At 37.0% G+C, this 72,089-nt stretch overlaps 1 protein-coding gene across 9 annotated transcripts; it reads left to right on the top strand.

Moving 5' to 3' along the window:
• Positions 1–12,755: 12,755 nt before the first annotated feature.
• Positions 12,756–70,770, top strand: ZBTB44 (zinc finger and BTB domain containing 44). 9 transcript variants are annotated; one of them, XM_036930138.2, is made up of 9 exons: positions 12,761–13,254; positions 13,521–13,682; positions 14,017–14,076; positions 16,495–16,542; positions 43,096–44,169; positions 57,104–57,188; positions 58,822–58,985; positions 66,584–66,884; positions 68,997–70,770. In XM_036930138.2, exons 5-9 carry the CDS (start codon positions 43,152–43,154, stop codon positions 69,277–69,279), a joined length of 1,851 nt encoding a protein of 616 aa, XP_036786033.2. In that variant the 5' UTR covers positions 12,761–13,254; positions 13,521–13,682; positions 14,017–14,076; positions 16,495–16,542; positions 43,096–43,151; the 3' UTR covers positions 69,280–70,770. The 9 variants fall into 9 exon arrangements, with proteins under 9 accessions (XP_057347077.1, XP_036786039.2, XP_036786033.2 ...); XM_036930143.2 differs by lacking the exon at positions 13,521–13,682; XM_036930139.2 differs by lacking the exon at positions 16,495–16,542 and having other exon boundaries at positions 13,521–13,662.
• The last annotated feature ends 1,319 nt before the right edge of the window (positions 70,771–72,089 follow it).

The raw sequence follows: 72,089 nt of genomic DNA, 5'->3' as shown, positions 1-72,089 counted from the left end.
TCATTTGTTAGTGTTCTCTTTAATTTCTCTTAAGAGTGTCTTGTAGTTTTCAGGGTATAGGTCTTTCACTTCCTTGGTTAGGTTTATTCCTAGGTATTTTATTCTTTTTGATGCTATTGTGAATGGAATTGTTTTCCTGATTTCTCTTTCTATTAGTTCATTGTTAGTGTATAGGAAAGCCACAGATTTCTGTGTGTTAATTTTGTATCCTGCAACTTTGCTGAATTCCTATATTAGTTCTAGTAGTTTTGGAGTGGAGTCTTTAGGGTTTTTTATGTACAATATCATGTCATCTGCAAATAGTGAGAGTTTGACTTCTTCTTTACCAATCTAGATGCCTTGTATTTCTTTGCTTTGTCTGATTGCCGTGGCTAGGACCTCCAGTACTACGTTTAATAACAGTGGGGAGAGTGAGCATCCCTGTCTTGCTCCGGATCTCAGAGGAAAAGTTTTCAGCCTCTCGCTGTTCAGTATGATGTTAGCTGTGGGTTTATCATATATGGCCTTTATTATGTTGAGGTACTTGCCCTCTATGCCCATTTTGTTGAGAGTTTTTATCATGAATGGATGTTGAACTTTGTCAAATGCTTTTTCAGCATCTATGGAGATGATCGTGTGGTTTTTGTCTTTCTTTTTGTTGATGTGGTGGATGATGTTGATGGATTTTTTAATGTACCATCCTTCCATCCCTGGGATGAATCCCACTTGGTCTTGGTGTATGATCCTTTTGATGTATTTTTGAATTCGGTTTGCTAATATTTTGTTGAGTATTTTTGCACCTACGTTCATCAGGGATATTGGTCTGTAGTTTTCTTTTTTGGTGGGGTCTTTGCTTGGTTTTGGTATTGGGGTGATGTTGGCTTCGTAGAGTGAGTTTGGGAGTATTCCTTCCTCTTCTACTTTTTGGAAAACTTTAAGGAGAATGGGTATTATGTCTTCTTGGTATGTCTGATAAAATTCCGAGGTAAATCCATCTGGCCTGGGGGTTTTGTTCTTGGGTAGTTTTTTGATTACCACTTCAATTTCGTTGCTGGTAATTGGTCTGTTTAGATTTTCTTTTTCTTTCTGGGTCAGTCTTGGAAGGTTGTATTTTTCTAGGAAGTTGTCCATTTCTCCTAGGTTTTCCAGCTTGTTAGCATATAGGTTTTCATCGTATTCTCTAATAATTCTTTGTATTTCTGTGGGGTCAGTCATGATTTTTCCTTTCTCATTTCTGATTCTGTTGATGTGTGTTGACTCTCTTTTTCTCATAATAAGTCTGGCTAGAGGATTATCTATTTTGTTTATTTTCTCGAAGAACCAGCTCTTGGGTACATTGATTTTTTTCTATTGTTTTATTCTTCTCAATTTTATTTCTTTCTTCTCTGATCTTTATTATGTCCCTCCATCTGCTGACCTTAGGCCTCATTTGTTCTTCTTTTTCCAATTTCGATAATTGTGACATTAGACTATTCATTTGGGATTGTTCTTCCTTCTTTAAATATGCCTGGATTGCTATATACTTTCCTGTTAAGACTGCTTTTGCTGCATCCCACAATAGTTGGGGCTTTGTGTTGTTGTTGTCATTTGTTTCCATATATTGATGCATCTCCATTTTAATTTGGTCATTGATCCATTGATTATTTAGGAACATATTGTTAAGCCTCCGTGTGTTTGTGAGCCTTTTTGCTTTCTTTGTACAATTTATTTCTAGTTTTATACCTTTGTGGTCTGAAAAGTTGGTTGGTAGGATTTCAATCTTTTGGAATTTACTGAGGCTCTTTTTGTGGCCTAGTATGCGGTCTATTCTGGAGAATCTTCCATGTGGACTTGAGAAGAATGTGTATCCTGTTGCTTTTGAATGTAGAGTTCTATAGATGTCTATTAGGTCCATCTGTTCTAGTGTGTTGTTCAGTGCCTCTGTGTCCTTACTTATTTTCGGTCTGGTGGATCTGTCCTTTGGAGTGAGTGGTGTGTTAAAGTCTCCCATAATGAATGCACTGCATTCTATTTCCTCCTTTAATTCTGTTAGTATTTGTTTCACATTTATTTGTGCTCCTGTATTGGGTGCATATATATTTATAATGGTTATATCCTCTTGTTGGACTGAGTCCTTTATCATTATGCAATATCCTTCTTTTTCTCTTGTTACTTTCTTTGTTTTGAAGTCTATTTTGTCTGATACTAGTACTGCAACACCTGCTTTTTTCTCCCTGTTGTTTGCATGAAATATCTTTTTCCATGCCTTGACTTTTAGTCTGTGCATGTCTTTGGGTTTGAGGTGAGTCTCTTGTAAGCAGCATATAGATGGGTCTTGCTTTTTTATCCATTCTATTACTCTGTGTCTTTTGATTGGTGCATTCAGTCCATTTACATTTAGGATGATTATTGAAAGATATGTACTTATTGCCATTGCAGGCTTTAGATTCGTGGTTACCAAAGGTTCAAGGTTAGCTTCTTTACTACCTTACTGTCTAACTTAACTTGCTTATTGAGCTATTATAAACACAGTCTGATGATTGTTTCTCTCCCTTCTTATTCCTCCTCCTCCATTCTTCAAATGTTGGGTGTTTTGTTCTGTGCTCTTTTTAGGAGTGCTCCCATCTAGAACAGTCCCTCTAAAATACCCTGTAGAGGTGGTTTGTGGGAGGCAAATTCCCTCAACTTTTGCTTGTCTGGGAATTGTTTAATCCCTCCTTCATATTTAAATGATAATCGTGCTGGATACAGTATCCTTGGTTCAAGGCCCTTCTGTTTCATTGCATTAAATATATCATGCCATTCTCTTCTGGCCTGTAAGGTTTCTGTTGAGAAGTCTGATGATAGCCTGATGGGTTTTCCTTTGTAAGTGATCTTTTTTCTCTCTCTCGCTGCCTTTAATACTCTGTCCTTGTCCTTGATCTTTGCCATCTTAATTATTATATGTCTTGGTGTTGTCCTCTTTGGGTCCCTTCTGTTGGGATTTCTGTGTGCTTCCGTAGTCTGAGCAATTATTTCCTCCCCCAATTTGGGGAAGTTCTCAGCAATTATTTCTTCAAAGACACTTTCTATCCCTTTTTCTCTCTCTTCTTCTTCTGGTACCCCTATAATGTGGATATTGTTCCTTTTGGATTGGTCACACAGTTCTCTTAATATTGTTTCATTCCTGAAGATCCTTTTATCTCTCTCTGCGTCAGCTTCTATGCGTTCCTATTCTCTAGTTTCTATTCCATCAATGGCCTCTTGCATCCTATCCATTCTGTTTATAAATCCTTCCAGAGAGTGTTTCACTTCTGTAATCTCCCTCCGGACGTCATCCCTTAGCTCTTGTATATTTCTCTGCAGCTCCGTCAGCATGTTTATGATTTTTATTCTGAATTCTTTTTCAGTAAGACTGGTTAGGTCTATCTCCTTCTCAGGGGTTGTGATTTTGCTCTGTATCAAATTTTTCTGCCTTTTCATGGCAATAGAGATAGTTTGCGGAGCAGGCGCAAGTGATGGCTGGGAGAACGACCCTTCATGTTGGTTTGTGGCCTTCCTCTCCTTGGAGAACAGCGACCTCTAGTGGCTTGTGCTGGGCAGCTGCACGCAGACTGGGCTTCTGATTGTTGCCCGGTCGCTATGGAGTTTAGCTCCGTGTTTGCTGTGGGCATGTCCTGCCTTGGGCTGCTGCTCCGATATGGCGGAGCCGCATCAGAGGGGAAATGGCCGGGAGGCTGTTTATCTCCGTGAGGGGCCTCCAAGCTGCCCTGCTGCCCAGGGGGTTAGAGTGCCCAGAGTTCCCCGGGATTCCCAGTTGCTGGGCTAAGTGTCCCAGGATGCTTCCGTCCAGCTGTGGGGTCCCTGTCCCTTTAAGACTTTCAAAAAGCACTCGCTTTTCTTTGTCCCGGGGGCACCAGCTTCAGGGACCCACTCACAGGTCTTACTGTCCTGTTCCCCTAGTTTCCAGCACCCCATGCATGCACTGTGTGTCTGCGCTCTGGTGCGGATGGCTAGGGCTGGTGTTTAGCAGTCCTGGGCTCCCTCTCCCTCCTGCTCCAACTCCTCTCCTCCTGCCGGGAGTGGGGGTGTGGGGCGCTCAGGTCCCACTTGGTCGTGGCTTGTATCTTACCCCCTTTGCGAGGTGCTGGGTTCCCGTGGGTGTGGATGTAGTCTGGCTGTTGTCCTGTGTCTTCTGGTCTCTCTTTTAGGAAGAGTTGTATTTTCAAAAATATATGTGGTTTTGGGAGGAGATTTCCACTGTTCTACTCATGCCGCCATCTTGGCTCCTTCTCCCCCAGTCACTTCTTAGTGCCTATGAGTCTACTGCCATTTTGTTCACTTTGTTTTTTTGTTTTGTTTTGTTTTTAGATTCCACATATAAGTGAAATCATATGGTATTTATCTTTTTTTCACCTGGCTTATCTCATTAGCATAATAAGCTCTAGATCCATCCATGTTGTCACAAATGGCAGGCTTTCTTTCTTTCTTAAGGCTGAATAATATGCTGTTGTGTATATGTACCACCTCTTCTTTATCCATTCACCTACTGATGGACACTGATTGTTTCCACATCTTGGCTATTGTAAATAATGTGACAATAAACATAGGGGTGCATATATCTTTACAAGAATCAGAAATTTTGTTTTCTTCAGGTAAATTCCTAGAAATGGAATTACTGAGTCTAATGGTATTCCTATTTTTAGCTTTTTGAGGAACCTCCATACTGCTTTCCACAGTGGCTATACCAAGTTATATCCCCACCAACAGTGAAGGAGGATTCTCCACATCTTTTCTCCACATCATCACCACATTTGTTTCTTGTCTTTTGGATAGTAGCCTTTCTAACTGGTGTGTGGTGGTAGCTCATTGAGGTTTTGATTTGCATTTCTCTGATGATTAGCGATGTGGAGCATCATTTCATGTGCTTGTTGGCTATCTGTATTTCTTCTCTGGAAAAATGTCTGTTCAGGTCCTCAGCCCATTTTTTAATCAGGTTATTTGGTTTTTGTTTTGTTTTTGTTGTTGAGGCGTATGAGTTCTTTATATATTTTGGATATTAACTCCTTATGGTTTCCTTTGCTGTATAGAAACTTTTTATTTTGATGTAGTCATTTTTTATTTTGTTTCCCTTTCCCAAGGAGATGTGTCCAGGAAAAAATTGTTCATGCTTACCTTCAAGATATTTTTGCCTATGCTTTCTTAGAAGAGTTTTATGGTTTCACATCTTACATTTAGGTCTTTAATCCATTTCAAGTTTACTTTTGTGTATGGAATTAGATAGTAATCTGGTTTCATTCTCTTGCATGTAGCTATCCAGTTTTTCCAACACCAGGTATTGAAGAGACTGTCTTTTCCACATTGTATATTTATGGCTCCTTTTGTCTTTATTAATTGACCATATATGCATGGGTTTATATCTGGGCTCTCTATTCTGTTTCATTGATCTATGGATCTGTTCCTGTGCCAGTACCATACTGTTTTTATTATTGTGGCTTTGTAGTATAGCTTAAAGTTGGGGAGCATAATACCCCCAGCTTTATTCTTCTTTTCTCAGGATTGCTTTGGCTATTCATGGTCTTTTGTGATTTCCATATGAATTTTAGGATTATTTGCTCTAGAAAAATGACAGGGCTCCTACTTTCATTTTTTTTCTAGAGGCCTATCCAGTCATCCCAGACCAATTGCTGAATAGCCCATCATTTCCTACTGATTTTTAAAGCTGTCTTTATATAATGCAACTTTACTGATTTTAACAATCATGGTATTTATCATTTTTGAATGATGTTTTAATTATGATTGTAGTTTCTAAACAACTTCCACATGACTGTTCATTTGATTCTTTAGCCTATAGAGGTAGGTTTGTTAGATAATAATAACTATAATATTTTCCTGCCCAACATACTTTCCCATTCTCCCTCTATGCAATGTGATCCTAGACAAGTAGTCAATTATGGTAAACTAATCAAATCACTGGGTCATACCTATGACCTAGGCAGGCCAATCAAGAAAAAAAGACCTACCATAAAATGTTGGCTTGGGTTTGACATTTGACCTGAGCAAGGCAGTATAATCTTCCCTGGGAGTGATATTTGAATGAGATTTTCTTTTGGAATTGTTAGATTTGGAGGTAAGTGTTTTAGATCTTCCTAATTGACACATAAATTAAAATTGTCTCAGAATGATGCCAAACAAAAACAAGCAAAGCTAATAAATGGATAGCCAGAAAGTTCTGAAGGCATCCTTTGGGTCTCTGGATCCAGCTTTACCCAAAAACCAATGCCCCTTGGACATCAGGAATGAGAGTCTATAAATTCCTTTTTTTTTTTCACTTAACTTATTTCAATATGGCTTCCTATAATTTGCAATCAAAGGTGCTCTCACTCTCTTCAGTAGATATTATTGTTCCCACATTTACTGAAGTAGAAACAAATACTAGAAGAGGTTAAATTCAATCACAGTGGTAATATGCTTCCCACTTTTTTGCTCTTACTTCCTAATACCCATCCTCCTAGCACTGGCACCTCCCCACTTTGTGTACTGTATCCCACAGAAGATTCCGTAATGATGACTAGGAAGTAAGGCCATATAAAGGCATGGAGGCTGCTCTAAAATTGTCAAGATCTAAAATTAGATCTGTTCTATTCCTGCTCATCAGCCTTTCTTTTCCTGTAGCAAGGTGAAAATCTTCCTGACCTGAGTTCTCAATACAATCAAGGTGGTCTTGGCTTTATCCCTGGTGTCTTTGGCTATAAAGGTGTAAAAGTTATTTATCCAATGATGTCTCACTCAAATCGGCCCCAGAGGCTCTCTTCATATTGGGAGGAGAAATTTGGTTTTCTAAAGCCCTCTATAGTTTGGAATTTCTTCATGCTATATGGAGTAGAGTGTACTTGGAAAAAAAAGAAAAACATTCTGTGTTGGAAACATGTCCCCTAAAAATTCTCTTTTCAATGGAATAGCTAATACTTAGAGCTTCACAATTTGAAGTTTTTTTCTTTGAGCTTGAAATATAGACTCCTGTGAAAGTGCAGATAGTCCCCAGGAGGGTCTACACTCAAGTCTTACTGGCCATATGCACCTTAATGTGAATACACTTACCAGATTATTTTTTCTTGGAGCTTATTGCCACTGAGGGAGTAGGAGGAAAGGCAGATAAGCAGTCAGAGAAGAAAACTGATAGGAGAGGAAGGGGGTACTACTGATGTTGGAAAGAGTACAGAAATGGACAAAAGAAGATAATCACTAAAGGTTTACCTCCTCGGGTCACTTCTGAAACACAGCTGTGAACCATTGTTAGCATTGGGATAAGCTGATATGACAGCTACCATTAGGAATGAAATGAATTAGACAGATCTTCTAAGCCCTGAGCAAAACTGTAATTTAGCACCAGAAACAGCCATTGCATTATTTTCACATATTCTTCTACTTGGTCATTTTGGCATTGCTCAGGATTTTTCACGAGCTGGCATGGATTTGCATCCAGAAACAGATACAACCATTTGTAGCATGTAACTGCAGCTGTCTCCTACTGTCAGCAAACACAAGCTCCCTGGGCAATTTATTACCTGGATAGAAGACTTCATAAGCTTATCTGTTCTCAATTGTCATCCAATATCCTAGTGGATTCCTCATCTATAAAATTTTAACTTCCCAAACAAGCTCCTATTCCTAGCTTCTTTACAGTGGCTAAGGGTGTCTGCTCACACTCTTTTGTGTGTGACTACACACACCTTCATTTAAGTTATATGCCAAGTCTCCAGATGCCATTTGGGGAAAGTCCAAGTGAAGGCAAAACTATGTTGTAAAAGAAGATATCAGCAAAATGGCAGACTAGAGGGCTTTAAGCTTTCATTCATCCACAGAAATACTTTTTTAAAAGCAGAAACTGTATGAACCAAACTTACTGGAGCTCTGGAGACACTCAAATGTCTATAGCCACCTAGTGAACATTCAATCAAGAAAAAGCCACCTTCAAGTGTAGGAAAGTTCTGTGGCATTTTATTCATCCTTACTTTAGACCCCTCCCTAGCATGGCAGTGATGGCAGCCTGGTTCCCAGTATCATTTCTCAAACTAGAAGGAACAGAGAAGACCTTACTTGCTAATTATTGTGTATATCTGTTCTAAACTCTCTGGTGGATACCTGAAGGACTGATGCAAGAAGCTTCTCTCTGTTATGTCTAACTTACAAATCAGGCCAGAAAAGCGGTGGACACTACTCCTAAAACTTGCAAAAATGACTGCAAACCCACAAATTCTTGTGGGGGTAAGAAATTACAGGTGGAAACATACAATAAGCCTGCTAAAAAAGGCCCAGAGGAAAATCTAGGGTGTGACTTAAAAATTAGAACATGCTGTAGCAGCCAAATATATGGGGAACTTAGGAATCCACACGTACACCCAGGCAAGATGCATGCTCAGTAAAGATCTAAGATCTTAAGCTTTTATCCTGGACTGGTTGTTAGCCTCAGAACAAGCCTAGCTAAGTGTAGAAGGAATACCACAGCACAGAGCCAGTCAACAAACACTAGAAGAGTTTCTGGCACTCAAAAAAAAATCTCTTATCAAAACATCAGCTGACATAAACTAAAGGAACAGAGACTTCAGTGATCACACATAACAAGGAATAACCTCTGCAAAAATAGGAAAAAAACTCGAAAAAAAAAGGCTTCTATAGCTTTCAATAACAGCAACAACAAAAAAATAGAATATCTCATGAGAAATCAACTTATCACAAGAAACTCTGGAGGCCAGAAGGACATGGGATGAAATAATTAAAGTGCTGAAGATAAACACTGTCAACCAAAAATTCTATATCCAACAAAATGGTCCTTCAAAAATGAAGCAGAAAGTAAGACACTATGAAAAATGCCAACATATACATTATGGGGGACCCAGAAGAGGAGATAGAAAGGGTAGAGGTGGGGGGAAGATTATTGAAAGAAATAATGGCAAACATCCCAAATTTGATGAAATACTTAAATCTACAATTCTAAGAAATATACTACTATAACTCCAAGAAGCCAAATGGACTACAATAAACTCAAAAAGACTCATCCAAGACACATACCCAAGCTGTCCAAAGAAAAAAAACCTTGAGAGCAACAAGAAAAAAGTGAATCATAATCAGGTAGCCTCAATTAGAATCTCATGAGAAATCAACTTCTCACAAGAAACTTTGGAGGCCAGAAGGACATGGGATGAAATCACTTAAGTGCTGAAGATAAAAACTGTCAATCAAAAATTCTGTATCCAACAAAATGGTCCTTCAAAAATGAAGCAGAAAGTAAGACATTCCCAGGAAAACAAAAGCTGGAGGAATTCATTACCACTAGAATTACCCTACAGGAAATACTAAAGAGAGTATTTCATGTTACAATTCTAGACAGTAACTTGAAGCTGCATGAAGAAATATAAAAATCTCTGATAAAGAATTTAAGAGAAAAATGCATAAGCATTAGTTATAAAGCTATGATATAGGGTACTATTTTAGGTTAAGTTATTCCCTCCCATTAATATGTTGAAGTCCCAAACCTCAGCAACTCAAAATATAACCTTACTTTGATATAGGTCATTGCAGATATAACTAGTTAAGTTACAATGAGGTCACATTTGAGTAGAGTAGGCCCCTAATCTAATGTGGCTGCTGTCTTTATAAAAAGAGGAAATTTGGAGACAAGTAGTGATTCTATAGTATCTTACTATGCTGATGGACAGTGACTGTAATGGGGTACGTGGTGGGGACTTGATAATGGGGGGAATCTAGTAACCACAATGTTGCTCATGTAATTGTATATTAATGATAGAAAAAAAACCAAGAGTATAAGGGATGAAGGTGGAGATATTGAAAGAGCCCAGATTGTGTAGTGCACTGAAAGCCATACTAAAGATTTGGGACTTTAACCTAAGAACAATAGGAAGCCATTGGTAGGTGATATGATTGCTATGCATTATAACTCTGGCTACCATGCAGAAAATGAAGAGAAGGGAGAGTGTATTTGGGAAACCAGATAAGTGATATTATAATTCTCCAGGTGCAAGCTACTGATGTCTTACATTAGGATGGTGGCAATAGGAATGCACAGATTCAGCAGGATTTGTTGATGGATTGGAATTGAGATGTAGTAGAGTGAAGTAGTGAAGCTGACTTGTTCAAATGAGTGGAAGGTGAAACAGGAATACTAGAAGAAGTGGAAGTTCAGGGTGAGGGAGAAAGATTAACTTTTTTAATATAGTTGGGATGATCAAATGAGGGAGCCAAGATGATTTGTGCAGTAATGAGCTCTCCTGCACTGGAATTATTCAAGTCAGACTAGAGAGCTTTTGAATAGAAAACATTCACGCCTTAATATAAATTGTGGACAAAATAAGCTCCCATTCAGCTTTAATGGTCTATTACCAGAAAATACTGTTTTTGCCAGAATTTAGCCCCCCAAGAAACTCATGGCTGAAATAAAACCCTGTTTCCCTGAAATTTGAATGCCTCAGAGTCATCTACATGGGGTTATTAATTAAAGGTTCTTCACACTGCCTACATTGGTTGTTCCACCTGCGTGCAAGATACTGGTTTCCCAGCATCCTGTCAGCAGTATTATTTAACCTGGTGTCAAAGAAAGGGTTGTGTATTCCAGCAACCCAAAGGTGAGACTCTCCAGGCTCAGGAAGAAAAAGGTGGGAGGCTGCAGTAAACACGAAAACTGACCCTGCCCAAAGCCAAAACACAAAAGAGGACTCTGCTACAGAGTTCCTCTTTGTGCTTTTTTCTCACACCCTTTCCAAGTATCTAGCACTGTGCCTTTAGGGCCCAGGAGTCATTGAGTGGTTAATTGATACTCCAGACCTGCCATAGGAGTGGGGTAAGAAGATAACAATTTTTTAATGAAAAATAGAAAAGTTCAAAAGACAAGAGAATAATCCAAGAAAAGCTTTTTTTTTTTGGTCAGGGCTGCTAATCTTGCCTTGAAAGGAGCTGCCTGCCACCTCAGTCCCTTGAGAAACAGTAAAGACTTGTCTAATGGTCTTTCATGAGTAAGGCTGTCCTGTTACGTGCCCTAGGACTGGTAGGTGGGATTTGGTTGGCTAGTTTATTCCCACCCTGATTCTTCTACAGTTCTCACCTTGTGAAAGTCTCCCACACACCCCACCAGGTCTATGAGCTCCTGAGCCTTGTTCTGACCTGCCATTTCTCTCCTAGGGTAAACATTCTGCCTTGTTTTCCTTCCCTTTCTTCAAATCTCAGCACAAAACTTTCTGGTCCTTACTTACCTCTTTCTGAGCTTCCTCATCTCTGACATGGGAATAGTAAAAATGATGGTGGGAATAATACAATAGTAAGTAAAATAGTAAATGATCGTGAGAACTATATAAAATAGTAAAACCTATGTATTACAGTTGCTGTGAGGATTAACATGAAACATGAAAATTTGTTGGTAAGTACAAAGGACTATAAAACTAGACGCTGCTTTTATTGCCTTTATTTCTAAAGTAGATTTGACTTGTTAGAATTAGGGTCCGTGGCTGTTTGTGTCTTAGGGAGAGCATTAAAATATAAGATGTTCCCCAGTGTTCCAAAAGAAAAATGCGCTGTACTTTAAGCGGGACGTCAACTCACCTGGCACAGGGCCTTTTGGAGACAGATTTCGGCTTAAAACCAGGCAGCTTGGGAAAACAAAGTATGCAAGTGCAGAGGGCCCAAGGCGCTCTGATCCTGCAGGCCCGTATCCACTCCACCTGCTCATAATGGGCTGCGGGCTTCTCCTGGGGCGGCCTCCACCTGCCCGCCATGAGGGCCCCTTCTAACCGCCGTCAGGGCCATGCGCAGGCCCGCCAGGCCTGAGTAAGTGAGACGGGTCCAGGGAGTGAAAACTTTACACGATTCTGCCGTTGACCGAAAACTCTATAAACCACGGGTCAGTACCGGTCACTTCGGGGCGCCGCGCACACTCCCTCCGCGGGATGGCCCAGGGACGTGATAGTGTAGTAAAATGATGTTCAAGGTTGTGGAAGGAATGGGTGAATTTTGAGGGGTAGCTCTAGGTTCCCCCGTGTTGGGGGAACGAGCCGGACTAGGATGTCCATTTCTCCAGTCATTCAGAACCTCACACTCCGCCCGGTCGCCCAAGGAAATGCAGGTCGACCTTAGTACGCAGGGAGGGTTCCCTGCTCGCGGGTGCAAGGCGGCACAGAATCCGGATGCCCAGGCAGAGTTAGCTGTATGCACTGCACAGGACGCGGTCGCGGGGCTCGCCTGCCCCTCCCACCCTTCATCTGTCAGGTGCCACTCTTCGCCGGCCTCAGTTACCCAGTGTGAAAAATGGGCGGACTACCGGCTAACCTCCCTCACCTAAAGGAGCTAGGTTGTTCCGGTATCAGCCCCGCTACAGAAACCACTCGAGAAAACAGGAGTTTCTTTCGTTTTTAGTTCAAAGGAGGGAAAAAGAAGGGTGAACCATGCCCAGAAATGCTTGTCACCCCAGTGTAAGCGGGAGGACGGCTCGCGGAAGGACAAACTGGGCAGTACTTGTGCCGCCTAAGAATGTAAACTGCACGTGAGCACATACGCAAAGATGCACAGACGGCGTGCAAAGCCACCTGCGTGCAAGGAGACCGGGTCCCACCGCTCCAGCCCAGGCGACCGGTAGCGGTCTCTTCTACGCTTGCGCAATAACCGCGCCCCACCCCACTCTCGCGTCCCGCCCCCGAGCCCGCTCCGCCCCGCCCACTTCCCCTCCCCTTCCCCAGCCCGGCCGCCCGCGCAGAGCATTGTGGGACACAAACAAAGTGCCCCCAAACAGGCTAGAGTGAGTCGAGCGGCAACGGCCGCGGCGCCGGCCCGCACGCGCGCGGCGGCGGCTCCCTCCCAACCTCCCCTCCCCTCCCCTCACTCCCCTTCCCCTTCCCCACCCCGCCCCGCGGAGAAAACGCGAGCCGTCGCCGCGCTCCCCAAACCGCCGCCTGCCCTCGGCCAACCGCCCCCAACGGCCGCCCGCGCGCGGCTCCCCGGGCCCCCTCGCTCCTCCCCTCAGGCCCCCGCGAGCGCCGCGGGTGCTCCCCTCCCGCCGCTTCGCTCGCTCCCCTCGCAGGCAAGCTGCTGACTGTTCCGCCATGCCCCAGCCACAGGCTGTCCACGGGCCTAGGCGCGGCGGCCCGAGATAGGGTCCCGTCGGCCTCCCGGGGGAGGAGAGAGGCAGCGAGCCGCGCGCTCCGCCCCCTCCCCCCGGGCTGTCGCCGCCGCCGCCGCCACCTCGCCGCCTCAGCCTGGCGGGGGGAGGAGGAGGAGCACCAGGACTCCGGGCCCCGGCACCGCCGCCCGCAGGTAATGGGGAGGGGAGGGCGAGACGGCCGCCCGGCCTGAGCGGGGGCTTGGCCAGCCGCTCCTCACCGCCCGCGACGGGCTGCGACCGCGGAGGGGTTAACACCACGCGTCCCCCATCTGGGCGCTGGACGGAAAGGAAAGCTAGGTCTTGTCACCCCCATCCGCTCCTGGGGACACCAGAGTGTCCCCTCAATGGCATTTAATCTTCCAGGGAGGAGACTGGTCTTGGGCCCTGCGGTTCTGGAGAAATTACCTCTATCTTACAGGGTGCACCCCGTCTTTTGCACGCCCATTTGCCCAGCACCCTAACCCAGAGAAGGCAGAGGTGTTACCTCCCCTCACCTGGCTGAGCCTCGGAGCCTGAGACCTGACTCTTCCCCCTCCTCTACCTTGCTGCTGTTTTCTTTGGTACTGGAAAGAGAAGGATGGTACTTATTTTAAAAAAAAACAAGAAACACAAACATCTCTTTTTCTGTGCTACCTGATGATCACTGTATATAGTCATTTTCTGATGGCCTAACTAGAAAAAGGGGTTGTGAGTGAAAAAGGACAAAGTACGTTGTAACTGAGGAAAGCAAATTGCATCCTTTCGAGTTCTATGAATCTTAACCAGTATTTAGAATAAAACCCAATAATTGTGTATTTTATTGGACTTACCTATAGAAATGAAGGTAAACCTTAAATTTTTTTAAGCGTATAAGCAGATTATCTGTTGAGAAGAAAAAAATATCTAACTTACACTGTTCTTACTGTTTTATTCAGGCATAGACTAATACCAAAAACAAAGTAAACAGTTTGATAGAGGGCAAATCGTTTGCATAGGTAAGGATTTTTGTGATTTCCTTTTGCCTAGGGTTTCAGTTGGAATTTGGATTTTAAAAATATTATATAAATCCTCATTTCCCCCATTACTTCACGTTGACTGCCGATGGATCCTTAATTTAACCTAATGTAGTTTCCTTATCCTGGAATGTGAAAATAATGAAAGGAATGTTTTTTCCTACTGTGTTGTATTTAAGGGTGATATTTAATTATAAAAACCAAATTTACTTACTTTGTGCAACACTGCTAGGAATTTTACATATGTGATCTTAACTCAGAACACCTAATGACTAAATATTATTACTTGAATTTTATAGATGAAACAGAAACTCAGTAATACTAAGTAACTTGCCTTAAGCCACACCACTTGCAATAGAGGTGAGATTTGTACCCAGGAGTATCAAGTTCAGCCTAGGTGTATTTTCCGTTGTACCTCTGATTACGGGTGCACTTTTTTAAAAACTTTATTCTGAATTCTTCACTCTTAATGTAAGTTGAGAAAAAACCCAATTTGAATAATACTCAATTACCCCAATTCAGTGATCAGCATTTATTGTTACCCCCCACTCTTCTCCCTGTCTGTTTGTCTGTATAACCATCCACTTGAAACTAAGTTGCAAATACGGTGACACTTAAATGTTTCAGAATGCATTTCCTTAAAAAAAAAGACATTCTCCTGCTCACCCCAGTATCAACGCCTAAGTTAAGGATCATATGCAAATTTGCTTCGTATTTCAAAGTGGGAAATTCCCACCCTTCCCCAGCTGTATTCTACCAGGATTCATGTATTGCATTTGGTGATTATAGCTTAGTCCTTTTAAAAGAAGAATAAGACCCATCTCTTTTTCTGACACCTAACTGTCCAAACCAGTGGTCTTATAAAATGCTTCCACATTTTGGACTTGTCTGTTTTCTCGTAGTGTTGTCTAATTTATTGACCTATTCGGAATTTCCTGTTAGTGGAAGTTAGGTCTAAAGAAAAGCTTGATTATCTTACAATAAAACTTTCTTAGGTAAGACTATTTAAGAGTTGATGCTCTGTACTTCATAATGCATCCTATAGAAGATACATACTGTCAGATTGTCACACTATTAATGATTCTAAATGTGACTGCTTGAAGTGGTGCCTATCAAATCTATTATAAAGGTGTGGTTTGCCTCTTTATGATACGTATGTAATCTTGGGGTAATACTTTGACATCAAGCAATATCCCGTTTTTGACTACCTTAGCTTAACTGATTTTAGGACCCATTGATAATTCTTGCTGAAAGCAGTTATTTTATTGGAGATTTTCTGTGAGGAAGACTCTTCCTTCAATAACTAGGGATGAGCTAAAAGTTCCTCAGAGTAATGTATGAGTAAATGCATAATTTCTTCCCATTATCAATATCCAGAGTAAAGAGCTGGGGAAATAGTCACCCAATAGTGGCAAATGAGATATTTTCTGTGGGGAAGCTATATGGGCTTATGGGTCTTAATTTATTCACTTTTTTAATAACCATTACAGTTTTTATTTTTGATTGTCAAAGTGTCCCAAATTTGGACAGTAGGAACCCTTTTGAGCTGGCTCCTGTATCTTTTTTAACATTCCTGCTCACCATTAGACTTGGAGGGCTTTCTGGCACTGGGTAGACCTGGCTTGCCTTCTTAACTTTCTTTGCTCCAGATGTTGAATGGTCTGTTTATCTAAGGAATCTTGTTTCTTTTTGGTGAGAAATGGTAGTATAGAAACCAAGATCACGATGTCTAACATACTCATTGCTGCTGGAGTGTCGTTGCTTCTTGGCCCTTTCAGAGGAGAAAGCTAAAAAAATGTGTTCTAGCTTATTTGTTTAATCATAAGTCTGAGTGATATATCCAATGCAAATTTAAGCTTTTCCTTAACTTCATTGATAATATATTTGACTATTTTGTCTTAAATGAAAATCTTGGTGCCTAATAACATACTTGCTTTATCCTACTATGTACAGAGAAAATGCCTTCAACATAACCAAACCAGTATTACTATTGTCAGTAAGCTTCTGAGTAAAGTTTGAGATTTCTCTGCATGTATTTTTGTCCTTAAAGTATATTATGTGAAGGATATATACTGTGTTCAGAAGTCACTGGAAATACTTCTTTCTGTTGAGTTATGCTACCAATTTGGTATGATTCATTGGTTTCATTTTTTATTTTAGAGTTTTTTAATTTTTATTTTTGAATATGCAAAATATATACATGGTACAAAAGTCAATAATATTTTGAAAGTATGCTTTAAAAAGCTTCACCCAGATTGGTTTTTAAGATGAGATAGTCAACTTTTGCCATACCTTTTAATATCTAATATATTCTCATATATCCTAACTGCAGAAATCTAAGCAGTGGACAAAGTATGTTACTTGAAGTGATGTAGGAGTAATTTTAATTTTTGCAATTAGATTCTGATTCCTCTGGCAAAAAGAAGATGCTAAGACTAATCTTGAAAGGTAAGCAAAAGAAGTACTGTTGATCCTTGCACAACACAAATTTGAACTGTGCACATCCACTGATACATGGGTTTTTCTTTCAAAGAAAATTCTCTGGAGATTTGTAAAAATTTGTAAATACAATTTGTAAAAACCTTTTCTATTTTCTGGCTTTATTGTAAGAATATAGTGTATAATACATAGAACATGCAAAATATATGTTCATTGACTGTTTTTGTTATTGGCAAGGCTTCCAGTCAACATTATGCTATCAGTAGTTAAGCTTTTGGGGAGTCAAAAGTTATATGTAGATTTTTGACTTGGGGGGAGTTGGCATCCCTAAACTCTGCATTCAGGTGTCAACTGTGGATGTCAAGCTTGCTTTTGCAAGCTTTACTTGCAAATCATGTCTTTAAAGAGGCATGTGACTGGTAGAGGATTTAGGAGTCCATCTACTTTTGTGCCATATAACAAAACTGACATATATGCTATCTGCAGATATAAAGGTGTTTGGACATGTTGGTGAAGACAGAACATTTTGTTTGGATTGGACAAAATTTAATAGAATTATGAGTTCATATGAGGGTTTAAAGGGAGCAATGACTGTCCAAAGTAGAAAGAGCACAATTAGATAGCCTATCAACTGCCTGTCACTCAGGTGCTGAAAAGCAAAAGATGTGCCAAGAGTGTTTTCCTCTGTGTGCACCACCACTGCTTTTTGTAACAGCAAATATCTATTTCCACTGGAGAATGGACTGGAAAAATGGAGAATGCATGTGCTTTGGACCCACTGACCCTCAGTCTGTGTTTAGTCTCAGTAAAATAGACATCCTAAGATTATAGAAGATGTAAAGTGATGAAAAAATGCCACAAACAGTAACATAGGTATGTATAAGGACATAGTGGCCAAAGCCTATTGTGGTAGACTGGACTAATACAATACTGATGATGATGAAATTGCTAATATTTGTTGAGCCCTCTCAAGAAGCCAGCACTGTGCTGAACAGTTTATCCATCATCTCTTTTAAATTTTACATTAACACTTTGATATTGCTACTAGTATCTTATTTTGCAAGTAAGGAAGCTAGTATCCAGGCTTCAAACTTAAGTCTGTCTTCAGGGTTAGCACTTAACTACTTTGTTACACCTCACAACTAAATATAAAACGTACTTTCACTCACCATGAATTAAAGAAATTACATGAGTGATATTTATCCTATAGCAACACTGAAGATTGTATACCAAGAGCTCCATGTGCTTGTCATGTCTGTTACATACATCCTTAGTATATCAAACCTTGCTTCAGAAACTGCATTTAGATACCATTTTAATAAGCTTGTAAACAGTACAGCAACACAAATGAAGATGGATTGATGGATAGATAAATGATAAAACAAGTGTAGTAGAATATTAATGGTAGAATCTAGGTATTCTAGGTTCAGGCGTGAACCTGTAATAATTCTTTAAATTTTGATGTATCTGAAAATTTTCAAATAGAATGTTGGAGGGAGTGATAAAAAGTGTGTTTTTATTATAAACATAATTGACTATAAAAACCAGTAACATGCTATATTCTCTGTGTCTGCAGTGGTCTTCTAAAACTTGTAGTAAGTCCTCCTAGCCTTATGAAGAATAAAACACTCTTGTCACTTATTAATGGTTAAGCATCAAAGACTTCATTAGGGGGCTCCTCATTTATTAGGCTCCTTCCAACTATACTTTTTAAATATCTTTATAAATATTACATATGTCATATGTACATATATATTTTCCCCCCTGTTATTTGTAGACTACTGTTTCATTCACAACTGAAACAGTTCTCCACATACTTCAGAATGATAGATTGAAATTCATTTTCTTTTAGCTAAAAGCCACATTAGTTTTCTTTGTTCTTTAAATTAGAAATTCTTCACCCCATTTTAGGCAATGAGCTGGGAAAAGATATATTGGATTTATATTACACTCTTCCTGGAGGGCACACTGAGTATTACATTAATTTCTTCACCAACATTATTAATATTGCCAAAGATGACCTTACCCAGTACTTTTTTTACATAACTGATCCTGGAGCAAATCACTGATTTGTATCATCATTGATTGATAACTATCTTTTAAGAGTGAAAATTGGTGATGAGCCTTAATTAATAGCTGTCTTCTTGGTAAGCAACATCTTCCTTGTTTCCACATTGAATGTTCTGTTTTTCTAATTTTCTTGTATAGCTTTAAAAAAGTTTAAAGTTACAAATGCTTGATAATCAATTTTCAGTTTTAGTATTCTATATTGCTATTCTTCTAAGGTATTAAGTGGTACATAATTCTTTATGTTGATGTAATTTGATACTCATTTGGTTTAAATAGTTTTTGATGCATTCGGCATAACTACAAACATCTTGGGGTAGCATATAACCAAGACTATGCATCGCTGTACAGTATCAGGCTTTGTGGAAATTAACTACCCTCTGGCTTCTGAAACAACTTCAGATACCCTCTTAATTCAGATCTTACCTGCTATGTATCTGATCCTTGCCACTATTAGAAAGCAAGCATATTCAGTATTACCCTCTATTTATTTGTGCTCTTTAATAAAATTGCAAAATTCTTTGATCCAAAGAAGGAAAATAAGAGTTTTCAGGGATTCAGATATAGTTGCTTTGTTTCCATTTCACTTACTTCTTTTACTGGTATTGTTTACTGGTGTGTGTGTGTGTGTGTTCCACTTTCACTTTTTACACTTTTGACTACCTGGGTTTTACTTTTCTTTCAGCTTCTGATCTTCCACACTGCTCATTCAGTTTTGATGGCTTTCCATTCCTGTATGAACACAATTTCTTTTATCTTTGCTGACTTTTACCACATAAACCATATAAACTGTACAGATCATACTTCTATGAGAATTATTTGTATTTACAGAAATCACTGCTTTTCTGTGTTTTTTGGCCCTTCTGGTATTGTTTCTTCCTCATTTCTACTTCCTTCAACTAGGTTTTCTTAACTTTACTTTGAGAGGCAGTACGCTAAAGTGTTGAGAGCACAAACTGAGCATATCACCTTTGTTCAAACCTTAACTAATGCTTACTAGTGCTGTAGCCTTGGGCTAGTGCCTTAACTTCTCTAGTTCTTTACTTACTGGTAAAATGAAAATACCAAGGAATTCCTCTCTCAAAAGGTTATATGAAAATTAAAGTGTTTAATATGTAAAAAATACTTAAAGCAATGCCTTGTATATATTAAGTACTATTAAATAGTGGTTATTGTTATTTTTTAAAGAACTGGTTCAAAGCCATTGATTTTTTTTTTGCATTTATTAAGATATACTTCAGAAGCCATAGATTATTTTTTGCATTTATTGAGATATACTTCAAAAGCCATAGATGATTGACACTACAAATTTGTGGTCTCCAATTTCATTTGGGTCTTCAGTGCCTTTTAGGTATCCTTCTGTTTTTTTCCTCCACACACATTTCTCATTTTCCTCAAATTTTAGGTTTGTTTTTTCTTTATCTCCTCTCTTCAGTCTACCTCTACCTATAACTTCAGAGAAATAAAAGCCTAAACTATCAGGCAAGAACTCGCACTACCTCTCACCACCCACCTACAGACTTAACTGTAACTGTACCCTTCTTTTCCTCTTTTTCCTAGCACTGGGTCTCCTGTTTAAGGCTAATTCTTTTACTCATGCACTGACTCCACTTTCTTCTACCTGTCCAGGGACCTTATGCTACCTGTTAACACTGTTCCCTGTATCTTTAACTTTTTTTCTTCTCTGAGTCTTTTCCAACAATCAAAACATTCTCTGGGTATTTTACCACAATAAAAATAATTTATCTGGGAGTAAAACACATTCTCTAGTTTCTTCCATTCTATAAAAGTATCCTCCCTTGAGCCCTTATTTCCCTTTGGCTAACCCCACTGCTCTATCTTTAGAACCAAACTTCTTCACATTGAACTGTCTATACTCAAAAGTTCTTACTTCCTCATTTCTGTATATTCTTTATCTTTGCCAATTGCAGTCTAGCATCTGACTCTACTACCTCTCTCCCTTAGGTGCTTTTCTAAAGTCATCAGTGACTCCTTGTGACTAAATTAAATGGACTTTGGTCTGTGTCTTATTTGACCTATCAGCAGCATTTGACACTGTTAACCACTCCTTACAACACTCTACACACTGAGCGTCTGAATCTTTCTACCATCCTCATCATTCTGTATAAATCCTTCCCAGGTTTTCTTTCTGCTGCCCACTGCCCCCTGCCTTGCTTTCCATCCTGCTTTTTACTGGATCACTGTAGCCAAAGGTTTATCAATTTTACACATCTCTTCAGAAAACCAGGTTTTGGCTTTAATTTTTTTCTGTAGTTTGTCTAGTTCCTATTTCATTTATGTCTGGACTTTATTTCCTTCTATTTCTTTTGGGTTTGTCTTGCTGTCTTTCTACCTTCTTAAGCTACAAGCCTTAGGCCATTGATTTTTGTTTTAATTGTAGTAAAATACACATAAAAAATTTACTACCCTAACCATTCTTTTTTTTTTTTATTGTTCCTGTGCCTTTTTTTTTTTTTTTTTAGTCATCATTAATCTACAATTACATGAAGAACATTATGTTTACTAGGGCCTAACCATTCTTAAGTATATAGTTCAGTGGCATTAAGTGGTTCACATTTTTATGCAACTATCCATCTCCAGAATTTTCTATTTTGCAAACTGCAACTCTGTATCCATTAAACAATAACTTCCTATTTCTCACGTGCAGGCACACACACACAGACGCATACACACAGCTATTGGCAACCACCCTTCTACTTTCTGTTTCTATGAATTTGACCATTCTAGGGACTTCATATAATTGGAATCAGACAATGGCTTATTTCATGTAATATAATGTCCTCAAGATTCATCCATATTGTATCATGTGTCAGAATTTCCTTCCTTTTTAAGGCTAAATAATATTCCTTGTATGTATACACCACATTTTGTTTATCCATTTATCTGTCAGTGGACATTTGGCTATTATGAATGATGTTCCTATGAACATTTATATACAAATACATGTTCACGTACCTGATTTCACTTCTTTTTGGGTGTATATTTGAATTGTTGGATCATATGGTAATTCTATAAAGTTTTTTAGGAACCCTCATACTGTAGTCCACAATGGCTACACTTATATTCCCACCAACAGTGTACAAGGGTTCCATTTCTCCACATCTTTGCTAACACTTGTCTGTCCTCAGGGTTTGGGGGGGGTTCTGTTTTTTGTGTTTATAGTATCCTTTGCAAAGGGTGTGAGATGATAGGATGTGTGGTGGTAGATCACTGATATTTTGGCTTTTGTTTGTAACATATATATAAAGCTATAAATTTTACTGTAAGCATTGCTTTAGCTACATCCCTCAAATGTTAATGTTTTTTCAGTATTAGTTAAAAATATTTTTCAACTTCCCTTGTTGAGTCCTTTGCCAACCTATGGAATAAAAAGTGTTTTTACTTCCAAATATCTGGGTTTTTCTTGAAAACTCATTGACTTGTAATTTTTTTTAAATTGTGGTAAGAGAACATACTCTGTGTATGTTCATTCCTTTAAAATTTATTAAGATTTGTATTATGGCCCAGCTTATGGTGTAACTTGGTGAACATACTATCTTGCACTGGGGAAAGAGTGTATATTCGGCACTAAAAATATCAATTAGGTAAGATGGTTGGTGGTATTGTTAAGATTTTTTATGTCTTCACTGAGTTTTTTTGTTGTTGTTTTGATCCAGTCTGTGAATTGAGAGGAATATTAAAATTTTCAAATATTACTGTCATTATCTTTCTCCTTAATTCTGTCAATGATTGCTTCATGTATTTTGAAACATTGTTACTAGGTACCTACACACTTTGTTGTTATACACCTCTGTATCTCTGGTAATAATTTTTGTCTTGATGCCTACTCTACTTACTGTTCTTGTGGAGTATCTTCTAACATATCTGTTTGTGTCTTTATTTGAAGTGCATTTCTTATAAAGAGCATATAGTTGGGCTTTTTAATCACAACCTCTGCCTTTTAGTTGAAATGTTCAGTCCATTAAAATTTAATGTAGTTAAATTTTAGATTATTTTGAAAGGCAAACATGTATTAGTTTGCTAGGGCTGCTGTAACAAAGTACTACAAACTGGATGACTTAAAGAGAAGCATTTTGTCTCACTTCTGGAGGTCAGGTTGTTGGCAGGGTTGGTTCCTTCTGAGGGAAGGAAGCTATGAGAAAAGGATCTATTCTGGGCCTCTGCTTCGGGTAGCACCTTGGCGTATGGCAGCAGAGCTCCAGTCTTCACATGGAGTTCTCCCTGTGAACATGTCTGTTTAGATTTCCCCTTTATATAAGGACATTCTAATCACTTCATTTTAACTTGATTAAAGAGCCTCTTTACGAATAAGGTAGCATTCTCAGGTACTGGAAGTTAGGACCTCAACATATTTTTGGTGGGGGGTACAGTTAAATCCATAAAAAGACATTTAAAGTTGGCAACAGTGCAAAAGCATGTTGGGTAAAGCCACCGTATTTGTGTACGTATTTTAAAACATGGAGTGAAACTCCTGAGTACTTGGTGTGAATAATTAAAAACTCTTTAGGGTAAAAAAAAAAAAAGCTCTAAATGCTAATTGACTAATACTGACTCGAATTAGACTTGCTCATGTGAGGATCCAAAAGAGTGAAAAGGGATATGCCCTTTTCTCAAGCTTTTTTTTACAGTAATAACTATTAGATGTTAATAGCTGGAACCTTTTGAGTGTTGTGACTAACTTCTTGTAAATGGCATTAATGATAGGGTAGGGAGAAGAAACTGGAAGTTTGAATTTTTGAGGCAGACAGACCTCTGTTCAGATACTGGTTTTATTATTTATAGGACTGCGGGCAAGTTAATTTAACCTGCCTTTTCCTCATTTTTAACTGGATTTTTAAAATCTTTTTCCCAGAGTAAGATAAAGACACTTGGTAAGTTACTCAGTATATTTTAAGTTGTCTTCCCCTAATACAGAAATTAGGAATCAGCATGGCTACCAGTAATGAGATGAAATTCTAATAGTTTAATGTTACTGGTTTAATTAATTTATTGTTTAAATCCAGGTAAATCTCAGCCTCTTGTCTCAAAGCTCTAACTAGAAAGGACTTATTATACAGTGAGATTATTGAAATCTTTATTTGATTAAAAAATGGTCAGTTATAAAATTTAAGTGATTTTTTAAAATAACTCAGATAAGCAGTTTATTTGTAATTCTTCCTGAAAACTTAACAATTAAAGAAGACCCTTGGGAAATAAACCATTGTCAAAAAAAGATCACATACACTCTTACTAGTGTTCAGAGAAAGTAAAATCATATTCTCAAATATGAGTACTTATGTGAATCTGTTTTTAAAAGTATGGTTCCTTTTATGGAAAATTATAGATATTTGTTTTTGCTTAGATTGATAACATAGTGATGTTTTCTTAAAATTTAAAGTATGAGGTACTATGATATTGGGAAAGAAAAAAACTTGATTCTAAAAAAAGTAGTGAAAAACATTTTAACTTTCTTGAGAAGAAATTAGTTGACTTGTAATTTTTACTAGTTTCAGGCATAAATTTTAGCATTAATTATTTTAGTATAAATTCAGGCATAATTTTAGCATGAAATTTTTGAGTTATGGGTCTTGCATTGCTAAATTAGCTGTATTATTAGGTTACAGGTTTTCTGTAAAATGTTTGCATGTTGTATATGTTAAACTCTTTAAAATATTTTGTATATTTTTTTCATCATTTGCAATTGTACTTTTATTAAAAAGGTGATTCAACATAAAAAAACATGCTCATTTCAAATGTAAACACCATAAACCACAAACATTTATTCAGCATTTTTTAAATGCACTTTCTGTGTTTCATGGTTATAGAATACACACAGACTCAACCTCTTCCCTCAACTAGCATATGGATCTATAGGAGAGCAAGAAGTGTAAACAGCTAATTGATCACATTCTGTACATAAACGACTCTACTGAGTAATAGAGCAGTGATCCTTTTGTGACCATAAAGGGATACTCAGCTGAGAATCACTCTACTGTAATAAGCAATGTTATTGATAAGAAAGTATAACTCATGTAAATGGTATAGAAATAGAAATGATTAAGAACCTCTGCTGATGTATCCACATGAAGACTTGTACACAAATTTTCATAGTAGCTTTATTTATAATAGCCGCCAATTGGAAACAACTCAAACATTCCAGCAATTAAATGATAAACTGATTCTGGTACATCCATACAATGCAAAAATACTCAGCAACAAAAAGGAACAAAAAAAATCTTGAGCGCAGCAATAGTATGGATGGAATCTCACTTATATCCAGTGAGAGAAGCCAGATAGGTAAGAAAATATATACTGTATACCACTTAACAAAATTCTAGAAAATGTAGCTAATCTGAAATCAAATCAGTGGTTCCTGGAGAGAGTTAGGAGGGGGAGATTATGAAGAGACAAAGAAACTTAATAGGGGACATGGAAATGCTATGGTGATGATATGTATGTCAAAACTGATAAAGTTGTACACTTTACCTATGTGTGGCTTATTGTACATCAACTATATTCTCAAGCACTTACAAAATTATTTTTAAAGAACACAGATACAGTTGAGTCCATAGGTATATTGGAATTATCCCTGAAGAGACAGGACATACACCTTGGTAAACTGAAATTGTTTTCATGACAAATGCCAGATCAATGGTCCAGACATGTATGTCTTGTATGACAGTCCCTCAGAGCTGAGGGCAGGATTTTGTTAGAATTAGAGTTCCTAATTTTGAGCCTGTTGGGCCACTTTTTTCTATGATCTTTATTTTCCTTGACCTTTAAAGAATTTTCTTATCTACTTCGTAAGGTTTTTAAGATCCAAAGAAAATATATTTGAAAACACATTGTAATCTGAAACATGACATACAAGTGGAAGGTATTGCTGACATCTAGGGTGGAAGAAAGAACAAAATGAGTAGTATTTGACCTGCTGAGAGCAACAAGGGAATGCCAAAGTGGGACCAGAGGTAGAAAAGTATGTTCAGAGAATATAAAAATCAGTTTGGAGCAAAAAGTTCACATCAGAGATTGGAGAAGGAAAGACAGCAGCCTAAGCATCTGAAAACATATACAGCGGAGAGAACGTGAGATACATAATGATAATAAAACTTAGCATCAGGATATAAATTGCTGTTTATTAGTCCTATGACTTTGAATAAGTCATTCTCTTAGCTTCAGTTTCCTCATCAATATAATGGGAGGATAATAGTCTGCCTTATCTCAATAATTTTTATATATTGAAATCAGTCAATATCAAATGTATATAACATGCTGAAAATAAAAAGTACTGTTAAAGAGTTGTTCATTGTGATAACTAAGGCATGAGGTAGTAAGTTCTGAACTCAAATTATTGTCTTTTAGAGAATATTTGAATAATGGTGGAGGATTAATTAAAGGTTGGTGAGACTAAAGGCAAGGAGACCAGTCAGGATGCTGTTTAAATAGTCCACTGTGGTAGCTAATGAAAAAAGGAAAGGGTGGATTTGAAATATGTCTTAGTGATCATGTCTGTGTTGGGAGGAAAAGGGAAAGACAGAAGTTGTATTAGTTTCCTGTGGTGGCTGTAATAAAATATCACAAACTGGATGGCTTAGACAACAAATCTATTCACTCATAGTTCTGAAGGCCAAGTCAGCCTCATTGGGTTGAAAGGTGTGTTGACAGGCACCCACTCCTTCCAAAAGACTCTAGAGAAGAATCCATTCTTGTCTGTTCCAGCATCTGGTGGCTCCAATTTCTGCCCTTGTCTTCACATCACCTTCTCTGATAACATGTGTCAAATCTCCTTATGCCTCTCTTTTATAAGAATACTAATAATTGTATTTAGGGCTCACCTCTATAATCCAGAGTAATCTCCCTATCTCAGGATACTTAATCACACCTGCAAAGTCTTTGCCATAAAAGTATCATTGGCAAATTCCAGGGATTATTTAGCCTACCATGGAAGTCAAAGATGACTCCCTGGTTTCTGCTTTTGGGATTGGTGGTATTATGGGCTGGAGAATTTCAAGAGGAAGAGTACATTTGTGAGAAGTGATGAATTTGGTTGGACCTGTTGAAGTACCTATGGGACATCTGGATGTGGATACTCATTTTTTGTATCAAAAAACCTTGAGTCAAGTGGGTTAAGTAAACACTGAGGATATTTATTATTTCAAACAAAAATAAAACAAGAAATCCTCAAGTGAGCCAACTTCAGAGTTGGATATTCAGCAAGTCAAAGACATCATCAAGGACCTAACTTTGCAAATTTTTTGTTTGCTTTCCTTAAGCTGTCTCTCCTTATGGTTCCAAGATGACCTCCACAATTCTAAGGCCTTAAATCCAGGGATGAAAACACTAACCTGGGTTGTTTTGTGTGCCTTGTTTTTAATCAGCATGGAGACCTAACCCTAACCTCTGAAGCTTCTTAGCATGCTCCATTTCTCTTGGCCAGATAAACATTTTTCTTGACACTCTTCTACCTAAATAGACCTATTATATCCATGTTGCAAATTTCTTGAAGGTGCTTCCCTAACTCACTCCCAACACACAGGGCACATGACATTCCTTAATGATAATCTTAAATGACAGGCAGACTTTACTACTCTTTAAAATGGAATTGTGTAGCACTCTTAACTGGTACTGAGAGGCCCAGAATTGAAGTTCAGGAAGGATGATAGGGCTAGAGATTTGAGATTAATTCAGCCAGAAGTGCATCAGAGATCTATCAATAAGAATAGTTCATCTGTTAGTGCTGTACCATATTCTTGTATATATACTATGTGCTTGGCAATGGGCACTTTCCACATACTCATTTAATCTCATTTACCCCCTACAACACTTAACTTGGGTGAAGTCATCCATCCAGTTCAGTGATAGAGCCATGATTTATTTGGGTCTGTTTAAATTACATAGCTGTCACTCCTAGTATGCATACTGTTTCTAGGCAATATTAATATATTAATTGATGATTGAATTAAATATAGTGAGGTGGAGAGATCTGTTCTTGGATTTGAATACTATGAAAAAGCTATAGTTCTTTTAATTCAGAGTCCCTTTAGCAGCTCTCTTGCTGTTAAGAAGTCTCTCAGACTGCCCGCCTTTTTTTGTCCCAGAGCATCTGGATATGGATCCCTGTTTTCTACAAACAGCTGTAATCTCAGTCTCTCCAAGTATTTTGCCTGTTTTAGCTTTCCAACCCCATAATCTCCAGAGTACCAGGTAGTGTAGGTTCGTGCTCCCAGAGCAAATCTCCAGGGCTGGGATTAATGAATCACTAAAGTCAACTAGAGGGTCTAGGGACTTTCACCGAAAAGGACAGGTAGACGAAATCGTCCAGGCAAACTCTGCTGGGTTCAGCAGTCCTAGGTCTCCACCCCTCCCCAGTCCACTTCTCTTCCTCCCGCTAGTGAGCTCAGGTGGGGGAAGGGCTTGGGTCTTGCCGAATCACAGCTTTGGTACGTTACCCTGGTCTGTGAGGTCTGTTCTTTTCTGCAGGTGTATGCAGTCTGGCCCAGCCTTCTTTCCAGTTACTCTTTTAGGATTAGTTGTATTAACTATATTTTCATACTATATGTGGTTTTGGGAGGAGGTTTCAGTCTTACCTCTCACACCGCCATCTTTAATGGCTTTGGAGCCAGGCTAGGTAACTTGTAGGCAAGCACTCATAGGTTGACCCAGGCCTTTTTTTCTGGGAAGTCAAGCATAGAAATAGTTAATTTTTGGTTTATTGGCATAGGGTTTAGCATAAGCAACTCCATCTTGCAACTAGTCTGTTGCAGTTGGTAATCCCTTTATTCCTGACATGGGTCGCTTGTTTTTCTTCAATTTCTCTTTGCCAGTCTTACTGAAGGTCTATCAATTTTATTGATTTTTTAAAAATAAGCATTTGGTTTTATTGATTTTCTAAAAATTATTTTCAATCTTAATGATTTCTACTCTTTGTTAATTCCTTCTACTTTAGTTTTATTTATCTTGTAGGATAGAAGCACCAGATTACTGATTTGAGATCTTACTCCTTTTCTGATATTACAAGCTTCTAATGGTATAAATTTCTCTCTAAGGTTCTGCACCCATTTCTGTGGTGGTGGGGTCAGGGAGGGAAGATGTTCTTGACACCAACAAGTAATTCTGTCACAACAGCTGGGTGCCCTCCAATTTAACTCAATCCTGACACTATCCACCCAGAGATAGTGTCAGATATCACTGGTGAAGGAGTCAGTCCTATAAGACTGTTGCCCACCCCTACCCCAACATTTGTGCTTCTGGCCAACTGGCTGTAGTTTGGAGGTTCGAACAGCTGCCTCCTTTGGCTTGATTAATTTGCTAGAGCAGCTCATAGAACATGGACCAATTTTTTATAAGATATAACTCAGACAGCCGATGGAAGAGGTGAATAGGCAAGATATGGGGAAAGGACATGGAGCTTCCATGCCCTCTTTGAGCTCACCAGTCTCCCTAAATCTCCACGTGTTCAACAACCCATGAGCCCCCAAACCCCATACTTTTGGGTTTTTATGGAGGCTTGATTACATAGGCATGATTGATTCAACCTCCATCCCCTCTCCCCTCCCGAGAGGTTAAGGAGGTGGAACTGAAAGTTCCAGCCCTCTAATCACATGGTTAGTTCTCCTAACAACCAGTCCCATCCTTAGGTGTATTCTAAACGTCAGCTCTTTAGCATAAAAAGCAACACCTCTGTCACTCATCACTTTTAGAAATTCCAAGGGTTTTAGGAGCTCTGCCAGAAATAGGGATGAAGACCAAAGCTAAATATATATTTCTTATCATAAATCATAGTGCCACATCCTCTAAACACTATTTTAACTACATACCATAAGTTTAGATATGTTCAGTTTTTGTTCAGTTCAGCATATCATCTAACTTCTCTTGAGTCTTGCTCTTTGATCCATGGATTATTTAGAAGTTAAGTGTTTGGGTATCTTTTTTTGTTCTTTTTGTTATTGATTCTTTTTGTTGCTGCTGATGGTGGTGGTGGTTAATTCCATTAGGATCAGAGAAGATACTTTAGAAATAATGTATACTCTGTTGTAATTGAGTAGATTGTTCAATAACTGTCAATTTTATCTAGTTTTTTTATATGGTTCAATTCCACATCTTTGCTAATTGTATACTAGTCTCATTAATGGAGGGACAAGAATGTTTAAGTCTCCAAATAAAACTGGGGACTTGTCTGTTTCTCCTTTCATTTCTGTCAGTTTTTGCTTTGTGTATTTTAACGCTCTTTTTTAAAGGATATGCACATTTAGAATCGTTTTACTAATGAATGAGTTGCCAGACTCTAGCTTTCTTCTATTTAGTATATGTTTGATTGGTGTGTGTTTTTTCCAGCCTATTCCTTTTAACCCATTAAAAAATATTTGAAATGAGTTTCTTGTAGACATAATATATTTGGATCATAGAGTTTTTTCTTTTTATTTACTCTGACAGTTCCTGTCTTTTAATTGGTGTGTTTAGGCCATTTACATGTGTAACTCCAGGGAGAGGAAATCCCAGGGTAAAATACCTCTAAGAGCCTAAATCAGTCAAAGGGAGAAATAAAATTTTAAACCTGTTGATTGCTTACAAGCTGCATTCTGGTGCTGTCTCTCTTTCCTGCTCTGGCAGAAGTAAACCAATACTGTCCCTCACCTCTCAGGTTTGGAAAAGCCCTCAGTTGCCCAGGTAATTATTCATTGATATGGAGATGAACTTCTCTCTACCCCTAAGGAATACATATCGATATGCAGATGCACTAAAGCCGTAATTCTCTCCACCCCTGAGGATGCAGATGCACTAAGGCCAGGTGAGATATTCTGAAAATATTACAATTTTACCCACAACATGGAATGTAACAGTGAATGTGGTTGAGAGGTTGGACCTCTCTTCTTTTATCCATCTCCCACTTAAGGAACCTTGAGTACAACATACTAAGAATACTGGCACCTCAATCATCATTGCCTGGCTTATGAAGTGGTGGTTCCATGACAGCTGAGTCAAGCCTAGAGGACCTCTGGCTTCTGTTCCCTCCCCAAAGCACTCAACTCCTAGAGCAGGGATGTTACTGAGAGAGAAGCCTGCCATTATGTATAACCCCACTCCCAACTCTGTCTCTGAGATTTTGCCTACAAGGAGAAGTAGACCATAAAACAAGATAGGTTCTAATCTCTTCCCAAAACAACTGACTTTGTTTGCATATAGTGTGTAGAATTGTCTGTTGCTTTCAGAAACAGTGGTAATTGTGTTGAAAGGCAACTGGGAGAAGATTGTCAATTTAATTAATATACAGCCTAGGCTACAGGAGAAAAGCAGAGAAACAAGCTAGTCTGCAGGAGAGAACCAAAGAATAACACAGCTGGGAAGAGACCTCCTGTGGTCAGAACAAATATCAGGCAGCTATCTCAGAAACTTCCTTCAGAGGAGCCACAAATTGATTGGATTAATTTGTTGAGCAATTCATGCCCCGGGACACTGTTGAAAAACATTAGAGCAATTAGTGGAATTTAATCTGGATGTGGTAAGAGAAAGAACCTTACTGATATCACTAGAAATCCAGGGTAACTATGGACATACCCAAAGGTTCACCTCCCTGAGGAGTTACATGAGAGGCTTAACATTGTGGGGATTGAAGTTGCAGAATAGAGTTCACTTAAAACAGTCCAGCTAGTTGCTGAAAAATAAATAAGCAAATTTCAATAACAAATACTGGGATTAAGCCAAATAACAGAAAAAAGGATAAAGAAAAATGAAGAGTCCCAGAAAAGTAGAACACCTTCCAGCATACCAACATATGTGTAGTAGCAGAGAGGAGATAAGAGATAGGAGTAGAAAAAATATTCTAAAAAATAATGGCAGAAAACTTCCCAAATTTTTAAGGAACAATAAGCTTAAATAGGTGCTCTATAAATTCTCAATAAAGAAAAATGCAGAGATCTACAGGCACAGCATAGTAAAGATGCTGGATGTCAAAGACAAGGAGAAATCTTGAAAGCAAGAGAAAAGCAACTTGTCACAGTGGGAAAACCCCTCCTCCCAATAATATTAACACCTGACTTCCTTCCAGAAACAGTGAAGACCAGGAAGCAGTGGTATAATATTTTCAAAATGCTCAAAGAAAAAAACTGTCAACCAAGAGTCCTACACACTCTTTCTAAAAGAAAATAAAAGCAAAATACTTTCCCAGATAAAACTGAATTTCTTGCTGGCAGGCCTACCTTACAAGAAATACTAAATGAAGTTATTAAGACTGAAAGCAAATGACCCCAGATGGTAACTCAAATGAACACAGAAAAAATAAAGAGTACTGATACAAATACGTAATTACAAAAAAAAGAAAGTAGTAGAAATGAATACTTTTTCTAATTACTGATTTTTTAAAGCAAGTTATAAAATATTCATATGATGTTGGGTCTGTAATTAATTACATACAGTAATGAATATGTAAAATACTTGCCAATAACAGAACAGAAACACTAGGTGGAAGTAAAGCTATAGTGGGATACACAAATCACTACAGATGGTAAAGTAATTAAAGCAATTTCCATAGCTACTATATGAGAATAATATTATAAATTGGGGGAAGAGCTAGAGCTATTAGAAATGTTTTTTATATCAGTAGTAATAACCTGGTAAAAATGTGATACTGGTAAGATTTATATGGCATAAACCAGGCAACCACTGAAAATATAACAAAAGACAGTGGAAAAGTCATTAATTTAAAATGTGTTAAGAAAATATTCACTTATTGCAGAGGAAGGCACTGTAGGAATAATAAAGGAACAAAAAAGACAGAAACAAAGTAGAATGACATGCATAAATTCAACTATGTCAGTAGTAACATTAAATGTGAATGAATTAAAAGGCAGGGATTGTCAGGCTGAGCTAAAAAACAAAAACATGATCTAGCTGTGTGCTGACCACAAGAGAGACACTTCAGATTCAAAGATAGGTGTAGATTGAATGTAAAAGGATAGAGAAAATAAATCATGCAAACAGCAACTACAAGAAAACTGGAATGGTTGTACCAGTAGCAGACAAAATAGACGAATAGTAAATAGTAAAAACTATTACTAGAGATATTTTATAATGATGATAGGATCATTTCTTCCAGAAAGTATAACAATGATAAACATACATGCACTTAATTATAGTACCAAAATACATAAAAATATAAATGTACAGAAATGAAAAAACAAACAATTCAGCCTTGATAGTTGGAGACTTCAATATATCAATCACTTTCAGTAATGCATAGAATCGTCAGGAGATCAACAGGAAATAGATACTATAAACCAACTAGATAATAGCAGACATCTATAAAACACTATAGAACAGCTTTAGGAGACCCCACCCAAAAAGAGAATATACATTTTCAAGTGCACATGAAACATTCTCCAGTGTAGACCATATGCTAGGTCATAAACCTCAGTAAACTTTAAAAGGTTTAAGTAATGAAAAGTATGTTTTGAGACCACAATGGAATGAAATTACGAATCAGTAACTGTAGGACACAGTTTGGAAAACTCACAGATAATGTGAAAATAAAACAGCACACTCCTAAATAACCAATGGGTCAAAGAAAAAATCAAACAAGAAATCAGAAAACATTCTGAGGTGAACATAAATGAATATATAACAACAAAACTTAGGCATCTACAGCAGTGCTTAGATGGAAATTTATAGCTATAAATACCTATATTAAGAAAAAAAGAGCTCGAATTAGTAACTACCTTCTACCTGAACACTGGAAAAAGAAGAGCAAACAAATGTAAAGCAAGCAAAAGAAGGAAATAATGAAGATTATATAAAGGAATGCTATATACATAGAAAAGGTCCACCAAAAATGAAAGTAAGAATACAGTTTGTTTCACAGTATCATTAAAAAGAATAAATACTTAGGAATAAATTTAACAAAGTAAGTGCAGAACTAACAGCACTATAAAACATTTTTGAAAGACTTTAAAGATTTTCTAAATAAATGGATAAACACCCAACGTTCATGGATTGTAAGACCCAATGTTGTAAAGATAGGAGTACTTGCCAAACTAATCTACAGCTTGAGCGCATTTGCTATCAAAATTCCTGCTGATGTTCTGTAAAGATCACCAACCTGGTTTTAAAATTCATATTTTAGAGTTGCACAAACCTAGAGTAAGGTGAAACAATACTGGAAAAGGACAAATTTGAGACTCAGACACCGAGAAGTGACTGGTGGTTACCATGGGAGAGGGGTTGGGGTGGGTGGGGTGAGGAGGGTGAAGAGGATGTAGGGGCAGAAAATTTCTCAATCATAATATAAGTTAGTCACAGGTGTAGTAGTACAGCCTGGAGAATATTGTCAGTGATTCTCTAACATTTTCCTGTGTTGACAGATAGTAACTGCACTAGTGGGGGTGTGGATTTTAATATTAATATAGGTAGCTGAACCACTATATTGTATACTTGTGTTGTAGTCTACTATATTGAACCACTGATAGAAGATTGTGTATTAATGATACTACAGTGAAAAAAAGGACAAATTCAAAGGACTCACACTTCTGATTTCAGACTTAATACAAAGCAGCAGTAATCAAGGCATTGCTAGTACTGGCATATGGACAGATATATAGAACAATGGAATAGAATTGAGAGTCTAGATATAAACCTGTACCCCTGTGCTTAACTAATTTTCAACAAGGGTGCCAGAACTATTCAATGGGGAAGAATAGTCTTTTTAACAAACAGTATTGGAACAACTGGATAGCCACAAGCAAAAGAATGAGGTTGGCCTTTACCTCACACCACATATAAAAAATAACTCAAAATTAACTAAAGAGATGGATGTAAGAGCTAAACCTCCAAAACCCCTAAAGAAAACATAGGAGTAAAAGCTTATGACATAGAAGGTGACAAAGGATTGTTAGATATGGAACCAAAAATACACAAACAAAAGAAAAATTAGTGAAGTTTGACTCCACTATAATGAAAAACTTGTTCCTCAAAGGACACCATCAAGGAAGTGAAATAACAGTCCACAGAATGAGGGAAAATGTAAACCATATACATCTGATAAGCAACTTGTATCTAGAATATATAAAGAGTTTTACAATTCAATAATAAAAAATTGGCTAATCTACTTTAAAAATGGCCAAAGTTTCTAAATAGATATTTCTATTCAAGGATGATATACACATAATCAATAAGCACATGACAATATGCCCAATGTTATTATCAGGGAAATGCAAATCAAAACCACATTGAGATACCACTTCACATCCACTAGGACAGCTAGAATGAAAAAATCAGATTAGAAGTGTTGGTAAGGATGTGGAGAATCAGACCCTCATATACCGTTGTAGGGAATGTAAATGTGTGGCCACTTTGGAAAACAGTCTGGCAGTTTCTCATACAATTTTTAAAGAGTTACCATAGGATTCAGTTCCACTTCTAGATATACTTAAGAAAACTGAAAACATATGTCCACACAAAAACGTGCATATCAATGCTTATAGCAGCATTATTTGTCATAGCCAAAATGTGGAAACAACCCAAATGTCCAGCAACTGATGAATGGATAAACAAAATGTCCTATATCATACAATGGAATATTATTTAGTCATAAATATCGGTGAAGCACTGCTACATGCTACAACTTGGATGAACCTTGAAAACATTATGCTAAGTAAATGAAGCCAACCACAGAAGATCATAGAGACAAAGTAGATTAGTGGTTGGTTAGGGCTGGCAGAAGGGGTGGGGAGGTGCTAGCTAACCTACACAGAGTTTTTTTTGACATGATGAAAATGTCCTACAATTGACTAGTGATTGTTACACATATCTGTAAATATACAGTAAAAGCTTTGAACACTTCTAAGTGGTGAGTTATATCTAAGTGGTGAATGAGATGTGAATTACATCTCAAAGCTGCTTTATAAAATAGTCATCACATTAAAATTACTAGTTTCTTGATATGAAATGGCCAATAGAAACAAATTTCCAATTATCTCATCATTTTTATATGTTAATTTGTTTCAAATAAGATACGCCTCTACATGGTATGATTGATTCATAAAATCTTTTAAGTCTCTATAAATTCCCCATTTTAGTTCCCCCTTTATCTCTTTTTTTTCCCCTTGTTATTTACCAGTTTGTTTAAAAGTCTTTTGTCCAATAGTTTCTTGCAGTCTAGATTTTGCTATTTGCATTGCAGTGGTATAGCTTAACATATTCCTGTCACCTTTGTATTTCCTGTGAATTGGTGGTTGGATCTAGAAATCTGATCAGATTTGGTTCAGCCTTTTTTGCAGTGTCTTATTGCTCTCCTTTTGTCAAGCTACAAAGCATTGATAATCAGTGCCTCTTCATTGATAATCAATGATAATCTTGATACTTCATTGATAATCAGTGTGGGCTGCGGGTTGGCAGAGATACAAAATGATGATCTTCTAATTCCAATATTTTTTATTCTATTTATTAGATGGAATAGTTCTATTTGATTACCCAAAAATACTATTTGTATTGGAAAGCCAGGGTAAATTATATATAATTATAAATATATTTATAATTATACATATATATGTATAATAATCATACTATGTATGATATTTTCACATAATGCATTCTCATCCTGTGTTTCACCACAATATATGATATCACAGTATCTCCTAAAATATATTTGTCCATATAAATTTTCTATTATAGAGCATATCACGAGGCTATTAAATTTTAAAACCTTTTTAAAACCAGTTTTGAAAATAATCATTTGGTTCAGTGGCATCTTAAAGGTGACAAATCAGCTTTGGTTTTGTTTCTAGTATCATAAGAACTCATGAATTCATACATTTTATTCCATTTTTTAAATTTATTCCATTTTTGGTCATTAGGAACCTCCTCAAATTGATCTGAGTTTTGACACACCCCTAATAATATTGGATAGCTTACTTGCTATCTGATAAGGTGTTCCAGATGAACATTTACTTCTCCCTAAGCGCAGTCAGCCATTTCTCTAAGGAGCCGTGATTTCTTTTAGTGAGAAATGTGATTTGGAAGCCAGTCTTGGTGCTAGGGATATTCACTGCTGAAGATTAGCTACATTGAGTTCATGCTGAGTTATAATTCAAATTCAAATTGCAACTTTTTCTTCATCTTTTAACCACTAATAATGAATCAATATTAGCACTTTATAATAGCTAAAGCAGATAAAAATTGCTAACATAGATTTATCCATTTACATATTTCACTGTCTTTTTTTTTTGCATGTATTATGCTAAATACTGGACAAGATCAAAAGATAAATTAGACACCACAAAATGTTTTCACTGAATCCTGCTCTGCCTGCTCTGAGCTTCTTGCAACTTTCTGCCCCTCTTCCCTACACGTTCTTTAGATGTCTTCAGCTCTGACAAATTCAGTAGAATGAAATTTATCAGTAACTTACATAAAATCCAGTTCAGGTCCAGCTCTAACCTCTTCCCTGAACTCCAGACTAGAATAGGCAACTTTTTATGTGAATATACACTCGAATATTCCTCTCATATTTCAAATTTAGTATGCATAAAACTAAGATATTTTCTTTCTGTTCATCATTAACCCCTACCGAAACCACTCTTCCTCTTTCATTCTCTACTTTGGTGGTTTGTTGAAAACACCATCCACTCAGTCATCCAAGTCAGATCTGAGGACAGATTTTTCTCTCCTGGGTATTCCCCACACTATCCTCATTACAAAATCATGACCAGGTGGTTTGTACCTCTGAAATATGTCTCAGGTGTATTTTCTCTATCGACTTAATTCAGTTTGATTTTATCCTTTCATTTTATCATATACTTGTTGTAATAGCCACCCTCAAATCTACCCTCTATATTGCCACCAGGATAATGTTTTTAAAATGTAGATATGACTGCTAGTCCCCAAAGGCTACCCACACCTATTAAATAATATCCTAGGTCTTTAGCATGGCAAAAACGTAAGTGACCTCAAACAAAGCAATATTCTGAATCTCAATTTCCTCTGTAAAATCAGGATATTTTCATCTTAACCTCATGTGAAATAACAGATAGAAAGCAGCTCCTAGTGTTACTTCTGTGCTACATAGTAGTCAACTAGTACAGACAACTACATATATTAATTACTACCTGGATAGTCCCAGTCCCCTTAGAGGCATTTTAAATTAAGCATGTCCCTCTTAACATTTTTTCTGTCCTTGATTGGTTTAAGTTAGAATATAGGGAATGAAATTATTTCAGTTCAGTTTTAGCATAATTAAAACCTTGTAAGTATCATTTGGAAAGTTAGTATCTAATTTTCAGATATGGCTAGGTATTTAAACATGCAGAGTCTTAATAAACACCAAGTTTTCCCATCCTCCCAAACTACTTTCAAGATTAGCGGTCTCTCCTTGTTTTCTTTTTAGTCATTTTAGGCAGCCACCTCACTTTATATGCTGAGTGACTCTATTTTAATCTCTAATCCTGTGATGATTATCTGCTACAATCTTTATATGAAAATATACATATTCAAGATATGCTCTGTGTCAAAAAAAAAACAGACATTTTGAAAATGGATCTTCATTTCATTTTTATTCATACTTTTTCTAGGGTAGTAATAGTAGCTAACAATTATTGAATGCTTAATTTATGCCTGGAATTGTACTGACTTAATCCTCTTCACTATCTTGGAAGTGTAATCTCCATTATTCCTGTTTTACCTGTGAGAAAACTGAAGCATAGAAAGGTAAGGAACCTGACTTAAGATTTGTCTAACTTAAACCATTCTATTTTAACAACTACGCTATAGACCTTCTTTGGCTAAAATGTTTCAACCTGCCTGTAAAACAAAATCATACAATTTTTTTTTTCCTTAAAGTATATATTATTTAGCAACTACTGCTTTTGATAAGCATGTATACTATTTCATCAATAATTTGGAATAAAAGGGGTAGAAAGGAAACTGTTTCTGAATTACTGGCTAAAATTACAAACTATTACACAAATACATTTTTACTACTTTTGAATGCTGCATAAATTTTACATCAGTAATTGGAATTAAGTAATATTTATCTTTACTCAAGAATTTTAAATGAGCTCTAAATTAAATATATAACTACACATGTGCATATTCATCTACACATATGCAGAGATAAATGAGATGTTCCTTTAACAGAATTACCAAATTTATAAAAATTTCAGATTATACTTCCTGGTTCTGAACTGTCCATATTAGGTATGATGTTTTCAAATAATGCATTCTCATCCTGTGTTTCACCACAACTATATTATATTGCAGTATCTCCTAAAATATATTTGTCCATATAAATTTTCTATTATAGAGCATATCATGAAACATGTGTTGGGAAGTGCATACAATAAATACATGGCATCCAAGACATTCCCCAGTCTGATCTTCATCTTCCTGTCATCCCATAACCTCCAGCTATATCAGACTTTGTACCATGTATGTGTAACCATTACATTGAACAAGGATGGCTTGTGGAATATAACTCAAAATTCATTTTATTTTTGTCTTCCACGATCCATTTAAATTTATTCTGTTGGGTTAGTTCTCCCTCCAGCTCCTTGTAGGGCAAGTCTTAATAACTTTCCTGGTCACTTTCAGGTAAGAAAAACATTATTTTCAAGAATTGATAAACTTAACTCAGAGTTAAAGTTTTCTTCCTTTCCCACATCAGGCCTGCTATAGGCCCACAGCTTTGGCTTCCTTTTCTTTCTGCTTTTCCCTGCTTGTCTTTTTTACTCCTCTTCATTTGCTATGGTTTCTGGCCCCTCCAGTATTGGGAAAGGCAAGGATTGAGGTAGAAAAAAAGGTCTTTACTAGTAGTGTATGTAACATTTATTTGATACTAGGTTTTAAGCACTTCATAGGTATTAGGCCAGTTAATCCTCAAAGCTCTCTGATAGAGGATCTATTATTCCAATTAATACTGCTGAAAATTTTAAGGTACAGTTCAGGGCATGCGTAAGGTTACGCAGCTATGAATGGCAGACCAGGATGCAGACCCAGCAGTGTGGCTCCAGGGCTCCCTCTCAATCTTACCACTATATTGCCTTTGATTGTGCTATTGGGAGATGGTAAGCATACTTACTAGTCTTGGCCAGAGGTTAAGTCAGACTCATACCCTTTATATTTTTTCAGGTGTGACACACGTTTTCTGTAAGCCTGAGACAAATGACAAACATGTCTCAACCCCTTTCCCTTGCACAGGAATAGGAGAGAGTGGGATAGGGTTTGGAGCTGAAAACACACTGATCTCTGTCCATAAAAATCCTTTTGTAATGTTTAACTCTTTGAATGTGGATGTGACTCAAGGTTGAAAATAGTTTCCACTACCTCCTTGCATAGATGGCCTTGCACTTCATTTTGGAATGTAGTGTCTGTGTTTGGAGGGCTGGGGGAGGGGGTGTCTACATCCGACCAAGATAGAAGTGACTTCATTTTAACACCCTGTTGCACTTGTTCTCCAAATATGCTATTTAATTTCTTGCCTTCACACCTTTGTTCATGCATATGGTCCCTGGATTAAGACTGTCACTTGCTCTGAAGGCATGTTTTCCTCCCTGAACCATATGATCCCCATCAAACTAATCAATCTTGATGGCCAGGCTTTTAAAGACTAAGCCAGGTTACTGGGGTACAGCAAATGGACGAAAAACTTTAATACACTCTCCCATTTTCTTCCTCTTCATCTCATTCCTCTGACAGTTATCAGCAAATATGTTAAATGGTAGTTTTCTTAAACCAGTCCTAGCTGCCTAGTATCTCATGATTACTTGTCCTTGGAAAGAGTACAAGGAGTGGGTTTATATTTGAACTGTTATCTCTGATGATGATCAAGAAAATTATCTCAGGGGCTTTACCTAGCTGTCTTGGCACAGGGCTTTATGCCTTTTATCCTGTCTATCATGTTTATCAGGAAAGAGTCCAGATAGATCATTTTGTCTTCACATATTAGAATATTAAGTGATTTTTTAAATATTTATTCAGCTACAAATCCTTAGGTTTTCTTCCTTTTTTTTTTTACCCCTTCACATATGCATGTTCCTGCCTAGAACATTCAGAGGGGTGTTTACGTAATGGATTGTTTAATGTTTGAACTGGCCTTGTCCTCATGCTCACATTTAGAATTTCTTACACTGCCCAGTAACAAGAACTTGCCAGTACAGGACACACATTGTACAGGGAGGCACGTCAGCATGGTGGCACTCCCTGAGATTGTGTATAATCCCATGATAGCCCAGAACTCCCTTCTGCTTTATCACCTGGCAAAATTCTACTTTTATTAGACCTATCCTCTGGATGCCTCTTCCACCCTGCACATTAAGAAATAAGTATTCCATCCTTTGCTCTCAAATAGCACTGCAGCACACCTCTTCTCATTTAGGCACGTAATGTCGTCTTTATAAGGACTCTAAGCTTATTGGGGTCAAGGATAATGTTTTATTTGTAATTGTGTTCCTCCCTTCACACTAAAGTACCTCACATCTAGTAAGTCAATTATTGAATTGTTTTCAATAACATAAAATCAGTCAGTGGTCTAATTTGACTCAGAATACCTGATTCAGTCCTACTAATATTTGTGCCCAGAACAAAGGAAGTAAATGTAGCTATGCTCAGTTATAATCCTGCCATCCTATCATATCATATTGTGTGCAATTCTGGGAACCAATCTTAAAGGAACATTGAGAAGTGGAGATTGTTCAGAATAGAACAGTCTGGATAACAAGGATGTTAATCAGATTTTAAGGAGCCTTTAAAGGGATTAGGGATGTTTAAAGAAGAAAAACCTTGGGAAAGGATGGAATGTGATGACCATCTTCAGTTTTTGAAAGCTTTTTCAAGGGGGAAGAAAAAGTAGGCCTACTCTTTTTGACCTCAGAGTTCAAATCAAGAGTACCTGAAATCCCAGGGGTTCGCAGTGGTATGCTAGGGTATTTTTTTTTAAAGAAAAAAAAATGTTTAATGTACAAAAAGAGAATAAACACCCATACTCCTAACCAGCAGTTCCCTTGAATATGATGAAAGCTATTAAATATACATGCAGTCATTATTCTGTGTACAGTTTCAAAAGGATCATGGCTCCCTTAGGAATCCATGAATCTCTGGTTAAGACCTCTGGGTTCTGTTGCTCTGTGATAAGTAAGTATTTCACAAAGATGGGATCATAGTCTCTGTACTCTTTAATCATATTGTTCACTAAATACATAGTAATGTAATAACTACCACTATTGAGTGTTCACCACATGTCAGTAATTGTGCATTCATTTAACACTCAGAACCAAACATTTTTCCAGGTCCATTAAATCACTCATCTTTAACATCACTGTAAATCAGTGGCATATTTTTGAAGGACTTGAAATCTTTATTATCTAGAGCTAATTTATAAAAATATCTCCCCAGATTTGCTTTGTTTTGCATTTATTTCACTACTATTTAAAGAAAGTTTCTTACCTTAGATTAAGTAATTGATGCACGTAGTTGTATTTTTTGTATTGGAAAAGTGCTGTGATCTAAGAGTCAGAAGACCCAGATCCTAGATTTGGTTGTCATTTGTTAATTTATTTCTCTGAGCGTTAGTTTTACCTTTATCAAGGGGCTAGCATAAGCATCCCTCACTTCATATAGAGGGTGTAAAAAGAGGTTGGAAAGAAAGTACTGTAAAAACTGAAGCACTTTTAGGTTTGCTAAATTAAAAGTATTGAGAGTGTAGATTTTTTTTATATTTCAGTAAATGTGAAATCTGTTAAAGGCAAAACAACTTTTTTAAGGGAAAATCCAAACGATTGATTACTGAAAATTTTTAAAATAAATTTACTTCCAGAAAGGTTGTTTTATTGCACAAGTAATATAAACAATAGTAATACCTGCTTTCATTTGTTGAGCACTGCAAAGTGTCAGGTGCTGTTCCAAGCATTTTGTTGTTTCACATAGTCCTCATAACAACCTTGGAGAAATTGTTGAGTAAAGAATCCAGGCCTATCACATTTCAAAACTTGGACTCTGAACCATCTATATTTACTCACTTTATATACTAAAAGAGGCAGAATATGGCATTTGAGGTTGAGAGTACCAGCTCTGGAATCAGTCTGCTTGAATTTGAATCCTTAGTCTGCTACTTAATAACTTTTTGACTTTAGCAAGGTAGTTGACCCTTTTCTGTTAAATGCGAGAAATAATGTGCCAGTTGACATGGCACACATGACAATCACATGAATTATCAAATGTGAAGCACTTAGAACAGTGACATATAGAAAGCAGCCTGTAATTGTCTTATTTACAAACTTATTTAAAACTGTGCAGCTTATTAAAACATTAGCTCTAGCTCACAGAGTCCACTCATTGGACAGTTTGGGGAGCAGGTAGGGGGAATAATGTATTTTAATATATTCCCTACCTTGAACTTTCTCACTCTGCCATCTTTCAGCTTTTTTACTAGCACAGTGGCCACATGAAAATGATCTAAATTACCTTCTATTTCAGCTACTGAATCATCAATTAATGCTTATTTTATGTATTTTTTAGGACATTTCTGATTCATTTGCATCCTTGAAGAGCATCTGTAGAAGAGGAAGGAAAAGATGGGTGTGAAAACATTTACTCATAGCTCCTCTTCCCACAGCCAGGAAATGCTTGGAAAGCTAAATATGCTGCGAAATGATGGACATTTTTGTGATATCACTATTCGTGTCCAGGACAAAATCTTCCGGGCACATAAAGTGGTACTAGCAGCTTGCAGTGATTTCTTTCGCACCAAACTTGTAGGCCAAGCAGAGGATGAGAACAAGAATGTGTTGGATTTACATCATGTTACAGTGACTGGCTTTATACCCCTTTTAGAATATGCTTACACAGCCACTCTGTCAATTAACACAGAAAATATCATTGATGTTCTAGCTGCAGCCAGCTATATGCAAATGTTTAGTGTTGCTAGCACCTGCTCAGAGTTCATGAAATCAAGCATTTTATGGAATACACCCAACAGCCAACCAGAAAAGGGTCTAGATGCTGGACAAGAAAATAACTCTAACTGCAACTTTACTTCTCGAGATGGAAGCATTTCTCCAGTGTCTTCAGAGTGCAGTGTGGTAGAAAGAACCATTCCTGTCTGCCGAGAATCCAGGAGGAAGCGCAAAAGCTACATTGTTATGTCTCCTGAAAGTCCTGTGAAGAGTAGCACACAAACAAGTTCTCCCCAGGTATTGAATTCTTCAGCTTCCTACACAGAAAATAGAAGTCAACCAGTTGACTCTTCTTTAGCTTTTCCCTGGACTTTTCCTTTTGGGATAGATCGACGAATACAGCCTGATAAAGTAAAGCAGGCAGAAAATACTAGGACTTTGGAATTACCTGGTCCATCTGAGACAGGTAGAAGAATGGCTGATTATGTGACTTGTGAGAGCACAAAAACTGCTTTGCCTCTGGGTACCGAAGAAGATGTCCGAGTCAAAGTAGAAAGGTTAAGTGATGAGGAGGTCCACGAGGAAGTGTCCCAGCCTGTCAGTGCATCTCAGAGTTCACTGAGTGATCAGCAGACAGTGCCAGGAAGTGAGCAAGTCCAAGAGGACCTTCTGATTAGTCCACAGTCTTCCTCTATAGGTATAAGGTCTTTTGTGTTTTTCATGATGCTGTAAAGTTAATTCAAGCATTTTAAGTGCCTATTAGGTAGGGATTATTTAGAAGAATAAAACATGATAACTGGATTTTTTTTAGATGTTACTGGTTTTCCAATTTTTTTTGCAAGTTATAAATTGGGGAAGAAAAGTTTAGTTGTGTGATTTCTGACGGGACAAAGGCAGGTTATATTATATACAAATAGTGCATTACTTTCAATGCAAAAAAAATGCCAGTTTCAAAAAATCCAGTTATTCTTTTATTCATTAAAATATTTATTGAAAACTTACCATGTGCCAAACACGGGATATATGATGGAAAGTATATAGTCTGTGCATCTGAGGAATTAATAGTCTAATTGAGGAAGCAGATGTATAAATCAGGCTAGGGATGATCAAAGTGTTATCAGTTCACAGAGGAAAGAGAAAGTTAACACTTTCTTGTATATTTGAACTGGATTTTACTTAGTAAATAGGAGTTTGCCCAGGAAGGAAATGACATTTCTTTGAAAACGTATAAAATCACAGGGGTATGGAGCAGCATTACATGTTTAGTAACACATGGATTCAATGCAAAATGATGTTAAAGCATGGATACCTGCAAGTATGGGAAATAATGGGAGGTGAGAGAAAAAATGAGCAGTTGAGAGTGTGTTGTGAAGAGCCTTGAATACTAGTTCAGTTAGGATTGTTTTCAACTCCATATAACAGATTCTCTTCCAAATGACTTAGGCCAGGATTTCATTTTATTGCATAAAATGTTCAGATATAGGAAGTCCAGAATTGCCTCTACAGTATAACCAGTGGCCTAAGCTCCTTGTATATTGATGATCCACCATCCTTAGTATGTCAGTTTCATCCTTGTACTTATTGCTTCATGGTTACAAGATGCTTCATCATTAGCCTCATATATTGTAAGGGGCAGCACTATAGCAGGAAAGCACAAATGTTCCCAGAAACCCCTAAAAACCTTCTGCCAGATTGTCATTTGGCCTTTCCTAGCTGCAAGGGAATATGGGAAGGCGTCTATATTAGTTGGGTATATAACTGCCTCAAACAAAACTGGATATGCCACAGTGCCTGCAACAGCTAGGCCATGTAAGCTCAGGTTTTATCCTAGTAGTAATAAAGAGTCTACCTTAAAGGGAACAAAAAAAACGTTACAGATATTTTAGAAAAGTTAATTTGGTATTGGTGTGCAGAGGGTTTGGCTACACAGAGACAGCCTCAGAAACCAGTTATAGTGCGATTTTCTTTGTATGAATGATGATGCTTAGAGTAAAACTATAAAGCAAATGGCTATTAAGCGACTTGTTAAGGAAGAATCATTACTATCTGATGATGTTGAATATATGGAATGAGGAAATCAGAGGAGTTAGAGAATTCTGGATGACTAGAAAAATAGAACATTTTATTATATTCATTGATTCTGTCACAATTTTTCACTTTATTGTTTCTAAATCCAGATATCTCTTACAATTAATAATCTTGTACAGTTACTGTTTCTTAATCATACAGAAACTAATGGTAATCATATAATGGCTAGGAGTCTATTAAATGCAGTAACTATAATATAAAAATCAGTGAAGAAGGTAGGAACCCAGTTTTAAGAGTAAGTCAGCAAGGTCATTTCTCTGTGAATTATGCTTGGGTGATGACCAAGAAATATAATGCTACAAAGCAGTTGAAATGATAGGATTGGTGAAGTCAAGACTGAAGGTTACCCGTTTGGGGCTTTTCTTTCAGCAGTGACAGGAAAACATACACATAAGAGCCAAAACCATAGGACCAATCCTTGAGGAATATCTGTATTTAGTGAGAGAAAAAAAGCCAACAAAGAATAATAAATAAAAAAGGATTTCTCCAAAAGATCAGAGAACCAGGAAGGCCATATTAACTTTATTAATTCTTGAATTTTGACGTACTGTATGTGTTTTCCAGTGCTGCCACACCAAAGTACCACCACTAGGCAATTTAAAGCAACAGAAATTTATTCTTCCTCAGTTCAAAAGATCAAAGTCTGAAATCAAGGGATGTCACAACAAGGCTGTGATCCCATGGAATGCTGTAGGGAAGGATTCTCCCTTGCCTCTTCTAGCATCTGGTAGTTCCTAATACCTCTTGATGTTCCTTAAGTTTTAGCCACATCCCTCCAATTTCTACCTCCTTCTTTGTGTGGCCTTCCCTGGGTCTCTGACTTCAAATCTCCCTCTCCTTATAAGGACACTAGTCATTGGATTATGGCCCACCCTACTCCTGTATGACCTCATCTAACTTGATTATATCTGCAAAAACCCTGTTTCCAAATGAGGTCACATTCATAGGTTCGGGGTAGGGGGTTAATTTGTCATTTGGGGGACACAGTTCTACCTACAACACCTCAATTTGGGTCAAGATACTTTTGAAGAATTCAAGTGACCCCCAAATTCAGTAAGGTATTTGATGGCAGGCAAGCATAACTATTTGTTGATATGACCAAGTTTCTGTTAAATTATTTGGAGTGTTTAATCTGAAAATACCTTGGTACCTCCCAAATAATGAACTGTTTAAAAACAATTACTATTTTAATCATTTATCTGAGAACTTAGAAACCGAATATTAATCTGAATATCTTGTTAACTAGACATGTCAAAGTCTTATTTTAGCACTCTCAAGTATATCTAATCAGTTCAGATTTTGCCTTTACTATATTACTAACGACTAAATTCTAGAGAAGTTAGGAACATTAGAATAAACTTTTCAATTATGTAACTTATTTACAATATATGCTATCGTAAATGTGAATGCTATTATAAAATAGACTTGTTAATAACTCTAATCAGAATATCATGTAATCAAATAATCCAAATGAGTTTTTTTCTTGCCTTCATAACAGTTGTACTTAATCACTCTGAGTTAACTACAAATCTGTATACTAAAACAAAGCCTTACAGGAAGAAAAAAGTTTAATTTGTAGTAGACTTGTTAATAACTCTAATCAGAATATCATGTAATCAAATAATCCAAATGAGTTTTTTTTCTTGCCTTCCTAACAGTTGTACTTAATCACTCTCAGTTAACTACAAGTGTATACACTAAAACAAAGCCTTACAGGAAGAAAAAAGTTTAATTCCTTGAGCATTATAAGGCAGTTAAAAAAGGTAGGAGGGAAGAAGGGAAGATGTGTACAGTACTTTTTTTCCATGTTCCATAAGAATACTTAATTTTACTTAACTAATTTATTAAGGAAGATATCTATGAGGTAGTTTGTCATTTTAGGGACAGAAAATAAAACATTTAATACACTCATTATTATGAAATTCCAAAATAATAATTTGATTATCCATGAAATTAATTCAAATAGGATTTTACCTTTTTTTTAAGTTCCATTTATTGCTAGTTGCCCAGCAAAAGGTTGTAAAATCTGACATCCCTATTTAGGGCAAATAGAAGCAATAAATACAGGAAATTTAAAACAGAAAAAAAACCTGCTACATTTAGGTTGGGTCATGTTACTCAAAAAGATGACCATCAGTATTTTAAACAAAAATTTTATAAATGAGAAGGACTTTGTGATATAGCTTCATTATTTATCTTGAAGTATTTAATGATATATATGCCCCAAAGACAAATATAAGTAATTTTAGATTATCCACAGTTTACTAAGTTAACAAAGGAATTCAGTTTTTTCTAGGCACTAAAATATGCCTCGACAAAGTGATTGTTATGGGGATAAGTTAAACTATTAAGAAATAATTTGACAGTATTCTGAGAAGCAGTAATGAATAGATAAACTTATTGAGGTGGGCAGCTAGAATAATAGTGGAATTGCAATATTGATTAGAAAAGCAATATAGCATAATAATTAAAAGTTCAGGACTTGGTGAAAGATCTAGATTCTGCTGCTGATTTCTGCAATTGAATAGATGTGGACATCCTATTTTCTAGTCACACGCCTGAGTGACTGAGTTTCCGTAACCATAAAGTAAGGATAGTAAAATAAGTATGTCAGTGTCTTCTAGCCAAAGACTGGAGGTCTTTGTGTCATTGACCACCAGCAGCACACCTGTAGTTGAACAATTTGAGGTGGTAGTTTTAATATCTGAAAATCCCTAATTACCCCAAATATATGGTATAAGTTATTATGCAGCAGGCAAACATAAACTGCATGTCCACATAAGAAATAGTATCCTAGTAGTGGGAGTATAGAGAATATAAGTATCACTCATTATATAATAGGAGTAAGTCATTTTTGGGTCCCATAAAATAGATTTCTTGAGGAGGGTTAAACAGTTCCTACAAACCATGCTGAAGTGTCTGAGAAAAAGAAACAATCATAATCAGGATAGCCCCAGTATTAGTGTCTTTCTGATTGAATGGGCCTTGATAGGATCATAATAACTACCAGAAGCATTTTGATGATGTGAGGTCAAGGTCCATTTTTCACAAGACTGAAAGCTGTAATATGATTATGAGAGGACTATAAACTGGAATCTACTTTCTGAAGTGTTTAAAGGAACAGTATTTAAATTTTTATCAGCCAAGTTGGGTAGAAGACAATAGATTCAACACTCTGAGAATAGTGGCTGTGGTCTAGAAAAAACATACAAGAGTTTCATTTTTCCTTAACTGGCAGAAGAAGATTTTGGTAGGTCAAAAGCAGTAAGATGAAGATAAGAGATCATATTAGATATAACAGTCAAAATTAGTAGCGATTTGTAAAGGGACAGAAAAGACTACTAAAGAATCAGAGAATTGATATAGTCATCTTGGATAGTAATGTTCACTTCTGAAGTCAGTATCTTCTGGAGAATCCATGAGAAGGAATGTACATACAGTAGTGAACGATGTAGTATATGTCTTTTAAGTTGGAAAATGTGAATCCAGTGAACACCCCTTAGGTTTTACTGCTGAGTCAGTTGTTAACAATATCTGATTCATTCCTTCCATTGATGTTCAATGGCAAGTTTTCCCCGGTGACATCTTTTACAGAAGACCAAAACTCCAGATTTTAAATTATTCAGAAGCTTCAGTGAATGTTTTGAAAGTGCAGCTCATACTTTGTGATAAAGCTAGAGGAATTATTCAAATCTCTTGTAGTATTCAATCATGTCAGCTGGTAATAGGGTAAAATCGGAGATTTAAACTAAAATTCTCTCTTGTAAAAGGACCTATTATTATATAACTCATAAGGAGTTAACTTGTAGGTCCTAGAGAGAATTTATCTTACTGCCATCAAGGCTCTTGAGACTGTGGAAATTTGAGGGTTTTTAAGTGCTTTGATGATTATAGTTTTAGAGTTTTATTTGTTTTTTTTAACGCAAGAAAATCATAGTAAATGTATTTTTTTTAACAGTCGTTTTTTTTTCCTTTTTTGTCTCAACATTTCTTTTAGTAAAGACAAGAGGTGTTTTATTATTTTTTTTTAATTCCAATATAATCAACATTCACCATTATATTAGTTTCAGGTGTACAACATGATTCAATACTTGTATATATTGTGAAATGAATGCCATAACAAGTCTAGTTAACATCTGTCACCACACATAATTATTTTTTTTCTTGTGATGAGAACTTTTAAGATCTCTTAGCAACTTTCAAATATGCAGTACAGTATTATTGTCTATACTTGTCATGCTGTATATTACACCCCATGACTTACTTTTAACTGGAAGTTTGTGTCTTTTGACTCCTTCACCCATTTCACCACTGGCAACCACCAGTCTGTTCTTTTATTCTCTGTATCTGTGAGCATGTTTTTTTTAGATTACATATGTGAATGAGATCATATGGTATTTGTCTTTCTCTTTTGGACTTAATTTCACCTAGCATGAGACCCTCCAGGTATATCTTTGGTGTCACAAATGGCAAGATTTTATTCTTTTTATGGCTGCATGAAGTCATTCTCTTTATTTTTCTTGAAGTTTGTGGATGATAAGGACAGCATAGAGTCTGAGTAAAAGATAAAGCTTATGGAGTTCTTTAATAACAATATCAATCTAGTGTGTGTGGTCCCGTTAGTTGGAAATACCCTAATCAGGAATACAAAATCTCATAATTTTTTTTCTATCATTACAGCATAGCTCTTTAACATAAGAAAGCCTCAATCCAACCTAAAAGTAAACAGTAACTAGAACAAACTCATAGCTCATTTGAAGGTGTTTAAAGGTATATTTCAGTGGAAACGTCCACAGCAGTACCTCTTAAAACCCCCAATCCAGTGTTGGTACAATGTTGATGCGTCTCAGGTGAACAATCTTGTTCATGTCAGAAGCTCTCCCCAAAATGGCCACTTGCAGTTCCAAATTGTCATTGATAAAATTGAGTCAGTTGAGAGATAAGCATATAAGTTAATGTTACAATGATAAAACATGACGGAAACAGATGTTTGGCCTGGAAAATCTACAGTTTTAGATTGAGACAAACCATAAGTACTGCAACAGTCCATAAGAATAATGCTTGTATCACTTTTTATTTCCAGGGGTTGGCTGAAGGACAGTTGACATTGAATAGGAACCAAACTAAACCTGCTTCTGGGCATATGAAACTAAGCAAAGCAATTCTCAAGGACACAGAAAATTAAATCTTTATAAGGTTTTCTTAATATCTTCATTGAAATACAACTTACATGTCATAAAATTTACCCATTTAAATTACATACTTCAGTGGTTTTTAGTATATTCAGAGAGTTGTGCAACCATCCTACAAACTATATAACGTTTTCATCACCCCAAAAAGAAACCCTGTACCCATTAGGAATGACTTCCTCCTAGACCCACCCCCAGCCTTAGGTAACCACTAACACTCTATATATTTGCCTACTCTGGGTATTTCATACAAATGGGACCATGCAATCTGCGGTCTTTTCTGGCTGGCTTCTGTCACTTTCTATATTTTCAAGGATTGCCTATGTCATACCTGGTGAAATTTTGAAATGTTTTTGCCAGTCAGAGATTTGAACCCAACCTCCAGGGCCAGTTGAGATGGACTGATTGAGTCCATCCTCTCATAGTCCATTTCTCTTGGAGACTAGAGTCAACACACTAGATAGATCATAGAAGCAGGTGCAAACTAAAGTGAACCTAAGGCAGGAATGACTTATATTAGCTGGAGAGGGGATGTTTGGTTTTTGTAATTGTACAGTGACCTTGTTTTTGTCTGTGCTTAAACAGAATTACATGTTTTCTCTCAGATCACTGTGACTTGGTCTGATGTTTGTGTCCAGTGAGATTGTTTGCCTACCGTGAAAACACCAGGGCTTAACTATGAATACCAGGCCCACTCCTAAGTGTCAGTGTCAGGCCAGTTCTTGAATATTAAGGGCAGCTTTTCTCTTTCTCAAATATTAAATGAGATACCGTATTTAAAATATTTAGAACAGTGATTGGCGCATGGTAAATGCTCAGTGTGGATAGCCACTGTAATTATTTTCCACCACTAGAAGGATTTTTGTTAAGTGTCTTGGGTACTTAAATAAAGGTTAACAGCAGAAAAGAGGAGTCAGTTTCATGCAACAGAAGCTATCATGCATTTAGCCATGAGCAAAAGATGCCCACTATCCATCAAATTAGTGATCTGGAGGCTGAGGATTAGATGATACTTTAGAATGTGAAAGTGGATTTGTTTTAAGAGGGACTATCTGCTAGATATATCTTGTACTCCATTTTAGTTCATTTTGACCAGCTTTTTAAGCAAACTCTTGACAGTACTAGAATCAACCCAAATTACCTCACCAAGTTTCCACCCCCTTCATAGAATTAGTATAGCCTGATGATGGTGAGGAGCAAATGTCATTTAGATCAGTCTTGCTTGCCTGCTTATAATCACACCTCCAGGCCTTTTTTGCAAGTATTTGCCTGTAAGTTTTAATACTGCCTACATTCTGAGTTAACTGCAGAATATTTCTATAAAGGAGATTTTTTGTGTGTCTGTGGTAACCAAGTCCAAATCCTGGGATTTTCCGTTTCTGCTCTAGGACAGATTGAAATGTTAGTATCTAGTTCCCTTTTCTTTAAGGAAAAAAATGAGAATGGGAGGATATTGGCAAGTGAAAAATTCTTTCTTAAACAAAATTCAGCATTATGTGGTCCCCCAGCCCACAAATCAGAAGGATCAGGAATTAAGCTGAATAACTAGGCATAGGGGAAAAGCATAAATATGTCTTTTGTTAGTAAGGGAAAGAGAAAAAGAAAAGCACATGGAAATGCCACACACCAGTGAAGGTAATGTGGGGGAAGGAAGAATGGGAGTGTAGTTGGGGAATGCATGTAAATGCACATAGTTTCAACACTCTGTATTTGTGTATTAGCACATAGTATAATAGTTGGAGTTCTTGATGATTTCTGTGAGTCATCAAAAACAAAAAAATTTATGTTTAGTGTTTAAGAGGTCAAGGAAGATGTAACTCTGCCTTAAAAGAGATTAGGATAGTTTTTTGGAAAATTTCACTTATGTGGAAAGTTTGGCCATTTCCTAATAATATAAGCTAATTCAAACATTCCAGAGGAGAAAACTGAAGTATTGGATTCTAAATTTTATCAGAGGAAATTTCATAGTATGTATCTATTAACAGATATTTATTAAATTTTCATACATGTAGTTGTACAAACTGTTAATTCATTTTAGCTTTCATTAAAATGCTGCCACCAAAAGCTTTCTTGTTAAGGGACTACACACAACTTCAGCAATTCAGATTTGTTCATTTGGTGCAGGACAGCTTATTTTGCATATGGTAAAGACATCAGTGAACTTGAGTACCTGATGAGGACAGGCTACATTGCTTATATCTACCTCTCACTAAAAACAGCAATATGATTTTTTTTTTCAAGTCACCTTAAAAGTATTTGAAGAGATGATCAGGGAACTGCCAGATTAAACTTAGGAGGAAAGCCTAACACAGAGAGGTAAATAGTAGACAACTAAAACAAGTTTATCCCTTGCCAAAACACAAATGGGCTTTGGTTTATCAACTTAGAGTGAGGCAAACAGAAGTCAAGGCCCAGAGCATGTGAAAGTTGTGAAGTTTTAAAGAAGTTGCTCCACACATTAAGTATAACCAAGCCTGCTCCCCTTCCTCCAGACTCCAGTGGGACTATAGAAACAGCTGCCTTAGCAGTGGGCAGGCTAGAAGATGGAAAATAAAGGGGAAGTTGTGGCCTAAGTTGTTGTGGCCATCAACCAGTCCTGTGTAGATAGGCCAAGGAATCCCCCAACAGTGAATCTGGTTTAGGTAGTACCCTCCAGAACACTAGCAGAGGCAAACATAGAGCTTCTCTGGAAGACAGCATATTCATCCTAACCTGAGCAGATCCCCTACAAACAATTTTGAAGGGCAGTAACCACTGTCAAAAACAATCAGGGCACACAGAGAAACAGGACAGGCAGCACCTACAGGAAAACAAAACAGGCCACAGAAATAAATGGTCATAGCCAGTTAGCATAGTTCTCATACACAAGTATAAAACAAATTTGCTTACTCTGTTTAATGAAATAAATATTGAATAATTGCAGAGAAGAGTGAACTGTAAAAGTGATGTAGCAGATTTGAGAAAAAAATAAATAGGACCTATAGAAAAGAAAAAAACAACCAAAATAAAAAAACTCAGTCAACATTTTGACAGCAGATTGGACTTCATAGAAGAGAGAATTGGTGAATCAGAAAATAAAAGGAAATCATCTAAGTGCTGCACAGAGAAAGACTGTTTTAGGCCCACAGAAACAGAATTTTAAAAATATACATGCATACATAGAACAAGATTTTTTAGGAAGGATTCACTCATGATTATAAGGATGAGAAGTCCCACAGTCTGCCATCTGCCAGCTGGAGGAGGCTCAGGAAAGCCAGTGGTGTCATTCCAGTCCAAGTCCAAAGGCCTGAGAACTAGGGAGCTGATGGGATAAGCACCAGTCCAAGTCCAAAGGCCCGAGAACCAGAAGCACTGTAGTCCAAGAGCAGAAGATGGATGTTCTAGCTCAAGCAGAGAAAGCCGGTTTGCTCTTATACCTTTTTGTTCTATTCAGGCCCTCAACAGATTGGATGATACCCACCTGCATTGGTGAAGATAATCTTCTTTTCTCAGTCTGCCAATTCAAATGCTAACCTCTCCTGGAAACACCTTTGCAGACACACCAACAAATAATATTTTACCAGGTACCCAGGCATACCCTAGCCCAGTCAAGTTGACACATAAAATTAACAACAGAGCCAATGGTAGAAACAATGGAGAAGAGAATAAGGGTTATGGACAATTTAAATGTAGGTTTGATGACAGTCCTAATAAGAGAGAATAGTTCCAGAATTGATGAAGACACCAGTCCATAGATTAGAGGCTAGCAAATCCCAAATAGGAATAACAAAGAAACACAAACCTAGACACACTGTAGACAAAATTTGTAAAATAAAAACAGTACATAACTTGGAAGATGACTTTTTAATATCAGAAACCTGTGGAGTGGTTTCCTCAGTGTGTTGAGAGAAAATAGCTGCTGATCTAGTGGTCTTTTAAGAATGATGATAAAATAGACATTTTCAAAGAAAACATGTTAACAAATCACTAAAAATTGTTAAGGATGGACTGCAAGCAGAGAAAGTAAGCAAAGATGGAAGGTCTGATACACAAGAAGGAATGGAAAGCAAGGGAAGGTGTAAATATGTGAACGAACATAAACATTGCATAGAATTATGTGGCACTTCATCAAAACAGACATAAAATTACCAGATAATTTGTAAGCTGCAGAATGGGAGAGTGTGGGAAGTGTTGGAATGGAGTTAAGGTGCTCTAAGATACTTATATTATCCAGGAGGAAGTAACGGTTTTAACTTTAGACCTTGCTAAGTATGTCTAATTTCTTAAAAATAATAGGAAAAGATTGTATAAGAAAGAGGGTAAGTGGACTGACTATATCACAACAAGCTGATTCTAAATGTATCAAGAAATGCTTGGTGCCAAGAATAGCTAAGATGTTCAGGAAGCAAAAGAACAAGGTAAGAGGACTTTGTTCTACCTGTTATCAAGATTTATTATAAAGATGTGGCAACTAAAGACTGGCATTCATGCAAGTATATGGACAAGCAGATGGAACTAGTAGAGAACCTGGAAACTGACCCATGTATTTAGTGCACTGCAGAGAAGAGATGAAAAGACAGACTTCAATAAATGTGTTCAGTCACAAAATAAATTCTTAAGTGGATTGAAGAGAAGAACTAAAAGTCAAAGGCAAAACATAAATCTTCCATAAAATAATTTGAGATAGGGAAGGATTTTTTTAAACAGCCAAAAAGCTGCAATCATGCAGAAATTAATAAATACAACTAAATTAAAATTTAAAACTTTGGGTCACCAAAAGAAATCATAAAGAGTAAAAAGACAAGCCATGGAAGAGAGAAAAATATTTGTAACATGTATCACTGACAGAGGGCTTGTATCCAAAATATGAAAATAAGAAGAAGAAGCAGATAATAACAGGACTTGAACAGGCATTTCACAAAAGGGGGGGTTCAATAAATATATGAAAAGGTGTTCAACTTCATTAGTAATTAGGGAAATAAAACAAACCACAGTGGAATATTGCTATACATCCACTAAATTGGCAAAAATTTTTTATCTAACAATACGAAGTGTTGGTGAGGATGTGGAGCAACATAACTCTCATACACTGTGGATAGTAACGTAAATGTAGTACCATCACTTCGGAAAAGGGTTTAGCATTCTCTAAAAGTCAACAATAAACATCTTATGAGCTAGTGATTCCATTCCTCAGTATAGATACCATTTAAAGCATACATATATGTATTGAGTTACTTGGGTAAGAATAGTCACAGCAGCACTGTTCATAACTTGAAACTGTCCATCGAGTGAAATGGATAGATTATGAATATTATTACAACAATGTTTAAACTTAGGTGTAACAACATGGATGAGGCCATAATATTGAAGGAAATAAGACACAAGAACACTACCAGACAACATTAACCTGTACTGTTTATGGTGAGGAGAGCCTACTTTCACTTAAAGGGCACAAGTAAATATTTTTGCTGCCTCCTGTTCTCCGTCACAACCATGCTACTATGCTCTGCCGCAGTAGTGTGGAAGCAGCCCTAAGTGGTCCATGTTGTGGTTGTCTTCTAGCAAGACCTAACCCTTAGTGTAGGGGTGCATGTATTTGAGGTAAAATCAGTTTTTTAAAAGGAAGGGAACAACAACAAAAAATGATTACCATAAAAGATTGGATAATGATTACTTCTCGGAAGGAGAGGCTTGTGATCAGGGAAGTGTAACTTAGAACTCTAGTATGCTGGCAGTGTTTTAGTGGGTCTCGTATGGAGGTTGCACTAATGTTTATAGTTTATAACTTTCTACATAAAAGTTTTCTGTACAGTAAATAAGTCAAATCACAGTAAAATTAGTTTCAAAACATAACAATGGTCAGTGCTTCCGTAATTGGTTGCTTTAAAACATAATGTGAATTTTTGTTTACATTTGAATTGCCTTGCTTGTTTCTGAAATCTATATAAAAGAAATACTCTGATAAAAGCAAAGTAAAACAGAAGGAATAAAAAAAGCAGTAGATTGATAGCCACTGAGAAGGGACTAGTGGTTACCAAAGGGGGTGGGTTTGGGGAAAGTCGGTGGGGAGAGAGAAGGGAGTTCAGGGGCACTATAATTCGCATTCACAACATAGGTAGGTCACTGGCATGGTAGTACAGCACGGGGAATACAGTTAATGACTCTATAGCATCTTATTGTGTTGATAATGACTAGTGGAGGGGGTGATGTCTTGATAATATAAGTGTAAAATAGAACACAACTACTTTGAATTAATAACTCCAGATATATGCATTAGATAATCTGCGTTTAGGGGCTTGGAAATGCAGCTTGCAATTAAAATCTTGGCTTATTTACACCAAAGTACTGACAGCTGTCCTCAACTTTTATTCACAGGTTCAGTAGATGAAGGCGTCACTGAAGGGTTACCTACACTTCAGAGCACTTCTAGCACTAATGCTCATGCAGATGATGACGATCGGTTAGTACTAACATACTATGAACTTTTTTGTATGCATTGTGCTTAAACTGTTAATTGAAGCATTTTAGCTGGGAATTGTGTAAAGAAGTTTATTGGAACCTCACTTTAGCATATTTTTCAGAGTAATGAGGTGACATCACACCATAAATTAGATCACCTATATGAAGTATTTTATTTGGCATTTTCAAAATTGCCCAGCCCCATCACTTTAAGTAATATTTGTGTCAGGGGCTGGGGAACTGTGAACCACAGGCCACTTCTAATCCACCACCTTTGTTTGTAAATCACATGTTACCGGAACAAAGCCACCCTCGTGTTTACATGCTGTCCATAGATGGCAGAGTTGAGTGGTTAGAACAGGGGTCATGTGGGCAAAGCCAAAAATATTTACTGTCTAGACCTTCATTTCACTGTCTTTCTCATGGAAACTTTTCCTGACCACCAGTCTAAAATAAAACACCAATTGGATCACCTTATTTTTAGTTCTCTGTCCTGATCGTTTTCTCAAATACTTGACCTCTGACCACTGATTACAGACTCCACTGAATGAACTCCTCCTCAGACAGAGGCTAAGATGGGCTGATAAACTGTATTTGTTGAAAACATGAAGGACTCAAAGAACTCAAATAAGGTTTATTGTTCTTTAGTAGCTAAGCCTGGTAGAGCAGGTTATGAACCAGTTATTTGACTAAATTAATGAAGGCATAAACAGACAAATGTGCCTAGATTTCTTAACTTTAAACCTTAATGAGGTTGTCTGGTCTATACTAGATAATGTGCTAAGTTATGGGGATATAGTGATGTGTAGCCTTTGCCTTTAAAGGGATGAAACTGATTTGGGGGAGAGGCAGGAGGTTAAGGATAGACAAGTAAACAGATAACCTATAGTGATCTGCAGAGACTTCTATTGTTCTGCATAGGAGAATGCCTACCTAAGTCACTGATAAATCAAAGTAGGTTTCCAGGAGGAAGAGGTGACTTGTTAGCTACATTTTATAAAATGAGTAGGCATTACATAGGTAAAGAAGGTAGGCAAGTAGGGGAAGTTAAACGTACAGGAGCACAGAACTAAGGGTAGAAGAACTGCTTGGTGTAGGGTATGTTAGGGGAGTTTGACAAAAAATGAGGCTAGAAAAGTACATATAACCCAGGTTACTAGGAATCTTATATGCCTTGCCAAGGGGTTTAGACTTTATTCTGAATATAACAGTGAATCATTGCAGGGTTTTAAACGGGACTGATTTAATCAGAAAGGTCACTGTGAAAGTGAGAAGGATAGGTTGGAGGGGTATGGGCTAACGAGAGGGAGTTATTAGTTCAGGCTTGTATTAAAGAGGGCCCAAATTAAAAGCAGTAATAGGAAGGAAAGAATTAGAGATATTAAGGATTTCATAAGGTAAATATAATATTAATCTATATGTTCTGTGGTCATACTTCCTTGCTTAACTTAAGATGGGGGACATTCTTGACAATAACTTTGTTTTTCATATTGCTATAAGTGAAACGTACAATCTAACTAACTGATTCAGAAAGTCTTTAAGTGTTTTTTTCTTCCATTGATTTAAAGATGTGCAAAAATATTTATTCAGCTTAAAAATCAGAACCTGGTTGCCTTCTTTGGTCTGTTTTTTAGATTGGAAAATGTTCAGTATCCCTACCAACTCTACATTGCTCCTTCTACCAGCAGTACAGAGCGACCAAGTCCAAATGGTCCAGACAGACCTTTTCAGTGTCCAACTTGCGGGGTACGATTCACCCGTATTCAGAACCTAAAACAGCACATGCTCATCCACTCAGGTACTGGCATCTCCCCTATTGTTGTATTAAAGCAGTGTTCAGAAACATTTTATTTTGGAACCTCAGTTAAAAATAGAAAACAGGTGTTTTTTCATTAAAAAAATTTACCTCTGAAAAATTAATGAGAACAGATAAGCCTAAGTCTATTGCTGAAATGGTACAGTGTCAGAAAGCTGTTTGCTTATTAATAGACGTGCTAAAGGCATAAGTTTTCTGATGAAAACCTAGAGGGATTTGTGTTTATAAAATGTAAATTAAAAAGGTATTCAATGTATACGGTGTGTGTATATGTATTAGGTAGAAAACATGAATATAGATAGTAAGGTAAATGAAGTTAAAAAGCTACATATCCATATATTGTAACTTCTCTGTTAAGTTTGAAATTATTTCCAAATAAGAAGTGTTTTTAAAAATAACAATAATTTGGAGGAGCCAAGATGGCAGCGTGAGTAGGGCAGCAGAAATCTCCTCCCAAAACCATATATATTTTTGAAAATACAACAAATACAACTATGCCTAACAGAGAGACCAGAAGATACAGCACAACAGCCAGGCTACATCTACATCTGCAAGAACTCAGCATCTCACGAAGGGGGTAAGATACAAAGCCATGACCCAGCAGGACGCGAGCACTACCCCCACCCCAGCTCACCAGCGGGAAGAAAGGAGTCAGCATGGGGAGGGAGTGGAAGCACAGGACTGCTACGTAACCAGCTCTAGTAATCTGCACCACGAGCACAGACACACACATTGCATGGTGTGCTGGATATTAGAGAAACAGAAAAGTAAAATCTGCAAGTGGGTCCCCATAGCCAGCTCCCCTGGGACAAAATAAAAGCAAGTGCTTTTTGAAAGTCTTAAAGGGACAGGGGCTTAACAGCTAGACAGAATCGTCCTGGCACACTCAGCCCAGCAGGCTAGGAATCCTGAGGAACTTCAGGCACCCTAACCCCCTGGTGGCAATGCAGCTTTGAAGCCCCTCAGGGCAATGAGCATCCTGCCATTTGTTCCCCCCGGCCGGCGCTGTCCCCGCATCAACGGCAGAGCAGCCAGAGAGCAGCCGCACTCACAGCAACCGCCCAGAGTCTCCTCCCAGTGCACAGCTACCCAGACCAGACCCAGAGGCTGCTGCCAGCACACAGCCTCCCGGCACAGAGGAAGCTGGGGCAAGGCGCAAAGGGGTGCTATTCTCACAGGAGAGCACACTCGGTGCACCTGCCACTCCCCACAGGGCTCTGGGCTACCCCGAGGGCTGCCCCGCCAACAGCAGCTAGGAGATTAACCTGGAGGCTGCTCCCGGTGTGCGAGTAACTGACACAGACAGCAGAGAAGGGCAAGGCAACCAGCAAGCAGGAAGGGACTTTGTTCTCCCAGCTGACACGTGCGCCACCTGCCTACGACTACCTCTATCACCATGAAAAGGCAGAAGAATTTGGTTCAGTCAAGAATCACCCAGACAACCCCTGAGAGAGGGCTTGGGGAGATAGATATAACCAATCTTCCTGAAAAAGAATTCAAAAGAAAAGTCATAACCATGCTGATGGACCTGCAGAGGAATATGCAAGAGCTAAGGGAAGAAGTCAAGAGGGAGATTACAGAAATGAAACTATTTCTGGAAGGACTTAAGAGCAGACTGGATGAGGTGCAAGAGACTATTAATGGAATCGAAATCAGAGAACAGGAATACAGAGAAGCTGAGGCAGAGAGAGAGAAAAGGATCTCCAGGAATGAAAGAATATTAAGAGAACTGTGTGACCAATCCAAATGGAACAATATTCGCAATATAGGGGTACCAGAAGAAGAAGAGAGAGAAAAAGGGATAAAAAGTGTCTTTGAAGAAATAGTTGCTGAAAATTTCCCTCTCTGACCATGGAAGCCCACAGATCTCCCAACACAAAGAACCCAAGGAAGACAACACCAAGACATATAATAATTAAAATGGCAAAGATCAAGACAAGGACAGAGTATTAAAGGCAGCCAGAGAGAGAAAAAAGATCACCTACAAAGGAAAACCCATCAGACTAACATCAGACTTCTCAACAGAAACCTGACAGGCCAGAAGAGAATGGCATGATATATTTAATGCAATGAAACAGAAGGGCCTTGAACCAAGAATACTGTATCCAACACGATTATCATTTAAATATGAAGGAGGGATTAAACAATTCCCAGACAAGCAAAAGTTGAGGGAATTTGCCTCCCAGAAACCACCTCTACAGGGTATTTTAAAGGGTCTGCTCTAGATGGAAGCACTCCTAAGGCTAAATAGATGTCACCAGAGAAAATAAAATCACAGCAAAGAAAGCAGACCAACCAAATACTAACTAAAGGCAAAAAATAAAATCAACTATTCACAAAAGCAGTCAAAGGAAACACAAAACAGTACATAATAAAACACCTAACATATAAAGAATGGAGGAGGAGGAATAAGAAGGGAGAGAAATAAAGAATCATCCTAATAGCTTAATAAATGAGTTAAGTCAGATGGTTAGATAGCAAAGAAGCTACCCTTGAACCTTTGGTAACCACAAATCTAAAGCCTGCTATGGCAATAAGTACGTATCTTTCAATAATCACCCTAAATGTAAATTGACTGAATGCACCAATCAAAAGACACAGAGTAAGAATGGATAAAAAAGCAAGACCCATCTATATGCTGCTTACAAGAGACTCACCTCAAACACAAAAAGACATACAGAGACTAAAAGTCAAGGGACAGAAAAAGATATTTCATGCAAACAATAGGGAGAAAAAAGCAGGTGTTGCAATACTAGTATCAGACAAAATAGACTTCAAAACAAAGAAAGTAACAAGAGATAAAGAAGGACATTACATAATGATAAAGCGCTCAGTCCAACAAGAGGGTATAACCATTATAAATATATATGCACCCAATACAGGAGCACCAGCATATGTGAAACAAATACTAACAGAACTAAAAGAGGAAATAGAATGCAATGCATTCATTCTAGGAGACTTCAACACACCACTCACTCCAAAGGACATATCCACCAGACAGAAAATAAGTAAGGACACAGAGGCACTGAACAGCACACTAGAACAGATGGACCTAAGAGGCATGTACAGAACTCTACACCCAAAAGCAGCAGGATACACGTTCTTCTCAAGTGCACATGGAACATTTTCCAGAATAGACCACATACTAGGCCACAAAAAGAGCCTCAGTAAATTCAAAAAGATTGGAATTCTACCTACAAACTTCTGAGAACACAAAGGTATAAAACTTGAAATGAATTGTACAAAGAAAACAAAAAGGCTCACAAACACATGGAGGCTTAACAACATGCTCCTAAATAATCAGTGGATCAATGACCAAATTAAAATAGAGATCAAGCAATACATGAAGACAAATGACAACAACAGCACAAAGCCCCAACTTCTGTGGGACGCAGCAAAGGCAGTTCTAAGAGGAAAGTATATAGCATTCCAGGCCTATTGAAAGATGGAAGAACAATCCCAAATGAATAGTCTAAAGTCACAATTATTGAAACTGGAAAATGAAGAACAAATGAGGCCCCAAGTCAGCAGAAGGAGGGACATAATAAAGATCAGAGAAGAAAGAAATAAAATTGAGAAGAATAAAACAATAGAAAAAAATCAGTGAAACCAAGAGCTGGTTCTTTAAGAAAATAAACAAAATAGATAAACCCCTAGCTAGACTTATTAAGAGAAAAACAGAATCTACACATATCACAGAATCAGAAATGAGAAAGGAAAAATCACGATGGACCCCAAGGAAATACAAAGAATTATTGGAGAATACTATGAAAGTCTATATGCTAAGAAGCTGGATAGAAGAAATGGACAACTTCCTATAAAATACAACCTTTCAAGACTGACCAAAGAAGAAACAGAAAATCTAAACAGACCAATTACCAGCAACAAAATTGAATTGGTAATCAAAAAACTACCCAAGAACAAAACCCCCAGGCCAGATGGATTCACTGCTGAATTTTATCAGACATATAGAGAAGACATAATACCCATTCTCCTTAAAGTTTTCCAAAAAATAGAAGAGGAGAGAATACCTCCAAACTCATTCTATGAAGCCAGCATCACTATTAATACCAAAAACAGGCAAAGACCCCACCAAAAAAGATAATTACATACCAATATCCCTAATGAACATAGATGCAAAAATACTCAACAAAATATTAGCAGACCAAATTGAAAAATACATCAAGAGGATCATACACCATGATCAAGTGGGATTCATCTCAGGGATGCAAGGATGGTACAACATTCGAAAATCCATCAACATCATCCACCACATCAACGAAAAGGACAAAAACCACATGATCATCTCCATAGACGCCAGAAAAGCATTCAACAAAATTCAACATCCATTCATGATAAAAACTCTCAACAAAGTGGATATAGAGGGCAAGTACCTCAACATAATAAAGGCCATATATAACAAACCTACAGCCAACATCATACTTAACAGCAAGAAGTAAAAGCTTTTCCTCTAAGATCGGGAACAAGACAGGGATGCCCACTCTTCCCACTGTTATTCAACTCGTACTGAAGATCCTAGCCACAGCAATCAGACAAAACAAACAAATACATGGCATCCAGATTGGTAAAGAAGAAGTTAAACTGTCCTGTTTGCAGATGACATGACATTATACATAAAAAACCCTAAAGACTCCACTCCAAAAGTACTAGAACTAATATCTGAATTCCGCAAAGTTGCAGGATATAAAATTAATACACAGAATTCTGTTGCTTTCCTATACGCTAACAATGAACTAGCAGAAAGAGAAATCAGGAAAACAGTTCCATTCACAATTGCATCAAAAAGAATAAAATACCTAGGAATAAACTTAACCAAGGAAATAAAAGACCTATGCTCTGAAAACAAGACGATGCTCATGAGAGACATTAAAGAAGATAACAATAAATGGAAACACTGCCTATGCTCACAGATAGGAAGAATTAATATTGTCAAAATGGCCATCCTGCCTAAAGCAATCTACAGATTCAGTGCAATCCCTATCAAAATACCAACAGCATTCTTCAATGAACTGGAGCAAATAGTTCTAAAGTTCATATGGAACAAAAGACCCCAAATAGCCAAAGGAATCCTGAGAAGGAAGAACAAAGCTGGGGGAATTATGCTCCCCGATTTCAAGCTCTACTACAAAGCCACAGTAATCAAGACAATTTGGTACTGGCACAGGAACAGACCCCCAGATCAGTGGAACAGAATAGAGAGCCCAGATATAAACCCAAGCACATATGGTCAATTAATATGCGATAAAGGAGCCATGGATATACAATGGGGAAATGACAGCCTCTACAACAGCTGGTGTTGGCAAAACTGGACAGCTACATGTAAGAGAATGAAACTGGATTATTGTCTAACCCCATACACAAAACTGAATTTGAAAAGGATCAAAGACCTGAATGTAAGGCATGAAACCATAAAACCCTTAGAAAAAACATAGGCAAAAATCTCTTGGACATAAACATGAGCAACTTCTTCATGAACATATCTCCCTGGGCAAGGGAAACAGAAGCAAAAATGAACAAGTGGGACTATATGAAGCTGAAAAGTTTCTGTACAGCAAAGGACACCACCAATAGAACAAAAAGGCATCCTACAGTATGGGAGAATATATTCATAAATGACAGATCTGATGAAGGGTTGACATCCAAAATATATAAAGAGCTCCCACACCGCAACAACAAAAAACAAATAATCCAGTTAAGAAATGGGCACAGGATCTAAACAGTTTCCCAAAGAAGAAATTCAGATGGCCAACAGACACATGAAAAGATGCTCCACATCGTTTGTCATCAGAGAAATACACACCAGTACGGATTGCCACTATCCAAAAGACAAACAACAACAAATGTTGGCGAGGTTGTGGAGAAAGGGGATCCCTCCTACACTGCTGGTGGGAATGTGAATTAGTTCAACCAATGTGAAAAGCAGTATGGAGGTTCCTCAAAAAATTCAAAATAGAAATACCATTTGACCCAGGAATTCCACTCCTAGAAATTTACCCTAAGAATGCAGCAGCCCAGTTTGAAAAAGACAGATGCACCCCTATGTTTATGGCAGCACTATATACAATAGCCAAGAAATGGAAGCAACCTAAGTATCCATCTGTAGATGAATGGATAAAGAAGATGTTGTACATATACACAATGGAATATTATTCAGCCATAAGAAGAAAACAAATCCTACCATTTGCAACAACATGGATGGAGCTAGAGGGTATTATGCTCAGTGAAATAAGCCAAGTGGAGAAAGACAAATACCAAATGATTTCACTCATCTGTGGAGTATAGGAACAAAGAAAAAACTGAAGGAACAAAACAACAGCAGAATCACAGAGCCCAAGAATGGACTAACAGTTACCAAAGGGAAAGGGACTGGGGAGGATTGGTGGGAAGGGAGGGATAAGTGGGGGGAGAAAGGGGGCATTATGATTAGCATGTATAATGGTGGCGGGGGGGAGCCGGGGACGGCTATACAACCCAGAGAAGACAAGTAGTGATTCTATAGCATCTTACTACGCTGATGGACAGTGACTGTAATGGGGTATGTGGGGGGGTCTTGGTGATGGGGGGAGTCTAGTAACCATAATGTTCCTCATGTAATTGTAGGTTAATGATACAAAAAAAAAAAAGAAAAAGAAGAATTTAATTCTGCAATCCTAAATTTCTCTGTGCCCTGATTAGTCAGCTTTATAATATTTTTTTAGTATAAAAGATTTTGGATAAGTCATGTGTAAAACAGATTTGAAACTTAAATTCAGTTATCACATAAAGGCAACAAAATTCTTGTAGTTAAAACTAACCTCTGATGAGTAAGTAATCTTTGCTGCTGTTTTCAACTGTGTTTATCTCACTTTTCCTATTCTGTGGACAGGTCTAATAGTCCCTGTGCTAAAACCAATTCCCTAATATTTTGTTAAATCAACAGATCGTGTGTGAAGGTTTTTATTCATTTTTTGCCAACTGTGATAATGAATTGGAGGAGACCATTAGTATACTTCATAGTTCACATTTTAATTTCTACATATCTTTCTATCACTATTATATTAGCTACCCAAAAATCCAATTCATCAAATGGTAGTTCTATCATGATCATTAATTTTGTTCAGAGATAGTAGAATTTTCCTTTTTCTTCACATTTCTGAAATAGGGAATGATGAATAGGTACATTTTCACATCTTTTCAATGTAAGCCTTACTACCTTAATGAAATGAAATAATAAACATTATCTGGAGATTTGAGTTCTGCCTAAATAAATACGGTGGTTAAAGTGTGTTTTAAAGTCTATAAGGTAGATGATCTAGAAGAATATGCAGAATCAACTTGAGTATATATTACTTAGTTTATCTCTTCCCCCTGTACCCTTGTGTGTGTATTCTTTTAGACACTAGAGACTTCAAATGTTCTGTACATTTTTTGAGATATGTTCTATTAGAAATCATTTTTGCTGGGGATTTTTGCCTTTTTAAACTATCTATTGCAGAATTATAATACATAAACTTGTGAGGTTTAGTGACGTTTCAGTTTATTGTTTTTAGATAATACTTTGATTTGCTTTATTTTTATAGGAATTAAACCATTTCAGTGTGACCGCTGTGGGAAAAAGTTCACCAGGGCTTACTCGCTAAAGATGCATCGCCTAAAGCATGAAGGTAAACGCTGTTTCCGGTGCCAGATATGTAGTGCCACTTTCACTTCCTTCGGGGAATATAAACACCACATGAGGGTTTCCCGGCACATTATCCGCAAGCCTCGGATTTACGAGTGCAAAACATGTGGCGCCATGTTCACCAACTCTGGAAATTTAATCGTGCACCTGAGGAGTCTGAACCATGAAGCGTCAGAGCTAGCAAACTACTTCCAGAGCAGGTGAGGCGCACAACGAGAACTGGACCAGGAAAACTGCTTTCTAAATAAACTCTTTTCCTGCTTTTAGGGCAGCCTGCTGTGTTTTTTATCAGGTTGCCAGCTAATCAGTCACACTCCTTTTAAATTCCCACTATCCATACTCTGACCTCCTGATCTATTTTGCTTAATGTGCTATAAGTACATACAATCATAAATATTTTTATAGTTGGTACTAGAAATCTTTTCCTACAGAAGTAGACTACTTATCCTTTTGTTATGGTTTTCAGTAATATGAGTTGAAGTAATTCTGTTCTTAAACACACATTACTGAAAACTTTACTATGTCAGTGATATATAGTTATATTGAATCACTGAAGTCAGACTCTGCATATTAATAAAATTCTTGACCACTACTCTTTTTATTTTTTTTCTATATAAAGGAATATACATTTATTTACCAGTAAGAGAAATCAACAGCAGCTATAATGGATATGATTATTTAGATCAAATGGAGTTTTCCTTTTTTCTTTCAGTTTAGAGCTCCATACTTTTAATATTAATAATTGATATTGAATTACCTTTCTGATTTAAAGGGTATCCAAGGACATCAGTTCTAATTCATAACACTAACTGCTGTTATGACTAAATATGTCACTTTACACATGAAGCTTAAAACTTAAGAGAAAAATAAAATGTAACCTTTAAAGATGATTTCTCAGTTCTCCAGGTCTCCTCTAGATATAAAATTCTGTTGTCTTTTGAAAATACTTTATCAGAATTGTATATCTGTAGGCATCCTTAGTTTCTTATAAAATCAAATATCTCTGAACTTTTAAATTTTAAACCACCTTTATTTTTAAAATATTATTTGTCAATAAATTCCAAATTACTCCTGCATAGATTTTTTTCCTTTTGACCCAGTCATTCATTTCGTTTAATCTAATTAATCGTTTCTGACTCTGAGCATCTCAGTATCCTGTCACTAAGCCTACATTATACATATCAAACATTGTTTGCTCAGAACTAAAATAGTGTCTCAGTTAACCACTCCTACTGTCTGTATCTTCCCTGTATGGAGCCCTCTGTCCTCCACTCCTCTTGTCTAACATGTGAAGACTTTTAACATAGGACATTTTAAATTGCTTTGAAGATCATCAGATTTTAATTTTTTTATTAATAATGGACAAATTATTAAATAGCCCTTTTAAGTGTATTAGTTATTGGCATTCCTAGTATAGTGAACTTTTTAAAGCTCATCAGTAAAGATTTAAAGCATCTAAGAGTTATTTCATAATGTTTATTGTTTTAACTACAAAGAATGCCTATAGTAGATAATTTAATAAATACAGAAAAGTATAAAATATAATAAAATTAAAAATCTTTTCTGATCCCATCACTCAGGGATGCTACCCACTGCAGTTAAATTTTGTTATATTTTATTGTCCACATTCAGTAATTAAATACTTATTTAATTACTATATAAATAGAAGTAGTATTTTCAATATCAATAAATTACTTTCTGAGGACTAACATGTAGCTAATCTCATGGCATTCATTTCCAAATCCCAATTCAAAGATAATTTATTACTGTTTTCATATACCAAATCTCATAATGGAATACACATAAATTTTTTTCTTTTTACATTTCTCTGTATAGTAGATTACATAAAAGGTCATTTATGCATAAGGATTAATTTCTTAACTAACATAACCAGGAATTAGTAGTAAAAGCTAGGTTTATACATGTCTTAATTCATGTATAATCCAAGAAAGGTTAAATATAAATTATCCAAATAATCTTTGCCTGAGTGAGTTTGCTAATTGCATTTGTTTTGTATACAGAAACTCTTCTACATAGAGCCAGAAGGGCTGCTTAGGCATCCAAAGTAATCCTGAAGGAGATAATCTTATCTACTGGTGATATGGAGAGTTGATATACTTCGGTTCTGATGGATGGCTTTGGTTCATGTTTAGGAAAGTTTAGAAGTTGAAAATCCTGAGTTACAATCTTCATTCAAGAACTAGAGAAATGAAAAATCCCAATCTTGTTTTACAAGTCAGATCTTTTATTGTGTCTTATTTATTACTGGTTTGAAAATTAACTCCCTATTTCATTCTTTGCCTCTTATCTAGTGATTTCCTAGTACCGGACTACTTAAACCAGGAGCAAGAAGAGACCCTTGTTCAGTATGATCTTGGAGAACACAGTTTTGAAAGCAACTCCTCTGTTCAAATGCCTGTAATTTCACAGGTCTCCTCGACCCAGAATTGTGAAAGCACTTTTCCCTTGGGGTCTCTTGGTGGGCTGGCAGAAAAAGAGGAAGAAATGCCAGAGCAGCCAAAGACCAGTGCTTGTTCTGAGGCAACCAGAGATGACCCCCCAAAGCCAGAGCTGTCTTCTATAACCATTGAGTGATTTCATGGTTTGGCTTCATTTTTGGTTTTTGGAAAGTGCCTGTGCTTAGTCTTGTACATTTAAATTTAATTTAATTTTTTAAACAAAAAGGGTTTGGAAGAGAATTTCTCTTTTTACTTTGTAAGCTCTGCAACTGATGATTTATTTTTTGTGACTGAGAGATTGCATTTGTAAGTGCATAGTAACATGATTTCAAAACATAATAGGAACTGTGAGACTCAAAGAGAACCATTTGACTTAAAACATGTATCAGTTTATTCCTCCATTGTTAGAATTAGGCTAACAACAGATCATTAGGTAAGGAAGAATTCATATGATTATTAAAAAGGGTACACCAGAAACAAGTCACTGAACAGAATTTGACAGATAGCCTGAGTGGATGTTTACTCCTATACACAGGACATTATACAATATTTTGTATAAAGCCTGTTGTTTTTGGAAGTATTTATGGTAAGCTTTCTTAAAAACTATTAGGGTAAATACTTCTGAAATCCAACATGCTTTTTTTTAAACTTTGTCACTTCTGTTACCATTTTTCATGGTGAAAATTTGGTATTGTGGTAAGCATTCCCTATACCTTTGTAGTATCACTCCTCCAAATAATCTTTCTCTATTCTGTGAAAGAAGGCAAAGAACCAGATTGAGAATAGTCAAGCTGTGCATGAAATGACAGGAATGGAGAATGAAATATGTAAATCCCTGCTTCCTGGGAACTTCTACTTCTGGTTTTCTGACTAAAATTGTTGTTTACCTAGTCTTTGAAAATTAATTCCAAGTTAATTAGGTCATTGCCTAAATCAGTTTTCCTCTTGCTCCATCAACAGTACTTTCCCTTGCACATATTGGCATGATGCCATATAAAGGAAAAATATTGGAGGTATTCTATGTTTTATATATAGGTTTATGTATTGTTGAGGATGTTTTTTATTGTGCTGTTTTGGACAAAGTAAATTATCTGGTAAGGCTACATTCTTAACTAAGGTTGTTTACAAAATCTCATATGAGAGTGATACACTGTTTTTGTTCCAAAATGTTTTTAGACATTGTTAAGTTTATTAAAAGCAGTTAGTACAGTTTTTACACAATGTAAAAGATAAGGAAAGGCTATAAAATGATCTATGTGATCTATGTTTCATAAATGGGAAAAAAAGAATTGTCAAGACTAAAGAAAAACTCTTTTGCTGCTAAAAAAGAAGGAAACTTCCTGGTTTATAGTAAAAATTTATGTAATACTCTAGACATTAGTGTTATTTTCATTTAGTGCCATTAATGCATCACTGATGATCCTAAATATTCATGAGTCCATAAACAGTGAACTTTTGAGTAACTTTATATATATATGTATATATACACATACATACTCAAAAAGTCTTTAAAAAATTATGAAATCACCTGATTAGATTAGAAAAAAATTAATGAAATTTAATTTCTAATTCAAAACATATGAATTTGGGGTGCTAGGTCTTAATAATAAAATATATTTTTAAGTTATGTGATTTGTTTCTTTTTTTTTTTTAAGTGGGCTAATTCAGTAATTGATTCCCTCTCACCTCCCCACCCAAACATAAAAGAAGAGAAAGTAATCTCACTGAAGATTTTTTTAAGCTAAGGTTCTTTCTCTTCCCATATTCTGCTGTCTTTGTTTCCAGCTCCTTATCTCACTCCAGAACTTGCTTTTCCCCTTTGCTCCCAAACATAGGTGTATTACATTCAGGGAAGTCAGCATATACAGGCCATATGATGGTTTCCACCATTTATACTTCTTTATTAACAGGGTTGAGTTACTTTCTGCAACAGACTGTAATGCTAATTCGTAACAGTATGACTGTCCACCTGGAAAGGTCAGGAATTTTTACTTTTAATGTTGTAGATATGTTCTCTGAAAACTGTTACGCCTACCAATAGATAAATCTCAAAGTTAATTTAAAATTTTATATGGGCAAGACAAAGAATTTGTAAAATTATGATTATAATCAGGAATCATTGTTGCCCTCAGTTTTAAGCATTGCATTTTTTTTAAGTAAATAAGGGGGGAGGGGAGGAAGAAAAGAAGAAATATGGTTAAAGAAGTGTATAAGAATTGTTTGGGGTTTTATTGGTTGAAAGTGTTTTAACACATCCCCTTTCCTGAGAACTCTACATTAAGGGAGGCCTGCTCAGTGTTGGCAGCTCCAAGGTATTCTGTGTACTCAGAAGGTAGGATTACTACCACTGGCTACTATTTTCCAAGTGGAAACTTTATTTTCATTTGTTATTACAAAGTGCATAGATTTCCAAGTTTTATGAAAAATTTGAATGTACTGTGAAAATGCATTCTTGGTTGTTAGTTGTCTCTATTCCCCAAGTCTTACTAGTACAGACAACTAGTATTTAACATAAAATGATATAAACGCCTTCTTTTTCTCTTCCATTGAGGCCCTTGATGCATCTGTTTTAGGAAACTAAGCTGCAAGGGATAATTATATGTAGTGTTATTAGGTTTATCAAAAATTTACTTGAGAGGGATGCCTGAATGTGTAATTTTCATCAGAATATAGGGAAAACTGCAAAGAAATAAAAGCCAGTTACATTATCCCATCCATTAGAAATTACCAATATAACTAAATATAAAAAAGTTCCCATTTAAAATAATTAAGCATAGCTGTCTTTCTTAATACCCAAGAAGGTAACTTTGTGATATTTAAAGGGCTTAAATTTTAGGATGCAGCATAAATCGAGTGTTTTATATAATAAAGTATTTATTTGCAGTTGTCCAGCTACCAAATAGGTGTGATGTAGTTTGGAAATGAGCAGAGATGTTCTCCTGAAAC

Source organism: Manis pentadactyla, chromosome 13 (assembly GCF_030020395.1).
Source record: "Manis pentadactyla isolate mManPen7 chromosome 13, mManPen7.hap1, whole genome shotgun sequence".
NCBI lineage: Eukaryota > Metazoa > Chordata > Mammalia > Pholidota > Manidae > Manis > Manis pentadactyla.
Note: the sequence above shows the minus strand (reverse complement) of the source record. Positions and strands in the feature narration are given on the sequence as shown.

What these genes read in the sequence shown, in the direction of transcription:
- ZBTB44 (XM_036930142.2), top strand. Translation starts at nt 43,152, where the DNA reads ATGGGTGTGAAAACATTTACTCATAGCTCCTCTTCCCACAGCCAGGAA. An exon ending in GCACATGCTCATCCACTCAG is followed by an intron (nt 58,986 to 66,583) that starts GTACTGGCATCT and finishes TTATTTTTATAG; the next exon opens with GAATTAAACCATTTCAGTGT. An exon ending in GCAAACTACTTCCAGAGCAG is followed by an intron (nt 66,885 to 68,996) that starts GTGAGGCGCACA and finishes CCTCTTATCTAG; the next exon opens with TGATTTCCTAGTACCGGACT.